The sequence below is a fragment of the Phyllobates terribilis genome, unplaced genomic scaffold (genome assembly GCF_046119375.1).
Source record: "Phyllobates terribilis strain yellow unplaced genomic scaffold, ASM4611937v1 Scaffold_4__5_contigs__length_816908805, whole genome shotgun sequence".
NCBI lineage: Eukaryota > Metazoa > Chordata > Amphibia > Anura > Dendrobatidae > Phyllobates > Phyllobates terribilis.
In genome coordinates, this window is record NW_027362764.1 from 129,726,324 (window position 1) to 129,798,412 (window position 72,089).

The following is a 72,089-nucleotide window of genomic DNA, read 5'->3' on the forward strand; positions in this document are numbered from 1 at the left end:
GAGAGGAGCCAGAAGACTGAACCCTATGATTTCTCCTACTACTGCACTGATTAGAAACACTTCACCTTCATATTAAACCATGCAGATTTCTTCTAGCAGTGCTGGGATTACACTGTGTTCCAAATTATTATGCAAATAATATTTTCTCAGATTTTCCCAAATTACCTATATGATTTGCAGTCATTGTAATTTTCCAGTCAAATAACTATTAGAGTACAATTGAAAGGTTTTTGTACAAACTGCCTATGATAACAGTATATTTTTAAAAAAATAAAAAACTCAAACTGCACTCAAAAACCATGTTCCAAATTATTATGCACAGCAGAGTTTTCAACCTCTTCATTTTAATAAAGAACAAAAAAATGGTCATTTTTGAAATTATAAGCATTAGCAGGTTATTACAAACTGAAATCAAACAGTTTTCAACTCAAAACTTTATTCTAGGTGATGTTACATTTGCACATAGGACCCCTTGTTCGAAAGGAGCTTCTGAACTCTCTCGTCCATTGAATTTGTCAGGTTTTGGATGGTTTCTGCTTTAATTGTTTTGCATGAGGACAGAATACTCTCCCAGAGCTGTTGCTTAGATGTGAACTGCCTCCCGCCATCATAGACACTCCTTTTGATGATGCTCCAGAGGTTCTCAATGGGGTTGAGGTCAGGGGAGCATGGGTGCCACACCATAAGTTTGTCCCCTTTTATGCCCATAGCAGCCAGAGATGCAGATGAGTTATGTGCAGCATGAGACGGGGCATAATCATGCATGAAAATGATCTTGCTGCGGAATGCACAGTTCTTCTTCTTGAACCATGGAAGGAAGTGCTGTTTGAGAAACTCAACATACATTATGGAGTTCATCTTTACCCCTTCAGGGATCCTAAAAGGGCCGAAAATCTCTCTCCCCATGATTCCAGCCCAAAACATTACTCCACCGCCTCCTTGTTAGCGCCGTAGCCGTGTTTGCATGGGGTGTCCATCAACCAGCCATCCTCCACTCCATCCATCTAGACCATCGAGATCATTTCATGCATGATAATGCCCCGTCTCATGCTGCACATAACACATCTGCATCTCTGGCTGCTATGGGCATAAAAGGGGACAAACTTATGGTGTGGCACCCATGCTCCCCTGACCTCAACCCCATTGAGAACCTCTGGAGCATCATCAAAAGGAGTGTCTATGATGGCGGGAGGCAGTTCACATCTAAGCAACAGCTCTGGGAGGGTATTCTGTCCTCATGCAAAACAATTGGAAGCAGAAACCATCCAAAACCTGACAAATTCAATGGACGAGAGAGTTCAGAAGCTCTTTTCGAACAAGCGGTCCTATGTGCAAATGTAACATCACCTAGAATAAAGTTTTGAGTTGAAAACTGTTTGATTTCAGTTTGTAATAACCTGCTAATGCTTATAATTTCAAAAATGACCATTTTTTTGTTCTTTATTAAAATGAAAAGGTTGAAAACTCTGCTGTGCATAGTAATTTGGAACATGCATTTTGAGTGCAGTTTGAGTTTTTTATTTTTTTTTAAATATACTGTTATCATAGGCAGTTTGTACAAAAACCTTTCAATTGTACTCTAATAGTTATTTGACTGGAAAATTACAATGACTGCAATTCATATAGGTAATTTGGGAAAATCTGAGAAAATATTATTTGCATAATAATTTGGAACACAGTGTAATCTGTTCAGTTGAGAGCTCCTGGAAGTTTTCCTGGGTGATGCTCTCTGCTGTTCAGTGTTATCCACTTCCCTATCCTACATATACTGTACTCTGGCAAGCAGGCATTGCCAGAGTTAGCTTCATGCTGCATGGTTCAAGAGTTGGTGAAGTTTTTTTGTTTGAGAAGGCGTTTGGTGAATTTAGCTAAAGACTGTTGCTTGGTTTCGGTTGTGTGCAAATTCTCTCCTCCTACTTTGCTTTTCCCCATCCTTCACTCCCTGTGTTTCTCTCTGTTGTTTGTGAGAGCATATTTGTATGATTGGTACTTTCCTTTATCCGTGTACATCTTACCTTGTAAGTCTGGTTGGCGTATTGCCATACACTTCTACTCCCCTCTTCCATGGGAGGGGGGAGGGAACAGACTGATGGGCGGATTCAGGAGCTCAGAAAAGTACGTGGTCCTGGCGTCTTCACCATTAGAAGTAATCCAGAGAACAGGGATAGCTAGGACACCGTTAGCATTAGGGACATGAAAGAAGCCCATGGCTCCAGGATACCCAGCAACAGTGGCGTGACACCCAGTGTCTCCTGTGACATATATACCACAGCCCCAGTGCCTCCAGACTGACGCAAATCTGGAAAAGCAGTTACGAGTAGCAACATCATCCATACTACCTAACATCAAAGCCGCACCAAAGAGAAGCAGTTTCAGCCATCCCATTAGGGGTGAGTTAATTTAAATGTGTGCTGTCCCGCCATTCAGAGCTTATAATATACGGTACTGTAATATGTCTTATTCATTCTGTTGGTTATACAGTGTTTGTTGTCCTTTGCTGCCATCTATTGGCCATTGTTATTATATAGTCTCATGTATTGTGATGCAATCTTCCATCATGCCTCTCTCTCTCTCTGTAACTCCTCCTATCTTTTTCCTCACATCCTTTCTTTCTGGTCAGTGCCATCTTGGCAGAAGCATGCATCAGAGCTGGAGAGAGGATTCTCCTGTTACCTCTATCCTCCATCTTCCATATTCTACCTCATCCCTTCATCTTCCCTGACATCTCAACTTCATTATTTGTCTAGGTACTGTGAATAAACTACTTAAAAGTTTGTCCACTGCATCTTCCTTCCTGATCATCCATGTGCAGCTGGTCAGGCAATAAAGGTGAGGATAGCGAGTAACCTTTCTACCATTGCTTGTACAGAGATCTATTCTCACATCCCTCAGACACATCTCACCTATGTTCATTGTTGACAGAATAAAATGTTTCAACAAATGTAGCAGGGTAATTTTCAAGTTGATAATTTTGTACGGCCCCCAAAGAATGGTATAAATATCCAAATAGCACTTGGCATAAAAAAGGTTCCCCACTAGTAATGAGCGAACGTGCTTGGATAAGGGGTTATCCAAGCAGGCTCGGTTGCATGTCTTTTGGCTGTTAGCCACAACACATGCAGGGATTGCCAGTTTGTTAGGCAATCCCTGCATGTGTTGTGGCTTTCTAACAGCCGAATTGGCTCATACATAGTTTTCGAGCATGCCGAAGATACTCGATAAGCACCTGAGCGTGCTCGGATAACCCCTTATCTGAGTACATTCGTTCATCACTATTTCCCCCCTCTGCTTTAAACCTACTATGCATAACAGTAGAAATCTTTCACATAACACGGGTGCAAATCATATGGAGGAATTGAAATATATAACTTTTTAAGCATTTTACAAGTTTAACCAACCAAAGACACTATCATAAAGTGCTCGCTGTGGATTGTGCTTCATCACCGGAGGAATATCTCATCGATATGGCTTCATAGTACCAAGAACTGTAATATTTTTCCCAAGCAAAAAATCGCCCAGTTCAACATTAGTGAAGTAATTGTCCATTGTTATGTTTATACCAGAATTGTGAATAGGTATAGCAAGTTTTTTTTTACAATTTCAGAACTTAGATCTTTCTACACTGGTCTGCCAACTTCTTTTCCACAGTAGATAAGCCCATTCATCCCATAATAATTGGCAGAATCACACATCCAGAATATTTTCAGTCCATACTTGGCTGGTTTACTAGGCATATATTGAATGAACTTGCAACGTCCTCTAACGGCTACAAGTTGCTCATCCACTGTTACATTATCACTAAGATTGTAGAGCATGGTACAATTCCTGATAAAAATATTCCAAATGTAACTAATAAGTGCTAGTTGATCCGTTTCCAACCTCGAAGGACGAGTTCACTTATCATCAAATCGAAGGCTTCTCCAGATATCTTCATATCTATTCACTGACATTGTTGCTTTGTAGTATGGATCAGAATGTGGATCCATATATAATTCTCTGATAGGTACATCATAAAATTTTTGACAACCTATTTTTTCCTTCTAAGTTTGTACATAAAACCACCTCATCTGCAATATCATCAGAAAAATGTTTACGGAAAACATCTTTAATGGATAATTATTTGGAACTTCCTACAACAGCTTGAGCTTGTCTCAGAATATTAAGTAAAGGAGTACGTCGAAGTACTGGAGAAGTACTGTCCAAAAATACATTAGTTTTAGATGTTCTTTGTGTCATTTCTGCTGGATCCATTTCTTCATCATCAGAAGAATCACTAGACGAGAGAGCAGAGTGATTTGCTGGTGTCAGGTATTCTTCATCAGACAAAAAAAGTTCACTTTCAGCATCACTTTCAAAAATGATTGCTTCAATCTCTTGATAAGTCAAACCCTTTGACGAAGACTATGCTTTTGGTGTTGACATCGATGTCAGTAAACTAAAACTTTAAAACTAAAAAGAAAAAACAATAATTACAACAACAGAGTAACTTGTTACCTGCAACACAATGACACAAAAACTGATGAGTGTATGATAAACATAATACGGGCCTAAAAGGCCTATGTCATGTAAGTATGTGGTTTTCCAGAAAAAGCATTCTAATAAAGAAAATGCCTATCACATATAAACAACTGGAAATTACCAAAAACTATAAACCTGAGGAATACCTAGAGTTTCAAAATTCTAAGTTAAGTAATCGTGCAGAAAACAGCAAAAAAGTAAGCTAATGGGCCTAAAAGGCCGGCATTATGCATCCTAGGTGTCACGGGGTTACCACGACAGTTTGGAGCCAGAAGACCTCAGGGTCGGATGGCTCCTACTTCTGCTTTGAGAAGAAGCACTTCTCCTTTATTTTAAATGTGTTGGTTTCTTTTGGCAGAACAGGGGTTAAGCGCCCATCTTGGATTTCCCTGTGTTCACAGCTAAGCTCAATTAATCACTGCCTCTCCCTTTATAATCTGGGCTCTTACTCAGTTCCTTGTCAGAGTTAGCATGTTGCTGCATGGCTAGTGGAGAGTGGAGTTTATGAAAAGGAGTTTTGGAGGAATTACTTGTGACTGTTGCCTGATTTGTATGCATGGTTATTCCTTATCCTCTTCCATTTTGGTTTATTCCTCCTACCTTCGCACCCCGGTGATTCCCTCTGTTATATGTGAGAGAATATTTTGTGTGCCTGGAGCTTTCTGTTTACCCCGTCTGTGTTGCCCTGTTTGTCAGGTGGGTGTACTTTGGGGCACAGTAGCGCCCCTCTTCCCCGGGTGGGGGAGGAGATCAAGTGGAGGACTAACTCAGGAGTTAGGGCAAGGGGGGAGGCCATGGCATCCTCACCTTCAGAGGTATCCCGTGGAATAGGGTGAGCTAGGGCACCACCTATTGTTAGGGTCAGGGTAGGAGCCCCTGATTTCTGTGCACTCGGCAGCTGTGCCGTGACACTAGGGTTAAATGACTGATGACCAACTTATATCGATCAGAGCTCATTGTTTCAGCCAATGTTTATTAACTTAATTAAGGCTGTTTATCTAGGAACATTTGTTATGTGGTGTGCACATTTTAAATATGGAAATAAACTTTTTTGTCAGATAAGAAAATTCAAACTTTTATTCATAAAAACAACTATCTCCTTTATGACTAGAATATGTTGTTTAGACATGTTTTCACACCATGAGGCAAAAATGTGTTTCCTATAGGTTTGATATCACATTGGTGGTTAAATTATGGTTATGAATAGCCACAAGTATACATTCTAGAGAAATTTTCTATCCCTGGGTTCAACTGAGGGAGACACTCTGAATAATATTTGCCTTCAAAAAGTCTAGCCAGCACAGAGGATTCAGGAATATTATGACTCATGTGAGATGCATGACGGCTCACCAGGGTGATGTAAATGTGTATACCTCTGTCCGCATCAGTATAATCCTGTACCTGTTGTAAATAGGTTTGATCATCTGCAGTAATGTTGTTATTTGGTCACAAAATGTCGCTGTTGCCTATGCATTACTGAAAGACTGCAAGAGACATATAGAATTCAGGTGGAGCTACAATCTGTGGTGATGTAAAACACAGAAAGAGGATTGCGGCCATCTTAGGGTCAGTCTGCAGTTATTGAGAACAGGGAGAGGACTTGCCTGAGGAGAACCAAACAGCATCCTCTCGTGGAAGCATCCCACCGAGATCAGAACAGCGGCAGAGTGGAGCTGATCGTATCCATAACCAGAACCTGTCCAGAGGCCGGGACCTAGTGTGATAGGCATTGGATGCTGCCGCTAAGGATTTAAGTTGCAGTCATCAACTGTACCGTTCACCTGCTGGATGGACCCCGCATCCGTCCGTATACACCAATTGTTTGTCTGGAGCAGACCTGGGTTGGTAAGAAAACTGATGACCATTGCGCCGCCACAGTGGGTAACTGTGCACCCACCTCACTACATTCTGGTGCCAAAATACTCAAGACTGAGATAGAGCTGTAGTTAGATAGCCATATTAACTGTTTTAGGCCACATCTATTGCTAAAATCAGCACCTGAAACTTCTGGATTTGCTGTCACGTTTCCAGTTTGTTCCACAATTAAGAATCCTAAGCTACGCCTAGGTACTGAGACTGCACGCAACGGACTTCAGACCAATAGTGAATTTCTTTTTGTTTCAGGAGAGAGCTTCTGAGGAACATTATAGTATGGTATAATTGTTGAACTTCGAAAGACTTCGTTTATGGCTAAATAGCCATCTCAGCTGATTAAATATTAGTGTATTTTTGGTATAGTTGAGAATGGACTATTCCTATGATTTCATTGAAGTCACATGAGGATGGGAGAGGGATATTTGGTTGGAGGATAGAGGTAATTGATTGTAAGAATGTAAACTGTTGTGCTGTACCGCAGGCGTGCCCGTACGTCACACTCATATAATTGTCCCAGTTCTTAGGGTGTTAACAGGTAATAGGCAGCCGGTTTAGAAAGGCTCACCAGTAGGTAGATTTAGAGAGTAGAGTAGGTACAGATTGTTTGGGTGTCACACTGTACAGCACAAGGGTCTCAGTCACCTGGTTGAATGTCTGTATAATGTTTTGAATGTTTTCTATTTGAGTCATCCACATAACTAAAATAATTACAGTGAGGAAATTGTATTGGAGTCGGTTTTCTCGCCGGTAACTTCACTGTATCCTGAGGAACACACCCCTGTACACGACTTAAACATACACAAGATAGTGGTGGTGGACAGAACATGCATGGTTTAATAATATAGATGAGTGCAGCTTCTACGTGTTGCCATATGGGTTTCTTCAGGCTCTTTTTGTGGAGAAATATCTTTCCAGCAAAACATTGCTTCTATGATAGAAAGTACCATTAAATACAGAGTTCAACGGATCTCAATTTTAATTCAGTTTATATGAAAGCCCTGTATAAAATGGGCATATAAGATCTCAGTAGACATGTTCTCAGATTTTGTCTCTTTAGACAGAGGTCAATGGTATACCGCCAATGGAGGCAGGCCACACGGCTGCTATGGGGCCCGTGAGCAAGTGTCGGCACTGGGCCCCCTGCCTATCATCACACGTTCAACTGTATCTGCATCCTGGATTATTATAATATTTTGGAGGGCTATGTGGGAGTCTTTATACATTGTGGAGGGCTATGTGCGGGTTATTACAATGTATGCATTAAATTATACAGTGTGAAGGTTTGTGTTGGGTCCATCATACTGTGTGGAGGGCTTTTTGGGGACCATTATACAGTGTGGTGAGGTGTGGGGCTGCATTGGGGGGCTGGGTGGGCGTCACAGTTGGGAGATCATACTGTGTTGGGATTAGCATACTTTGTCGGAGGAGTTGAGGTGGAGTATAGCAGGATCATCATGCTGTACATGTGGAGGGTACTGTGGAGAAATTCACTGTGGGGGTATCATACTGTGTTTGGGGATCACTTTTGTTGGTATCGTACTTTATTGGTGCAATGAAAGGGAATCTAGGTCTTCTGTAGGAAAAATATTTTCTAAGGACTGCAAAGTTATAAGCTATGCTCTTGTGTACCTCGTCGCATACATATATATATTTGGGGGGAGCAATTAAAACGTCTGTTATGGGGCCTCATGATTTCTATGCACACTTCTGACAGAGGTGTGTATTATTGAGCGAGGAATGCAATATTTAATTCTGCATCTGTTACATACCTGTAGCAGGTATTTCGGGCTCTGTTTCCTTCCCTTGAGTCCGCTGCCCTTTGTTGTGCTCCACATTGGGTTTTGCAAGTTGCCCGGAGTGGCTCAATGACATCATCTCCCTAGACCTATCTAGGGCCCATTTAGGCACACACCTGTGTCTTGAGTTTAAGACTCTTAGTTCTAGGTTAGGTGTGCTCCACCATCTGTGCTATTTGTGTTTGTGCTGGCATTCACCCCTGCTGAGTTCCACTTCATCCATCCTGCTGATCTTAATATTCCTGGTGAGCTTTTACAGTCCTTGCTGCCCATGTGCTTTCCTGCATTGATGCCTAGAGCCTGTGTGCCCACCCAGATCAAAGGATCAAAGGATCCACCTGACCTGGTTAGCCCTAACAGCATTAGTACAAGGGCCAGAAAGCCATCAAACATTAGCCCACAATCATTTTAACTGGCTGAACAACCTATTTAATCAGCATATTTATTAGTATCCTATTTACTGACTGCTAGTGTTGAGCGATACCTTCCGATATCAGGAAATATCGTATCGGATTGGATCGGGCCGATACCCAAAAAGTATCGGATATCGCCGATTCCGATACCGGAAACCAATGCAAGTCAACGGGACACAAATATCGGAATGAAAATAAACCCTTTCTTTCCTTGTAGGTTAATTCTACATGAAGTAAAACAACTAAGAATAATGTAGAATGTATTATGCGAAAAGCCGGCAATTCATCAGCGGCATTCACCGGTACCCGACAATTTACAACAGAAAGAATAGAGCATCACACATAGATTAGATAGATAGAACCATGTCAGTCACATATATATGAAGTACAGTGACAGTGTTGCTTACAGAACTTGTCATTTAGTGTAAAGGATTTATTTAAAAAAATATTAGTGTTTTCGTGCACCGTCTCTTTAAAAAAGCCGGCCGGCAATTCAGCATCTGTACCCGACAATTTATAACAGACAGAATAGAGCTTCACACATAGATTAGATAGATAGAAACATGTCAGTCACATATCTATGAAGTACAGTGACAGTGTTGCTTACTGTACTTGTCATTTAGTGTAAAGGATTTATTTAAAAAAATATTAGTGTTTTCGTGCACCGTCTCTTTAAGAAAGCCGGCCGGCAATTCAGCATCTGTACCCGACAATTTAGAATAGAAGGAATAGAGAATCACACATAGATTAGATAGATAGAAACATGTCAGTCACATATATATGAAGTACAGTGACAGTGTTGATTACTGTACTTGTCATTTAGTGTTAAAATAAAGGATTTATTTAAAAAAAAATTGGCGTGGGGTTCCCCTTAATTTTAGTCTCTAGCGGAGGTTAAGCAGACGGCTGGGGCAGATGTTTGAAGCCTGGGAAGGGGGTAATACCCACGGAGCTTCCCAGGCTACTAATATCAGCCCCCAGCTGAATACCTAGCCTTTACTAGCTATTAAAATGGGGGAACCCCCCCAAAAAAATAACGTGGGGTCCCCCCTAATTTAATAGCTAGCAAAGGCTAGGCAGACAGCTGGGGGCTGATTTTAATAGCCCAGGAAGGGTGCCATGAATATTGGCCCCCTCCCAGGCTAGAAACACCAGCCGTCAGCCGCCCCAGAAATGGCGCATCCATAGGATGCGCCAATTCTGGCACTTAGCTTCGCTCTTCCCACTGCCCTGTAGCGGTGGCAGTGGGGTAATAGGGCTGGGGTTGATGTCAGCTTATAATGCCAGCTGACATCAAGCCCAGATTAGTAATGGAGAGGCGTCTATAAGACACCCCCATTACTAACCCCATAGTCAAAGTTAAAGAAAAACACAAACACCCAGAATAAAGTCCTTTAATTGAAATAAACACACAATTCTTTATTGTTCTAAATTAAACCATACTTACAGTCACGCCCATTCCAGCTGAAGCCAACGATCTCCTGCAATAAAAGAAAAGTAATAAAGCAACCTCATCCTTACCTTTCCATGGTTCCCACGACAGCTTCAGCTCTGCTACATCGAGATGACAGGCTGGACTGCAGCAGAACGCTGCCATCCGGCCTGTCATCCCGCAGACACTGAGAAGTGCAGGCATGCTTGCGCTCCTCAGTGTCTGGCTGTGACGGCATAAAGATGAGCCGAGGTCATGTCCAATGAACTCAGCTCACCTCATGCACGTCACTGACAGCGTGGGAAAATTCTCCTGCACTCAGCGCTTCAGCGTGAGAATTCTCCCACGCTGTCAGTGACATACATGAGGTGAGGTCATGTCCAATGAACTCAGCTCACCTCATGCACGTCACTGACAGCGTGGGAAAATTCTCACGCTGAAGCGCTGAGTGCAGGAGAATTTTCCCACGCTGTCAGTGACGTGCATGAGGTGAACTGAGTTCATTGGACATGACCTCACCTCATGCACGTCACTGACAGCGTGGGAAAATTCTCCTGCACTCAGCGCTTCAGCGTGAGAATTTTCCCACGCTGTCAGTGACGTGCATGAGGTGAGCTGAGTTCATTGGACATGACCTCGGCTCATCTTTATGCCGTCACAGCCAGACACTGAGGAGTGCAAGTATGCCTGCGCTTCTCAGTGTCTGCGGGATGACAGGCTGGATGGCAGCGTTCTGCTGCGGTCCAGCCTGTCATCTCGATGTAGCAGAGCTGAAGCTGTCGTGGGAGCCATGGAAAGGTAAGGATGAGGTTGCTTTATTATTTTACTTTTATTGCAGGAGATCGTTGGCTTCAGCTGGAATGGGCGTGACTGTAAGTATGGTTTAATTTAGAACAATAAAGAATTGTGTGTTTATTTCAATTAAAGGACTTTATTCTGGTGTTGTGTTTTTTTAAATACTTTACTAGAAATTCATGGTGGTCATGTCTAATATTGGCGTGACCCCATGAATTTCGGGCTTAGGGCCAGCTGATAATGCCAAGCTGGCCTTATTTACCCAGTGAGCCACCGCACCAGGGCCCTGGATGAGTTGGGTACAGCGCCAGAAGATGGCGCTTCTATGAACGCGCCATTTTCCGGGGCGGCTGCGGACTGCAATTTGCAGCGGGTGGGGCCCAGAAAGCTTGGGCCTCCCTGCGCTGCAGATTCCAGCCCCCAGCTGCCTAGTTGTACCTGGCTGGACACAAAAATATGGCGAAGCCCCACGTATTTTTTTTTTAAATTATTTCATGAAATTCATGGAATAATTAAGAAAAAAATGGCTTCCCTATATTGTTGTGTCCGGCCAGGTACAAATAGGCAGCTGGTGGTTGGGGGCAGCCCGTTCCTGCCTGCTGTACCTGACTGGACACAAATATAGGGCGAAGCCCCACATAAATTTTTTTTAATTATTTCATGAATTTCCTGAAATAATTTAAAAAAAATTGACGTGGGGCTTTGCACTATATTTGTGTCCAGCCAGGTACAGCAGGCAGGAACGGGCTGCCCCCAACCACCAGCTGCCTATTTGTACCTGGTTGGACACAACAATATAGGGAAGCCCTTTTTTACTTAATTATTCCATGAATTTCATGAAATAATTAAAAAAAAAAAAACATGCAGCTTCTCCCTATTTTTGTGTCCAGCCAGGTACAACTAGGCAGCTGGGGGATGGAATCTGCAGCGCAGGGAGGCCCAAGCTTTCTGCCCCCCCCCCCGCTGAAAATTGCAGTCTGCAGCCACCCCGGAAAATGGCGCGTTCATAGAAGCTGGATGCTGTACCTGGCTGGCATACAAAAATATGGCGAAGCCCACGTCAAAAGTTTTGGGAAAAATTAATTAAAAAATAAATAATAATTTAGGGACTGCATCTTTATTAACTCCTCAAATGTCATTTAGTGTTAAAATAAAGGATTTATTTTAAAAAAAAGTGGCGTGGGATCCCCCATAATTTTAGTCTCTAGCGGAGGTTAAGCAGACGGCTGGGGCAGATGTTTGAAGCCTGGGAAGGGGGTAAAACCCACGGAGCTTCCCAGGCTACTAATATCAGCCCCCAGCTGAATACCTAGCCTTTACTAGCTATTAAAATGGGGGACCCCCCCCCAAAAAATGACGTGGGGTTCCCCCTATTTTAATAGCTAGCAAAGGCTAGGCAGACAGCTGGGGGCTGATATTAATAGCCCAGGAAGGGTGCCATGAATATTGGCCCCCTCCCAGGCTAGAAACACCATCCATATGATGCGCCAATTCTGGCACTTAGCCTCGCTCTTCCACGCTGCCCTGGTGCGGTGGCAGGGGGTAATAGTGGTGGGGTTCATCTCAGCGCCAGCTGCCATGAAGCCCAGGTTAGTAGTGATGGGCGTCTATAAGACACCCCCATTACTAACCTACAAAGTGTTAAAAAGTGTTAAAAAGAAAACACACACTACACCCAGAAAAAAATAATTTATTTGAAATAAAACAGACCATTTTATTTAATTCTTAGTTTACTAAAAATAATAGTTACCTGTCCACGTTCCTGCGCTGATCTCCCATGCACAGCTGTCACATCTGGAGATGGTGACAGCTGTGCATGGCTGCTGTAAGCTCACACTGCTGGGAACACGTCCGCTCCCGGCAGCGGGAGCCCCTGACTGAGGTCACCGGAGTGCATTCAGTCAGCGCTGCTCCGGAGACCTCCTTTACGGCAGTGCTGTACCGTGGGAATTTCTCACGATACAGCAGGGCCGTAAAGGAGCTAACCGGAGCAGCGCTGCCTGAACTCCGGTGAACCCTTATGGCCCCGTCATTCTAGCGGCGGCGGCGGTTCAGAGCGGTCACATTCTATGTGGCTGCTCTAAACTGGAGATCTTCGTGGGACACTCGTGGACTACTACGGAGGGGTAAGGATAAGGTTGTGGTTTATTATTTTATATTTTATTACAGGAGATCGATGGCTTTGGGGAATTAGGTGTCTAGGTGAGTATAGTTGTAGTTTTTTATTTTTTACTTTATTTTAGGTGGCGATCGGCGGGGACAGGTAATGTATGAAATTTATTGTAGGTAACCACTGGCCACCAATGACATGTATTTAAAATTTATTGGGGACACAGTAGGGCAATTTAAATAGCAGGATCAGGCTGATGGGAACTACTGCTCCCATCGAGCTGATCCTGCTAGCACGAGTAGACCGGGGACAGACATAGGCCGATGGGAGTAGTAGTGTCACATCGGCCTATGTCTGCCTGCACGCACAGACACCGCGCACACCCGCAAAAACATCGCACAGACACCCCGCACACACACACACAGACACCCGCACACACACTAATCATGACCGGTCTGATGGTCTGGGAGGTGAGGCTGACCTGTGCGGCCGTGGGAAAGTTCATGTGAGTTCATGCAATGCAGTCAAGCATGAATTCACATGAACCCTCTGAGGGCACCGCGGCGACTTCAAATGAACAGCTGATCAGCATCACCTGATACCTCAGCTGTTCATTTGAAATAACCGGCGGGAAAGCGCAGCACAGAACGGGAAAGCCGGCGGTGAAGTCTTTTCACTGCCGGCTTCCCCGCCCGGGTCCTTCGCTCCTTGGTGTTGCACTCCCCGCCCGGTCCTAACTTACGATCGGGATAGGAGGTGGCGAGGGGAGCGGAGGATCGGGGTGGGAGGCTGCGGGGAAGCAGTATGGGGCTGTGTGATTGTTTAAAAGCCGGCGGCTTTTTACCGCCCGCCGGCTTTTAAACAATCAGGAGAATTCTCCCCCGCTGGGATGGCATTCTGATGACAGGCTGGATCGCGCTGCCATCCAACTTGTCATCCTTCACAGACACTGCAGAGCTCAGGCATTATGGGAACTTCCGATTCCGGTATTCGATATTGTAAAAGTATCGGAATTAAGTATCGGAATTCCGATACCGCGAATATCGGCCGATACCCGATATTTCAGTATCGGAATGCTCAACACTACTGACTGCACATAACTTCGAGTGAGTACGGGAAAGTATTCTATTGTATTTTATTATGCTGTTATCCATATTGCAGTTGTGCCTTTATGTTCATGTCCATAGTTTCTATTATATTAGACATTGCAAGAAAAGATGATGGAACTTTATAAATGAGGAATAATAATAATTTATTGCCGTTTTAAAGCGTGTTGACTCTATCATGCCTACACTTGATAGCAATGTTCAAAACACAGTCCATTGCGTGATTAGTAAAAAGAAACAGGCCGTGACGTTCCTAAGAAAAATCACATCAAAGACAGTGTCTAAGTGAAACATATGCAGAACATACCAGCTGTAAGATCAATGCTCTCAGCGGTGCACATTCTGCAAGCTGTCTATCGTCAAGTTACCAGGCACCAAACATGAAACTGGGGTATAGCTTGAAATTAAGCTCCTAAACTAAAAATTACCATCTGTGTTTCTATGGTTTAACATCTTGCTTTAGAAATAAAACCAAAAATGTGTCAGTGTAATGTAAGAAACTGACCATGGTACTCAGGGCCAGGCTTTGACCGTTGTACTCAAAGAACATTCATGACAGAGGTTCTTAGTGGAAGATAATTAATATAATCCGACACTGCAGTTCTCTTACTCCCCTCAAATGCCACGGGATAGTTTTATGTCGCCATCATTAGCACCCCCGTTGTCCCACAGGGTCCATATTTTATACAGTCTACACTTTACCTCCTTTATAAGTCGGTAGTATGTTACTCTTGACATTGGGAAAGTTAGTTAGAAGAATTGATGCCGTTTTGACGGCAAAGGGCAGTCACACCAAATATTGATTTAAACTAGATTTCTTTTTCGTTCATTCTTTGCATTTTGCTAATTTATAAAAATTAACTATTAACAATTCTAAATTTGAAAGTATTCTTACTTTGCAGCGTTTTTTTACAAACCTGCCTAAAAGTTTTACAGAGTACCATATGTGTTTGAAAATTATTTGTCCATGTTAAATATTTAGTTTGGCTATTCAAGTCCATATAAGTCTGAGAAGCTAAGTATGTGTAGTTACAGGTGATTACTGTGCATACTCACTAGTGTCCATAGACTTCTACAGGCTGCATTGATTTCAATGGAACCTATAGAAGTCTATGAGACCTGCAAATTATGGCAGATTGCTGTTCAGGAAGGAGTATACTGCACATACTTGACCAGAAGCACTACAGCATCCTGTTCATAAAATTTTCTGAAGGAATTAAAAGTATATTACCTTATCTCATAATTGACAAAATCTATTTAATTTAAGCAAATGTCAAAGCACTTTATTTGTTTTTAAAGGGAAATAATAATAGTAATAATAATAATAATTATAATTAGGAATAATAAAAAGTCCCTTTTACAGGGGATGATGATGATAATTATTATTATTATTATTATTATTATTATTATTATTATTATTATTATATTATATTGCCTTGAAACAATCTAAATGGTACAATATCTCTTCTTGCTGTCTGTCATTCACTGCTACATCCCTTGAAACAATCTAAATGACATTATGTGATGGTGGAGGGTGTTATATTGAGTAGCCAGGCATGGTGTTAGTTCTGTCTTTGATCAACTGGCCATCTACTGGTGATCTGACCAGCAGCTAGTTTATTCACAAGAAGCTCCCACAATGCCCCTCACCTGATTATTTAGTCTCTCCTATAAATTTAGAAGCTGATTAAGGGGTGCACGTGTGTGTGGTTCATGCACGTGTCTTCTTGCACTAAGTGTCATTGGCGCCAAGTGTGGGCAGTTATTTCATCTGACAGTTAGCCATTGCAGGAGTCAGGTAACCACACTTTATAGCCTCTTTAACTACGCACCGAAGTATAGTACACATTCACACTAAGCAATGTTTCTAGATATTTTCACTCTCTCCCCTATAGTCCTCCACTTTTTACTAACCCCCCTAATACCTACACCTCGTAATGAACTGTTCATCTCTCCATCCATCCTACTCCTTCATCTCACCTCCTCCTCAGAATTGTTCTTTAATATTCAATCCTCTCCAAACACAGGCAGCCACCTCATGCTCTCTCCTGCTCCCACCTGCTAATACTTTCTCTTTCCTACTCACTGCTGGCGGTATCTCTCCAAATCCTGGCCCTCCTCACCACATCCCCACAGTCAATTCTACCTCCTACCCACGACCTACCACAAATTTCCGTAACCTCTCTATCCTTATACCCATCCTTCCAGCCCCCACTTCCCCAGAAGCTCTCTGGAACGCACGCTCTGTCTGCAACAAACTTTCCTACATCCATGATCTTTTCATTACTAACAGACTTTCCTTTCTTGGCATCACGGAAACCTGGCTCACCCCTTCTGACACAGCTTCTCCAGCTGCACTTTCCTATGGTGGATTCCATCTTTCCCACACATCCCACTCCAGCTGCAAGCATGGAGGAGGAGTTGGTATCCTCCTGTCAAATAACTGCTCCTTCTCCCCAATTCCACTGCCGCCCTCTGTTACTTTCCCTTCTTTCGAGGCACACTGTTTACGCATCTATTCTCCCTCCAACCTCCAACTTGCTGTCATTTACCACCTCCCAGGACCAGCCACCACTTTCTTCGACAACTTCACCACCTGGCTGCTTCACTTCCTTTCCGCTGACATCCCCACTATCATCATGGGCGACTTCAACATCCCCATTGACACTTCCCACTCATCTGTCTCTAAGCTTCTATCCCTCATTTCCTCCTTCAGCCTTGCTCAATGGTCTTCCACAGCCACCCACAAAGATGGCCACACACTGGACCTCATTTTCACCTGCCTCTGTTCCCTATCTAACCTCTCCAACTCACCACTCCCTCTATCTGACCACAACCTACTCACATTCTCTTCCCTCTCCTCCCCAGGTGCACAATCCCCACTCCACAAACTTGCATACCCTCACAGAAATCTCAAACACCTCGACCTACACTCACACTCTGAATCCCTTCTCCCACTTACAGACATAGGTTCCTTACATGATGCAGATGCTGCTGCTTAATATAACACCACAACAGCTGCAGCCCTCAATTCGGTAGCCCCCCTCACACATACTAAAGCTCGCACAATCAACAGGCAACCCTGGCACACCAGCCTGACTAAAGAACTGAGACGGACATCCAGGGTGGCGGAGCAGAGATGGAAAAAGTCCCACTCCAATGAGCACTTCATCGCATTCAAACAGTCCCTCACTACTTTCAAGTCCACACTCACTGCAGCAAAACAAACCTACTTCTCATCTCTCATATCCTCCCTGTCACATAACCCTAAACAGCTATTCAACACTTTCAATTCTCTCCTCGGCCGAGGACCTTGCCTCATTCTTCAAGCAGAATATTGATACCATTAGACAAAGCTTTTGCCTAAAGTCCCCACAGCCCCTCCTCATATCTACTCAATCATCCTCCTCCAAAACCAGCTTCTCTGCCATTAAGGAAGATTAACTTTCCTCCTTACTCTCCAAGTCACACCTCCCCACCTGTGAACTTGAACCTATCCCGTCCCACCTCATCCCTAACCTTACTACAGTCTTCATCCCAACTCTAACCCACCTCTTCAACCTGTCACTAACAACTGGTGTCTTCCCCGCATGCTTCAAACATGCCTCGATCACACCCATCCTCAAAAAACCCTCCCTTGACCCATCCTCTCTGACTAGCTATTGCCCCATATCACTTCTCCCCTATGCCTCAAAACGAATCAAAGAAAACGTCCATTTTGAACTGTCCTCCCACCTCTCCTCCTGCTTCCTCTTTGACCGCTTACAATCAGGCTTTCAACCGCACCATTCTCCTGAAACTGCCCTGACTAAAGTCACCAATGCCTTATTAACTGTCAAATCCAAGTGACACTATTCTGTCCTTCTCCTCCTGGACCTGTCATCTGCCTTTGACACAGTGGACCATTCCCTCTTACTACAGACTCTCTCATCTCTTGGTATCAAAGAATTGGCCCTATCTTGGATCGCCTCATACTTAACAGACAAGACCTTCAGTGTTTCTCACTCACACAACACCTCCTCATCTAGCCCCCTATCTGTCGGTGTCCCTCAAGGTTCAGTCCTAGCACCCCTGCTCTTCTCCATCTACACCTTCGGCCTGGGACAGCTCATAGAGTCCCACAGCTTTCAGTATCATCTCTATGCTGACGACACACAGATTAATCTCTCTGGACCTGACATCACCTCCTTACTAACTAGAATCCCACAATGTCTGTCCGCTATCTAATCCTTCAAATCTGCTAGATTTCTAAAACTTAACATGAATAAAACAGAATTCATCATCTTTCCCCCATCTCACTCACCCCCTATCCAACCTATCCATCAAAATCAATGGCTGTCCACTTTCCCCAGTCCCACAAGCTCGCTGCCTCAGGGTAACCCTGGACTCTAACCTCTCCTTCAAACCACATATCCAAGCCCTCTCCACTTCCTGCCGACTCCAACTCAAAAACATCTCCCGGATCCGCACATTCCTCAACCACGAATCTGCTAAAACACTAGGTCACGCCCTCATCACCTCCCGCCTCATCTACTGCAACCTCCTGCTCTGTGGCCTCCTCTCTAACACTCTCGCACCCCTCCAATCTATCCTAAACTCTGCAGCCCGACTAATACCGACTGTTCCCCCGCTATTCCCCGGCCTCTCCTCTCTGTCAAACGCTTCACTGGCTCCCCATTGCCCAGAGACTCCAGTTCAAAACCATAACCATGGCATACTCACAAGATCTCCTTCTCTACTCCCCTCTTATCTCCTTATCCCACAATCACATACAAGATTTCTCCCATGCATCCCCCCTACTCTGGAACTCTCTACCCCAACATATCAGACTCTCGCCTACTGTTGAAATCTTCAAAAGGAACCTGAAGACCCACCTCTTCCGACAAACCTTCAACCTGTAGTAACCATCGCTCCACCACACTGCTGCACAGCCAGCTCTACCCCCATCTACTGTGTCCTCATCCATCCCTTGTAGACTGTGAGCCCTCGCGGGCAGGGTCCTCTGCAGTCCGGTACCAGTTTGCTGTTGCGTTTTTGTTCAAGATTTTTATAATTGTTTTTGCTATATATACCCCCTTTTTCACATGTAAAGCACCATGGAATAAATGGCGCTATAATAATAAATAATAATAATATTTATTATTATACCCCAAGTTTAAGGTTGGACATCTTGTCTTCTGAGGAATAAGTGGCAAATGTGTGCAATAAAGTAAAGGATAATGTCAGAAAATGGAGTTTACAAAACCTTATTCACAAACTGCACAATAAAATTCAACAAAGACAATTTTCTTGGGATTTACATAAATTTTTACAACATGTAATGTATAGTGTTAATATTTAATTGTAAAGTGCTGTGCCATATGTTGGCGCTATATAAATAAAATAATTGATTTATTATTAAACAGACAGACAGATAGATAGACAGATAGATCACTCTTAATTCAAGTAGAATGGTTTCTGTTTTGCCATTTTTGCAAGAAGGAAAATCAACATCTAGCTTGACCTGTTCTATGTATGTCCAAGATGATTGAAAAACTGCTCGAACACTCCATCAATATGCCAAGATATCTTCACACATGCAAGAAGGCAATCACCTATTGATCTGTGCTCCCAACAACATTTTCTACATTTCTAATTGACTTTGCTGACATTTTGCACAGAATGGCAATAAGAAGCATTGTGTAATTTGATAATGAATAGACAAAAGATAGAAGATGCATACAACACACGGTATATTAGCTAAATAAATGATACTTAGCAATAGCTAAAATCTCTGCACTCGTAAAAGCCGATTCTGCAGAATCCATAGTAGCATCAATCTGATCTAGACAACATTCAAGTCTGAGCATAATAAATCAATATTACATAGTGTAGTCTGCAAAATAACTGAATACAGGTATTATATAGTTTTTTTCCATACACTAAGAAGCACACATTGTACAGTGAATTTAGCTTATACCGTAATTGCATAGGTAATGTCATCAACAGTCTTGATTGTTAAGAGTGAATGCAACCTAATATGTCATTGATAATTATGCATTTAAGGGAATTTGTCAGCAAGTTTTTGCTATGTAATCTGAAGACAGCAGGAGATCGAGGCTGAAACACAGAATTCAGGGATGTGTCACTTGTCAAAGTGCGTGCTGTTGTTTACTAATAGTGAAGGCTTTATCACTAAGAGATTAACATTGCTGACTAGTCCAGCAACTAAGCACCTCACTGTCTATGGACTTTATACATGGAGAGCCTGGTGTGGGCAGGGCTAGCTTTCTCAGCTCTGCTTCATTCTAAATCTAAAAGCTCTGATTGTGTCAGAACTGCTGCACCCAGTAATCTAAGTGATCCATCGTTGGATTCAGCTTCTCCTTGCCTACATCAGGCTGTTCTCAGCTGAGGTAACACAAACCTGCTAACAGATTCCCTTTAAGTATTCTAAATTAATACTTCTTACTCATATATTTTGAATGTAGTAGCATAGAGGTTCTTTTGTCTTAAGGCCCCCTACACATTAAACTAAAGTCAACCAAGCCGGTTGATATCAGTGGCATCGGCTGTCAATCTAATGTGCATGTGCGCCTCCTGACTCTCCCTTGACATCATGATAGAAGATGTCAAATGATCGGGCAGTTTGAATTTTAGCATCAAACCCTTTTGTTATTCATGAGATGAGCGAGTGCCAAAGCATCTCCTTCCTCCTCTCTTCCCTTTGAAAACACATGACCATTCAGTCAAGCTGAACATTCATGTTTATAGGGGAATTGGGAGTGAGCTGATTGTCATATAAGAGTTAGACCATCAGCTATCATATGTAAATGGTGGCTTTTAGATTGTTCGTAAAGCGAATCTGTCACTTGATTTATTCTGCCCAAATCATGGGCAGCATGAATCAGCTCCTGGCAGCATGATTACAGCCAGGTATATTATTCTCTGAAACGATCCGGCATTTCAAAGAAAGATAGACTTTAAAGATCTGGCCAGGGACTCTACAGAGGCCAGATTAGTCTGACACCACCCCAGGCCACCTCTTCCCAGCGCTGCTAGAGGTGATTGACAGGGAGAGACCACAGTGAGAAGCCAGCTGTAATGCACACGCCCGGGCTGAGCGGCGTGTGCGTGTATATGTAGTGATTCCACTGGACCGTGCCGGAGAGTGAATGCCTGGAGGGGCGTAACTAAGTATTCATCCGATCCAACCAGGGTCGCACGACGGCATACGATGCCAGTGCACCAAGGAGGAACTTAGCAGAGGGACCAGGTGCTACTCCAGGACAGACCCCAAACACGGCTGTTGACCCACACCGGGGAACACAGGAACAGACAGGCTAGGCTGGCACACAGACTGGAGGGTATAGGCAGGCACGACTGGTATGCAGGCAGGCAGGTATGCAGGCAGGGAGGTGCAGGCAAGCACGGCTAGAGTGCAGACAGGGAGGCACTAGCAGGTTGGAAATCAGGCGGGATAGGACCCAGTACACGCTGGGACTCAGGAACAGAACCACAGATGTGGCGGACAAACACAGCAGAGTGAGACTGCCCAGAGTGGTAAGCGAGAGCAGGGCAAGACGAGACCGCCTAGAGCGGTGAGCGAGAGCAGGGCAAGACGAGACCGCCTAGAGCGGTGAGCGAGAGCAGGGCAAGACGAGACCGCCTAGAGCGGTGAGCGAGAGCAGAGCAAGACGAGACCGCCTAGAGCGGTGAGCGAGAGCAGAGCAAGACGAGACCGCCTAGAGCGGTGAGCGAGAGAAGGGCAAGACGAGACCTCCTAGAGCGGCGAGCGAGAGAAGAGCAGGACGAGGCCGCCTGGAGCGGCGAGCGAGAGAAGAGCAGGACGAGGCCGCCTGGAGCGGTGAGCGAGAGGAGCAGGATGAGACTGCCGGAGCAGCGAGCAAAGGGTCAGAGCAGGACGAGACTGCCGGAGCAGCGAGCAAATGGTCAGAGCAGAGCGAGACTGCCGGAGCAGCGCACAAAGGGTCAGAACAGAGCGAGACTGCTGGAGCAGCGAGCAAAGGGTCAGAGCAGAGCGAGACTGCCGGAGCAGCGAGCAAAGGGTCAGAGCAGAGCGAGACTGCCGGAGCAGCGAGCAAAGGGTCAGAGCAGAGCGAGACTGCCGGAGCAGCGAGCAAAGGGTCAGAGCGGGGCGAGAACCGAGGGAGCGGAGAGCGAGGCAGGGCAGAGGGGACAGGGCTCTGTTCACACGGAACAGACAGGAATGGAAAGGCAGAACCAGATACCCACAGGGTACTTGCAGTGAAGTAGCGAGTGGACCACAAACTCACAAACGGAAGTACAGTGACAACGAACAGGAGTTAGGTACGAGTTCAGACTCTGCAGAAAAAGGAAAGGTACGGACATAGAGAAAAACAGGAAACAGGCTAGAAGAGTATTCAGACAAGAACAGACACAGTAGCAAGATACAGGAGCGGGTCTAGGTATGCAGCCCCTAGAAGGCGGAAGGAACAGGCCAGGAGCGTGTTCAGACAGGACAGACGAGATACAGGAGCGGATCTAGGTATGCAGCCCCTAGAAGGCGGAAGGAACAGGCTAGGAGCGAGTTCAGACAGGCCTGGAAATACAGCCTCCAGGAAAGGCAGACAAGCAAGCAAACACAGAAAGAGACCTGGCACATTCAGAGTGAAAGAGCACACTGAATGAAGCACAATGCTCAGGCAGGGTTTCTTGTGAGGAGCTGGGTTAAATACCAGGTGACAGACAGCAATAGGCTGAGGACGCATCAGGGGTGTGTCTGCAGCAGGTACAAGAAACAGGAAGTGATCGGGCGCCGCCCTTAAGCAGCAGAAACAGAGGCAAGCAGACAGCATGGATGGAAGCCAGGCTAGCAGACTGGACTGGAGATCAAGTGTGCGCTCTTGCACAGTGGGAGATGGACCACTATGCAAGGACGCCGCCAGGTATGTTACACCAGTGATGGACAGAGCCAGACTAGTGTGGTCCCCAGGAGGATATTTAAAGTATATCTTTCTTTAAAATTCTACAGAGTTTCAGAGAATTGAATACCTGGCTGCAATTGTGTAACCAGGATCTGATTCATGATGCCAGCGGTTTGGGCAGAATCGCTAAAGTGACAGGTTCCTTTTAATTGGATGTCATTTTGATTCAGTTTTTTTTTTGTGCAAAATTTAAGGCCACAGCAAGGAGTGGGTTCAAAAAAATGTAAAATATTTCCTTCACCTGAAGATCCGCTTCTGAAATTGGCTTAAAAAGTTGCATGAAAATGACATGTATGGAAGGCTACTTTGTTATAACCCTATAACAGGTGTAGCCAAACACTCAATTAGCCGACAACTATTGCCCCTTATACACACAAGCACTGTTCAGCCTAGGGTTCATGTGTTTTCAATGGTGAGAAAGGAGTAAGCCATTGCCAGATTCCACATATCCAAGAAGAAGACAATGGTCAGGATTTTAACCCCTTTACAACCCAATGTGGTTTGCACGTTAATGACCAGGCCAATTTTTACAATTCTGACCACGGATCCCCCTGATTCTGAGAAATTTTTTTCGTGACATATTGTACTTCATGACTGTGGTAAAATTTCTTCGATATCATTTGCGTTTGTTTCTGAAAAAAATGGAAATTTGGTGAAAATTTTGAAAATTTTGCAATTTTCAAAATTTGAATTTCTATGCCCTTAAACCAGAGAGATATGTCACACAAAATAGTTAATAAATAACATTTCCCACATGTTTACTTTACATCAGCACAATTTTGGAACCAAAATTTTTTTTTGTTATGGAGCTATAAGGGTTAAAAGTTGACCAGCGATTTCTCATTTTTCCAACAAAATTTACAAAACCAATTTTCTAGGGACCACATCACATTTGAAGTCACTTTGAGAGGTCTTTATGACAGAAAATACCCAAAAGTGACACCATTCTAAAAACTGCACCCCTCAAGGTGCTCAAAACCACATTCAAGAACTTTAGTAACCCTTCAGGTGCTTCACAGGAATTTTTGGAATGTGGAAGAAAAAAATGAACATTTAACTTTTTTCACAAAAATGTTATTTAGATGCAATTTTTTTTATTTTCGCAGGGGTAACAGGAAAAAATGGACCCCAAAATTTGTTGTTTCCCCTGGGCACGCAGATACCCCATATGTGGGGAAAAACCATTGTTTGGGCACACGGCAGGGCTCGGAAGGGAAGGAGCGCCATTTGAATTTTCGATTGTAAAATTTGCTTGAATAATTAGCGGACGCCATGTTGCGTTTGGAGAGCCCCTGATGTGCCTAAACAGTGGAAACCCCCCACAAATGACCCCATTTTGGAAACTAGACCCCCCTGGCAACTTATCTAGATGGGTGGTGAGCATTTTGAACCCCCAGGTGCTTCACAAATTAATCCATAAAAATTTAAAAGTATTTTTTTTCCACTTTTTCATTTTTACGAATCAATTTGTGAAGCACCTGGGGGTTTCAAGTGCTCACTATGCATCTAGATAGGTGCCTTTGGGGGTCTAGTTTCCAAAATGGGGTCACTTGTGGGGGAGCTCCAATATTTAGGCACACAGGGGCTCTCCAAACGCGACATGGTGTCCGCTAACAAATTGAATGGAAAATCGGCTCAAATTGTTAGCGGACACCATGATGCGTTTGGAGAGCCCCTGTGTGCCTAAACATTGGAGCTCCCCCACAAGTCACCCCATTTTAGAAACTAGACCCCCAAGGCACCTATCTAGATGCATAGTGAGCACTTGGAACCCTCAAGTGCTTCACAAATTGATTCGTAAAAATGAAAAAGTGGAGAAAAAAACACTTTTTCATTTTTACGAATCAATTTGTGAAGCACCTGGGGGTTCCAAGTGCTCACTATGCATCTAGATAGGTGCCTTGGGGGTCTAGTTTCCAAAATGGGGTCACTTGTGGGGGAGCTCCAATGTTTAGGCACACAGGGGCTCTCCAAACGCAACATGGTGTCCCCTAACAATTTGAGCCGATTTTCCATTCAATTTGTTAGCGGACACCATGTCGCGTTTGGAGAGCCCCTGTGTGCCTAAACAGTGGAAACCCCCCACAAGTGACCCCATTTTGGAAACTAGACCCCTCAAGGATTTTATCAAGGGGTATAGTGAACATTTTGAACCCAGAGGTACGACACAGAATTTGATAACATTAGGTCATCAAATTATTATCATTAGTCTTGAGCGCAAGTGTTCGCTACTTGAGTTTGCATCGGGTACTCAGGCATGCACCATGTACTGCGTGTGCTCGAGTGACATGCTCGAGTCCCTGCCCCGCATGTTTCACGGTTATTAGACACCCCAAAAAAAACATGCGGGGATCGCTCGTTCATGGCAGGCAATCCCCGCAAAGTTTTTTTGGCCACAAAGCATATGGGGCGGAGACTCGAGCATGTCACTCAAATACCCACGATACTCAATGCATACCAGAGCACCCGATGCAAACTCAAGTAGCGAGCACTTGCGCTCAACACTAGTCGCCATATCGTCATCTTTTTTTCTTACTTTTGAAAAAAATCCCACCCCCATCACAACCCTAACCCCAGCCCTAACCCCAACCCCAGCCCTAACCCTAGCCCAACCCTAACCCTAGCACAACCCTAACCCGAGAGTTTATTTTTTACGCCGTTCCTCGTGCGGTGTAAGTAATTAGACGACTTTATTCTTCGGGTCGGTGCGATTACAGCGATACCAGAATCATATGAGGTTTTTATGATTGACAGCTGTCACACACTTTAAGACGCATTTTTTGTAAAATCTAGCTTTTACATCGCCATATTTTGAGAGCTATAATTTTTCCATATTTTGGCATACGGAGTCATGTGATGGCTTGTTGTTTGCGGGATGAGTTGACATTTTTATTGGTAGCATTTTCAGGCACGTGACATTTTTTGATCGCTTTCTATTTCGATTTTTGGGAGGGAGAATAAACAAAAAACACCAATTCAGGAATAGTTTTTTTTTATTTTTTTTATTCTGTTCCGCGTGTGGTAAAATTGATAAGGCAGCTTTATTCTTTGGGTCAGTACGTTTACAGCGGTACCACATTTATATTGTTTTTCTATGTTTTGGCGCTTTTACACAATAAAAGATATTTTATAGAAAAAATTATTTTTTTGCATCGCTTTATTCTGAGAGCTATAACTTTTTTATTTTTGGGCTGATGGAGCTGTGCGGCAGCTTGTTATTTGCAGGACAAGATGACGTTTTCAGTGGTACCATTTTTATTTATATTTGTCTTTTTGATTGCGTGTTATTCCATTTTTTGTTTGGCAGTATGATGATAAAGCATTGTTTTTTGCTTCGTTTTTTATTTATTTTTTTTACCGTGTTCACTGAAGGGGTTAACTAGTGGGACAATTTTATAGGTCAGGTCTTTCCGGACGCGGCGATACCAAATATGTGTACTTTTATTGTTTGTTTGCTTTTTTTTTCATAATAATATTTATTGATGGGTACATTATATTTTTATTTTTGGTTGATTATTTTTTTTATTTTTTTTAAATATTTTTACAATTTTTTTTTTTTCACTTTCTGACAGTTTTTACACTTTTTTACTTAGTCCCACTGTGGAACTTTCACTTTTTTTTTTCTGATCGCCTGCATAGCATAGGGATGGAGCACCATTCCTGTGCCATGCAGGCAGTCAGCGCTGCACAGTGAGATTGTTTGTTCGTGCACTGCGCATGACCAAACAATGTTCCTGTTGCCTGGTGACCCGGATGTTGTCATGACGACATCGGGTCGTCATGGCAACACCCGGGAAGCCCCGGCAGACAGCGCTGGAGGCCGGAAGAGGAGGTGAGTATTCCGATCACCTCCCCTTGCCACCGCAATGCTGCAATCGACTTCGATCGCAGCATTGCGGGGGTTAATGTGCCGGGAGCGGTGCGGGACCGCTCCCTGCACATAGTACCGGGTGTCAGCTGTGACAATCAGCTGACACCCGGCGGCGATCGCGCCCGCACAGCCTGTGTGCGCGCACGATCGCCATGACGTACTAATACGGGTCAGGCTCTTAAAGCCCAGGGCACAGACGCGTATTAGTACGTCATGAGCTGTAAAGGGGTTAAATTCAATATGCCTGATCCTTCTTTTCCCACAACAGAAATTCCCTATTTAAATAAAATAGTTGTCTGCCCCCTGAAAAATCAAGGGGCTTGTTCGACTTTTCTCTAGTGAGTATGGGGGCAACAATAACATTGGGAGGATGTACATAAAAAGTCTAAATTAAATTATAACTATTATATGGAAAATCACACAAAACGCAGTCAGTCCATGATAAAAAAAATGTAAGCATAGAGTAATTATATTTAATGTGAATCTGTCAGCAGTTTTTTCTATGTATTCTGAAAGCAGCGTAATGTAGGAGTAGAGAGCCTGATTCCAGGGATGTGTCATTTACTGGGATGTGTTTGGCTGTTTCAATACAATCAGTGTTTAATCACCAGAAGATTATCACTACAGGACAACTACCCTTGTGCCTCCGAATTCAACCACAACCGCTCCACTGATAAGCCGCTTTCTGTCACTATACAATGTACACAGAAAGCTGGTGTGTGGGTTATACACGGCTCAACAACTGAGCTCTGCTAGATCTTCAGCAGAGAAAACTGTGAATCATAACTGTTGCACCCAGTAAGCTAAGTGACACATCGCTGGAATCAGGGACTCTGCCTCTCCCTCATGCCGCTGTCAGATTACATGACGAAAACCTGCTGACAGATTCCATTTAAGGATACAAATAAAGCTTTTGGTTTTAACAATTAAATGATCCTCAGTTATTGGAGGTATACTACTGCGCTGAATAATATAATCCGTAAGCATGATGGAAATTTAGCATTACAGTTCACCTAGGATACATGAGAAATGAAATAGTGAGTATAGTATGTGATTACATTTAAAGGAAACCTGTCACTTCAAACAAGCAGTCTAATCTGTCAGCATCATGTTACAGAGCAGGAAGAGCTGAACATAGTGATTAGTGATGAGCGAGCATACTCCAAGTACTCGGTACTCGCCCGAGCATCTCAGTACTCGAGATGCTCGGAGCTCGCCGAGTACATGCGAGATGCTCGGGCGGATGCTCGGGTCCCCTACCTGCCTGTTTGGCGCTCTTTAGAATGCCAATCAACATGCAGGGATTGCCTGCCACTCAATGTAATGCCGCAGCCATGTTGGTTGTGGCATTACAGTGATTGGCTGGCCGCACAGCATCATCAGGTCTATATCAGACCTGGAGCCACCATGCTCGTCAGTCTACTACATAATCAGACAATGTAGGGAGAGGTGCTGCTGAGCTAGGGAGAGATTTGGTTGTGTATTTAGGTAGTGTAGGGAGAAAACAAGTACATTACACATATCCATCTCAACAAACAGTCCTTCTGAAGACTAATCCATCTGCAGAGGTATCAGGCAGGCAGTGTATATAGGCAGGCAGTGTATATAGCAGACTGCAGTGCATATAGCATAAGAGGCTCCATTCCAGTTCTGCCTTCTGCTGCTGTTAGATATTTCTAGACAAAGGCCCAGGTCTCAGGGGCCAGGAATAATTTTTTGGGGATCTTAATCCTCATTATTTGCATAAAAAGTAATCCAGAGAACACAGTTTTTCTGTGCCATTTGCTTGTTGGCACTGCAGAATACAGCCAGGTCCTTTCCATATTACAGCGCTAAAAATCCAGCTATTTAAAACTGTGGTTTGTCCGTCACACGGATCACATATAATTGCGCAGAATTTTCGGCCTCCATTCAAATTTTTTTTCAGTGTGTCAGCAAAGTTTTTGCCACCGGTTTGCTGTTCAAAATAGTTACCTACAGGCCAGGCATTTAAAACTGGTTTCTCCGTCACACGGATCACATTCATATATAATTGCACTGAAAATACTGCCATTATTGGCCTCCATTCAAATTTTTTTTCAGTGTGTCAGCAAAGTTTTTGCTACTGGTTTGCTGTTCAAAATAGTTACCTACGGGCCAGGTATTTAAAACTGTGGTTTCTCCATCACACGGATTAAATAGAACTTCGCTCCAAATTCAGCCATTTGTAGTGAGCATGGAAGATATTGTCCTCCATTTAAAATGGGCAAGGCGCGTGGCAAGGGACGGGGAACTGGACGTGATGGTGATGGTGCATGCAGAGGCTGAGGCCGTGGGCAAGCTGAAATTGTGCCACAACAAACACCCACATCTTCTCGCCCGACCTTCCTGTCCCAATTCCTAGGGGACCTCAGCACACCACTATAGAGCCCAGAGCAGTGTCAAAAGGTTGTTGGTTGGATAGCGGATAATGCTTCCAGTCACTTAGCAACCACCACCACCACCCTGTTTTCCACACGGTCAAGTCTCAGTAGCTGTGAGTCTGGACCGCATATTCCTCACCCTGATCCTCCTTCATCCCACCATGCCGAGTGCCCGGAGACAACTGATCCCACACTTGGACACTCTGAAGAGCTGTTCACTTTTCCATTTATAGATTCGGGCCTCTCACCCGGTCCACTTGAAGTGGGGCAAGAGGTGATCGCATGTAGCGATGCCCAAATATTTGAGCAGCCACGGTCACATGAAGGCGACGGTGGGAAAGTGTCACAAGAGGTGGACGATGATGAGACACAATTGCCAGAAAGTCAGGAGGACCAGGGTGCGGAAGTGGAAGACAAGATGGTGGATGATATAGTAACTGACCCAACCTGGCAGGAGGACATGCAGAGCGAGGACAGCAGCACACAGGAGGAGAGAGGCAGAGCACCCCAACAGGCAGGAAGAAGCAATGTGGTGGCCGCAGACAGAAGGCAGGCAACCGTTCCCCGTGACACCAACACGAAGGAAGTTGCCAGTACAACTGTTAGGTCTTCCCGAGTCTGGTTGTTTTTTAAAGACTCTGCCGATCACCCCAAAAAGGCCATTTGCACCACCTGCCAGGCCAGCATGAGCAGGGGTGGCAAAACGACCAACCTGACCACCACCAGCAAGCCAATCTCCTGTCCATGGTGCATGCGAAAATGCCTCCTGCCGTGCACCTGTCGTTGCACACTCTCAAGTAGCAGCATCAGGAAGCACGTCCACGTCCTTGTCCCAGTGCAGCGTTCAGTTGTCCATACCCCTGTCCTTGGAACGCAAGTGCAAATAGGCAGCCAACGCTCCATAGGCCACACTACTAAATTCTCACATTTCACGACTGCTTGCGCTCGAAATGTTGCCTTTTAGGCTTGTGGAGATGGAAGCATTCTGCAACCTGATGGCGGCGACCGTCCCTCGGTACTCGGTCCCCAGCCGCCACTATTTCTCCTGGTGTGCCGTCCCCGCATTACACAAGCATGTGTCCCAAAACATTAGCCGTGCCCTCAACAACGCAGTTACCTGTAAAGTCCACCTAACCACGGACACGTGGACAAGTGCTTGTGGGCAGGGATGGTACATCTTGCTGACGGCACACTGGGTTAACATAGTGGAAGCCATGACCCAGTCGGAGCTTGAGATGGAACACGTCCTCCCGACGCCAAGGATTGCGGGCCCTAGGTCAATCAGGGTTGTCCCCACGGTCTACAGCTCCTGCACCTCAGCCTCCTCAGCCTCCTCCTCCTATTCTGCCTCCATCTCCGAAATGACCACATCAGTCACAAGCTGGAAGCACTGCAGCACTGCCTCGGCCAAGCGGCAACAGGCTGTGCTGAAGCTAATATGCTTAGGTGAAAAACCGCACAATGCTGAAGAGTTGTGGACAGCTCTGAAAGAGCAGGCATAGCTGTGGCTCACACCGCTGAACCTACAGCCAGGCATGGTCGTGTGTGACAATGACCGGAACCTGGTGGCGGCTCTGAGGCGAGGCGAGCTCACACACGTTCCATGCCTGGCCCATGTGCTTAACCTCGTAGTTCAGTGGTTTCTCAAATCCTACCCGGAGCTGCCAGATCTGCTTGTAAAAGTACGCCGCCTGTGTGCCCATTTTAGAAAGTCACCTACAGCTTCCGTCGTCCTTGCCATGTTTCAGCAGCGTTTGCAGCTTCCGGCTCACAGACTGGTGTGTGATGTCCCCACGCTTTGGAACTCTACACTGCAGATGTTGGGAAGGATTTGTGAGCAGAAGAGGGCAGTTGTTGAGTACCAGCATCAACAAGGCCTTCGGTATTCAGTTCAGACTCCACACATAAGACCTCAGGAGTGGACATGGATGTCAAACTTTGAGGACTCCACCAAGATGGTGAGCGGCGATGACACCATAATTAGCGTCACCATCCTGCTTCTCTGTCTTCTGAAATGCTCTCTGCTCACAATCAAAGAGGATGCATTGCAGGCGGAGTACGATGAGATGGAGCAAGGAACCATACAGGGTGATTACACACAGCCCAGCCTCATCTCATCCCAACGTGGATTGGGTGACAATGAGGAAGAGGAGGAGGAGGAGGAAGGACAGGAGCTAGTTTCATGCGCTATAGACGGTACTACCTGCACAACTGTTATTCCGTCTGTTCAGCATGGATGGCCAGAGGACAGAGAGGAGGAGGAGAGCATGGTCAGTCATCCTCTTGGTGAGGACACAGAAGTCTTGCCTGTTAGCAGTCTGGCACACATGGCTGAGTTTGCTACGCTGCTTTTCCCATGACCCTCTCGTTCTCAAAATTTTGGGCGACAGTCATTACTGGTTGGTGACACTTTTATACCCACGCTACAAGGAGAGCTTTATATTTCTTATTCCTGAGGCGGACTGGTCTACAAAAATGGAGCTGTACCAGAAGGCCCTTGTTGCGGAACTATTATAAAAATTCCGATCTGAAAACGCTGGCGGCAGAGGTCACAGTTCGTTGGACAACCAAGGAGTACAGGCGAGAGAGACACAACATCAATCCAGCAGAGGCAGGGGAACACTGTCAAAGTTCTGGGAGAATTTTCTCAGCCCCTCCTATTGCACAAGCCCTGAGGTGCGGGGTACTCTCACAAGGAGTGCAAAGTTTGGGAAGATACTGAGGGAGTACCTTGCCGACCGTACCAACGTCCTCCGTGATTCCTCTGTGCCTTATAATTAATGAGTATCCAAGCTGGATTAGTGTAATGAACTGGCTCTCTATGCCTTGAAGGTCCTGGCCTGCCCTGCCGCCAGCGTTTTATCAGAGCGGGTTTTTAGTGCCGCTGGTGGAATTATAACTGATAAGCGCATCCGCATGTCAACTGAAAACGCTGACAGGCTGACTTTTATAAAAATGAACAAGGGCTGGATTGGGCCAGACTTCTCAACACCATCGAATGATAGCAGCGTAACATAAACTCAAATCTAGTGTCTTTTTTGGGGAGGTGTATTCCCATGCACCTCTTCATACCCACACATGGGTATACGCTTCCTGATTTCGGCTATTTGCTCTTGTCCTCCTTTTCCTGATCCTCCACCACCATATCACCAGGGTGACTGTGGTCCGTGATGCAACACCCACATAATTTTTTCAAAAGGGTGTTTATGATGCCCGCAAAAAAAAATGTATACAGTATGTTTATGCATACCCCAGGGGTAAATGTTTGTCAGCACATACACTTAGTGCATGGGCATTACAAGTATAGGAGACCCACTGCTTTCTAATGGGAACATTTTTTTATAAGGCCCTCCTCCACATCTCTTCCAAGGGGCATTGGAGTGCCTCCAAATTTTTGGCAACTCTTGCATTCACTGCATAGGCAAACACAATGGGAGACCCGCTTCCTAATAATGGGAACATTGTTTTCAGGAGGCCCTCCTCTAATTCTCTTCAAAGGGGTATTGGGGTACGTCCAAATTTTCAAAGTGGTATTGGGGTACGTCCAAATTTTGGGCAGCCCTGCCACTCACTACATACGCAATAACAGTAGAGGAGTCCCACTCTTTAGTAATGGGAACAATAAAACATAGCAGGCTGATGGCTCTCTAAGAATAGTGAGGGCCGACTGCTGTCCCCTTAAGAATAGTAAAGGTCGCCTGATGGCCCTATAAAAATAGGCTTTGTGACTTTCAGAGTCCCTCCTTCATAAATGAAACATGATGTGTCTGATGATATCTCACACACCACATGGCCAGAAAAGGTTGTAAAATGTTAAAATGACATTTCCTGGTGAATGCATTTGTCACGGTTGAAAGCAATGCAAAAGTAAAAAACACATCAAAAACGCTACATGTGAACATAGCCCAGGGTGTGGAGGAGCATTTTTGATTTTGGTTATTAATTTTGCTTTATATACAAGTCATTACCCTGGAAAGGATGTTCTTAACATATTTCCCAGGAAAATACATTTTGGTTTCGTTTTTGTATGTTTTATTGTGAGTCCGTAAAAGTGACGTAATACCTCTGACAAAGTTGTTGACAGCAGTGACCTGGGAGTCAGAAATGCTTCCGGGGTCTTCTCCATGCTGTTCCCATGTCATTTGAGCACCGTTCCCATCGATTTGGGCAATTTTTAGGCCCTCTGCAGACCGCTGGGGGAGCCGTCTAAAAAATGCTCGAGTTTCCCATAGACTTACATTGGGGTCGTTTCTCAGGTCGAGCACCCGAGTATTCCAGTGTACTCGACCCAAGCATCGAGCACCCGAGCATTTTAGTGCTCGCCCATCACTAATAATGGTATATAGTTTTATGCATTAATGGCATTATATTTTTATTGAAATGCCAGCTTATTCTTTGCTCAGAGGTCCAGTCCAGTGGGCGGTCTTTGACAGTTATCTCTTGCTTGCTTATATAGAGAAGGTTGTCCATCACTAATTAGTACCACCCACTGGACCTTAGAGCCAAGAATGACCTGGGACTTTAATGAAAAAAAAAATACAAGTAAAACTACATTTTTTTCACACAAAACTGCATATCAATCCATTCAGCTCCTTGTGCTCTATATCATGAAGCCAGAATACTGGACATCTTTTTTAATGGTGACAAATTCCCTTTAAAATCCTGGTGCAACTTTGGCCTGCTCTTTTTTTCTATTTATTATATTTTTGGGCTGGTCATTATATGATATTCAAAAAACTTTCATACAACTTTAATCAAGGACTGAAAACCATGAAGTGAAAGAATTATATTTTACTGTTGGGTAACAAATAAGAAATTCTCATTAGACGACTCATTATGAAAATGTTAATGGTAATTCACAAATAAGAATCTTTCTAATATTTATAATGAAAATAAGATTACTACGGTAAATTGAATAGCAATTTGCCTGATACTTGATATGAATTTAGACTAGACAAAGCTCAACTAAGAAATAATTGGGCTTCCTGTTGTGATTGTTTCTTCATAATCAGAGAAAAAGATCTGGAAGTTGCCATAAATTTAAATTAGATTGTTGAACTGAAGTTCAAAAATGACTAAATAAAACAGAAAATCATCCTATATTCCAAATATCTATATAATAAACTCGCAACATTTGACATTCTTTTAATTAAAATAATAAAATATAGTTCTTACAGTTTTCACAAATAGTTAAAACCAAATTAAAGGAATATTACACAGGCCATTTATGATATTACAGAGGACTGGATTAAATTATTTTGGAGAACCCGATACCATGCTTTGCTTGTGGGACTCAGGCTGCACTTGCTGGCAGACTAAAACAACAAAATTCCACCATTTACATTGACTAGCAAAAGGGTAACAATGTTTTGAACTTTTTCTTTAAGGCTCCATATCTAACCATCCACTACTGCTTCAAATGTGAAACTACCATTATTTTACAGACAATCATATTGGCTATCTCATACATAAATTTGACTTGCAACTATTTACCATATGATTAGCAATGCGGATTCTTGTCACGTCACTGCATTGTTACTGTTTTGCTCCTAAAAATCTAAATTTTAATTGTATTATTTTGTTGGTATTTTGTAAATCCACCTTTGGATTTCAACACAGCCTGAATCCTCCTGGGTATGCTCTTGATCAGATTCAAACATGTCTCAACCGAAATTTGATCACAGGTCTCTTCTACACATTCCCAACGTTGGTGCATACTGGTCGCCTCACTTGGGTATGTATACAGTTTTTTCTTCAACTCTACCCGCAAGTGTTTGATTGAGTCGAGGTCTGGGGACTGTGGGGGTCAATCCAGCACCTCTACTTCATTGTCATTGAAACATATCTTTGCCAATCTCAACTTATGCTTCAGGTCCTTACCCTGCTGGAACACTATGTCGTCCTTTGCATACCAATAGTACTCAAGTGTACAAAGTAACTTGTCTTGTAGGATACACACATATAGCTCAGCATTGAGACCACGATCAATCCTGGTCAAGTATCCAACGCATTTGGCTGTGAAACCACTCCGTATCATCAGGCTTCCTCCACCGAACTTGACAGTTTTTTCAATTTCTCGATCTGTTAGCCCCTTTTTCCCTTGTTTCTTCCAGACGCATTTGCACCCATTAGAGCCTAGTCTATTAACTTTCGTCTCATTGCTCCAAATCACCTGTTTCCAACTTCTACTATCCACTTTTCCTACTTTCTTGCAAACTCGAGCTAATGCTTCTTATGACGATATTGAAGTCGAAGCTTCACCTTTTTTAAGCCAAGGCATTCCAGACTTGTGTAATTTGCATTGCACGGTGCTTGCATGGATGCAAAGCATACAAGCCAACTCCACTGCCTTGTTTGTTGCACCAGAACTGATACACCTTGTGATGAGCCGACTCGCTGGCTCCGATATTTTGCCTGGACATCCACCTCTTGGCTTTTGAATGGATGAATGAACTTCATTTTGAATTCTTCCAACTGTCATTGTACTCAAATGATGCAGTTTGGTAATTTTCTTGGCAAAGAGACTGCTATCAATGAGCTGGATGATGCTGTTTCTCTTTTCTTGGGAAATCTTCTTCATGGTTGCTCCTTGATTCGAAACAGTGACCTTTCACTTGGGAATCTATAATATAATCGTACAAGCGTCCCTCTGTCTGAAGCCTGTATAGACTGCGCAAGCGCGACGCTTCTGCACAGTCTGGACCCCACAGAGGAACGCAACCACATCCTAAACAAGGACTTTAGGATGAGGATTGTGGCCCCGGAGATCGAGGTATCGTAAGTGTGGCGCCCCTGCATGTTCAGTCGCCACAGAGGTACTGCATCTCACCCAGAGGTGTGGTATCCCACTCTCAGGTAAGGATGGAGTGCTGCCCTGGACCCAAATACCTGTATCCAACACTACACTACTCCAGACCAGCAGGGGGGACAAGATGCGCTGCTCCTCTGCTGAGCCCTGTCCCTGGCTGGAATGTGGGGAACCAAGAGAGGGGGAACCATGTAGTGGGTGTGGGTGGAGGAAGAAGATCAGGGGAGCACTTCAGTAGGTGTATAAAAAGGGATGGAGCCATCTAGAAGCAGACAGTTGAGACAGTCCAGTCAAAGGAGGACAGTGAGTGGGAGCAGGAGCTCTACAGGAGCTCTGCTCAGAAGAGCGGGCCTAGTGAGAGGCCCAGGAGGTGAAACTGACTGGAGAGAGGAGAGGAGCAGAAAGAAAGGCTCCAAGAAGGGAAGAGAGGATCCTAGGGATACGGGAAGTGCTGGAGGCCACCCGTGCGCCCGAATCTACCAGGAGTGGAAGGATCAAGCCGCAGAGGGGACCGGCCCCTAACTAGTGAGAATTGCAATGTTCCGCTAGAAACCGGAGGCTTCTGTACTTTTAGGGTGCAGTTGCCACAGCCACAATTACATCGCCGAAAAGGTGGCCACAGAGGGTCCAGGGGACTGCAGGTCACCCGACAAGATCCGAGGCTACTGGCTCGGGACACTGATTGTGAAGCGCAGGGCAAGAGGGTGAGAGCCAGCGCAGGAAGATGACTGAGAAAGGCACACAGAAGGGGGTCCCATTAGGTGCTCATGAATTATCTGAGGGATGGCTGAACCCCTTCCTTGGTGAACACAGGACGACGTGGGCGGTTATAATCCGGAAAGTATAACCTGAGAAACCTAACAACTGTCTTTGTGAATTATTAGCTGCGCCATCATCCCCTGCACCACACTGCACAACAACATCTACCTCATCTATAATCACCGCAGCAACGCCCTGAAGCTTAGCTCTACCTGTGGAGAGCTGAACCAACTCCGCTGCATTAAAAACGGCTCCAGAGGACCTGCTCCACAGCGGCAGCTCTATATACCACAGGTGGCGTCATGAACATTATACTACAAAAAACTAGAAAATCCCCTTTTATTGACCGCCCTGGGTCACGGACCAGGTCACCGCCAGTGTGACATCTCCCCTAGCAATGACCGGCCCGGCTACCGAGTACCCCATGGCCCAGGGGGGTCATCATAAAAGCACTGAACGCATACCTCGATCTCCGGGCCCCTAACAACTCACTTATCCAGGAGACCACGCTGTGTTTTCACGCCGGGAGATGAATGTGCCCCCGGAATCAGCGCATGCGCAGAGCGCTATCCGGCGCCATTTTACTGAAGACACATTTGCAGTGTGTCTTCAGCAAAATGGCGCCGGACAGCGCGGTATGGGCCTGCGCGTACTCCGGCGCCACATTCCTCCCCTGGCCTCTGGCAGAACAGGAAACAGCAGCACTGGAGCACAGGGAAGAAAGGTGAGTATAAGTGGGGGGTTTTTGTATGTGTACAGCGTGAAAGGGATGAGGGGCCACACATACCAGGATTGGGTTGTGAGGAGGCCACACATACCAGGATTGGGGGATGAGGGGCCACACATACCAGAATTGGGGGATGAGGGGGCCACACATACCAGGATTGGGGGATGAGGGGGCCACACATACCAGGATTGGGGATGAGGGGGCCACACATACCAGGATTGGGGGAAGGGGGCCACACATACCAGGATTGGGGGATGAGGGGTACCACACATACCAGGATTGGGGGATGAGGGGTACCATGCATACCAGGGATTGGAGGATTAGGGGTACCATGCATACCAGGATTGAGGGGTGAGTGGACCATGCAAACCAGGATTGGGGGGTGAGGGGTGCAAAGCATGCCAGGATTGGGGATGAGGGGTGCCACACATACGAGAATTGGGGGTGAGGGGGCCACACATACCAGAATTGGGGGGTGAGGGGGCCACACATACCAGGATTGGGGGTGAGGGGGCCACACATACCAGGATTGAGGGATGAAAAAGCCACACATACCAGGATTGGCGGATGAGGGGGCCACACATACCAGGATTGGGGGATGAGGGGTACCATGCATACCAGGGATTGGAGGATGAGGGGTACCATGCATACCAGGATTGAGGGGTGAGTGGACCATGCAAACCAGGATTGGGGGGTGAGGGGTGCCATGCATACCATGATTGGGGATGAGGGGTGCCACGCATACCAGGATTGGGTGGTGAGGGGGCCACACATACCAGGTTTGGGGGGTGAGGGGGCCCACATACCAGGATTGGAGGGTGAGGGGGCCACACATACCAGGATTGGGGGGTGAGGGGGCCACACATACCAGGATTGGGGGTGAGGGGGCCACACATACCAGGATTGAGGGATGAAAAAGCCACACATACCAGGATTGGCGGATGAGGGGGCCACACATACCAGGATTGGGGGATGAGGGGTACCATACATACCAGGATTGAAGGGTGAGGGGTACCATGCATACCAGGATTGGGGGATGAGGGGTACCATGCATACCAGGATTGGAGGGTGAGGGGACCATGCAAACCAGGATTGGGGATGAGGGGTGCCACGCATACCAGGATTGGGGATGAGGGGTGCCACACATAACAGGATTGAGGGGTGAGGGGGCTACGCATACCAGGATTGGGGGGTGAGGGGGCCATGCATACCAGGAATGGGGGGTGAGGGGGCCACGCATACCAGGATTGGGGGATGAGGAGTACCGTGCATACCAGGATTGGGGGATGAGGGGTACCATGCATACCAGGATTGGGGGATGAGGGGTACCATGCATACCAGGATTGGGGGGTGAGGGGACCATGCAAATCAGGATTGGGGATGAGGGGTGCCATGCATATCAGGATTGGGGATGAAGGGTGCCATGCATACCAGGATTGGGGATGAGGGGTGCCATGCATACCAGGATTGGGGATGAGGGGTGCCATGCATACCAGGATAGGGATGAGGGGTATCATGCATACCAGGATAGGGAAGTGGGGGGGGCATGCATACCAGGATAGGGATGAGGGGTACCATGTATAATAGGATAGGGATGAGGGGTACCATGCATACCAGGATGAGGGATGGGTTGCCATGCATACCAGGATGAGGGGTACCATACATACCTGGATAGGGATGAGGGATGGGGTACCATGCATACCAGGATTGGGGATGAGGGAGCCATGCATACCAGGATTGGGATGAGGGGTGCCATGCATACCAGGATTTTGGGTGAGAGGTGCAATGCATACAAGGATTGGGGGTGAGGGATGCCATGCATGCCAGGATTGGGAGTGAGGGGTGCTATGCATACCAGGATAGGGTTAGGCGTGCCATGCATACCAGGATAGGGATGAGGAGTGCAATGCGTACCAGGATTGGGGGTGAGGGGTGCCATGCATACCAGGATTGGGGGTATGGGGTGCCATGCATACCAGGATTGAGGTTGAGGGGTGCCATGCATACCAGGATTGGGGGTGAGGGGTGCCATGCATGCCAGGATAGGGATGAGGCGTGCCATGCATACCAGGATAGGGATGAGGGCAGCACATAACAGGATGGGGAAACAGCATTGGGGAGCACAAATACCAGGATGGGGGCAGCACAAATACCATGATGGGGGCAGCACATACCAGCATGGGAGACCATATACCAATAAAAATGCTCGCCACCCGGTCATAGAATGGGCTCAATAGCTAGTCAACCTAATAACACACTGAGCTACGGTACCCAAACATGATCCTGAACCCCATTCAAGTGAATTGTGGGCCCAAACATCTGGCGGTTCTTTTACTGTCATCTGTATGACAGCATGGGAAACACCAGCTCTGACCAGCGATAACCTTACTGAAGTCACAGCAGCTGGCTATCGCGGACCAGCTGTCATACAGAGGATAGTGTATGAGCCAGTGGCTGTGACGGCATAAAGATGAGCCGAGGTCATGTCCAATGAACTCAGCTCACCTCATGCACGTCACTGACACCGTGGGAAAATTCTCCTGCACTCAGCGCTTCAGCGTGAGAATTCTCCCACGCTGTCAGTGACATACATGAGGTGAGGTCATGTCCAATGAACTCAGCTCACCTCATGCATGTCACTGACAGCGTGGGAAAATTCTCCTGCACTCAGCGCTTCAGCGTGAGAATTCTCCCACGCTGTCAGTGACGTACATGAAGTGAGCTGAGTTCATTGGACATGACCTCGGGTCATCTGGATGCCGTCACAGCCAGACACTGAGGAGCGCAAGCATGCCTGCGCTTCTCAGTGTCTGCGGGATGACAGGCTGGATGGCAGCGTTCTGCTGCGGTCCAGCCTGTCATCTCGATGTAGCAGAGCTGAAGCTGTCGTGGGAGCCATGGAAAGGTAAGGATGAGGTTGCTTTATTATTTTACTTTTATTGCAGGAGATCGTTGGCTTCAGCTGGAATGGGCGTGACTGTAAGTATGGTTTAATTTAGAACAATAAAGAATTGTGTGTTTATTTCAATTAAAGGACTTTTTTCTGGGTGTTTGTGTTTTTTTAAATACTTTACTAGAAATTCATGGTGGTCATGTCTAATATTGGCGTGACCCCATGAATTTCGGGCTTAGGGCCAGCTGATAATGCCAAGCTGGCCTTAACCCCTTTATTACCCAGTGAGCCACTGCACCAGGGCCCTGGATGAGTTGGGTACAGCGCCAGAAGATGGCGCTTCTATGAATGCGCCATTTTCCGGGGCGGCTGCGGACTGCAATTTGCAGCGGGTGGGGCCCAGAAAGCTTGGGCCCCCCTGCGCTGCAGATTCCAGCCCCCAGCTGCCTAGTTGTACCTGGCTGGACACAAAAATAGGGCGAAGCTCCACGTATTTTTTTTTTAAATTCATGAAATTCCTGGAATAATTAAGAAAAAAAGGGCTTCCCTATATTGTTGTGTCCGGCTAGGTACAAATAGGCTGCTGGTGGTTGGGGGCAGCCCGTTCCTGCCTGCTGTACCTGACTGGACACAAATATAGGGCGAAGCACCACATCAATTTTTTTTAATTATTTCATGAATTTCCTGAAATAATTTTAAAAAAATTGACGTGGGGCTTCGCACTATATTTGTGTCCAGCCAGGTACAGCAGGCAGGAACGGGCTGCCCCCAACCACCAGCTGCCTATTTGTACCTGGTTGGACACAACAATATAGGGAAGCCCTTTTTTTCTTAATTATTTCATGAATTTCATGAAATAATTTTAAAAAAAAAATACGTGAAGCTTCTCCCTATTTTTGTGTCCAGCCAGGTACAACTAGGCAGCTGGGGGATGGAATCTGCAGCGCAGGGAGGCCCAAGCTTTCTGCCCCCCCCCCCCCCGCGCTGAAAATTGCAGTCCGCAGCCACCCCGGAAAATGACGCGTTCATAGAAGCTGGATGCTGTACCTGGCTGGCATACAAAAATATGGCGAAGCCCACGTCAAAAGTTTTGGGAAAAATTAATTAAAAAATAAATAATAATTTAGGGACTGCATCTTTATTAACTCCTCAAATGTCATTTAGCGTTAAAATAAAGGATTTATTTTAAAAAAAATTGATGTGGGGCTTCGCCCTATTTTTGTGTCCAGCCAGGTACAGCAGGCAGGAACGGGCTGCCCCCAACCACCAGCTGCCTATTTGTACCTGGCCGGACACAACAATATAGGGAAGCCCTTTTTTAAAAAAATTATTTCATGAAATAATTAAAAAAAAATTGACGTGGGGCTTCGCACTATATTTGTGTCCAGCCAGGTACAGCAGGCAGGAACGGGCTGCCCCCAACCACCAGCTGCCTATTTGTACCTCGTTGGACACAACAATATAGGGAAGTCCTTTTTTCTTAATTATTCCATGAATTTCATGAAATAATTTAAAAAAAAAATGCGTGGGGCTTCGCCCTATTTTTGTGCCCAGCCAGGTACAACTAGGCAGCTGGGGGCTGGAATCCGCAGCGCAGGGAGACCCAAGCTTTCTGGGCCACCCCCGCTGCAAATTGCAGTCCGCAGCCGCCCCAGAAAATGGCTCGTTCATTGAAGCGCCATCTTCTGGCGCTGTACCCAACTCATCCAGGGCCCTGGTGCGGTGGCTCACTGGGTAATAAAGGGGTTAAGGCCAGCTTGGCATTATCAGCTGGCCCTAAGCCCGAAATTCATGGGGTCACGCCAATATTAGACATGACCACCATGAATTTCTAGTAAAGTATTTAAAAAAACACAACACCCAGAATAAAGTCCTTTAATTGAAATAAACACACAATTCTTTATTGTTCTAAATTAAACCATACTTACAGTCACGCCCATTCCAGCTGAAGCCAACGATCTCCTGCAATAAAAGTAAAATAATAAAGCAACCTCATCCTTACCTTTCCATGGCTCCCACGACAGCTTCAGCTCTGCTACATCGAGATGACAGGCTGGACCGCAGCAGACGCTGCCATCCAGCCTGTCATCCCGCAGACACTGAGAAGCGCAGGCATACTTGCACTCCTCAGTGTCTGGCTGTGACGGCATAAAGATGAGCCGAGGTCATGTCCAATGAACTCAGCTCACCTCATGCACGTCACTGACAGCGTGGGAAAATTCTCACGCTGAAGCGCTGAGTGCAGGAGAATTTTCCCACGCTGTCAGTGACGTGCATGAGGTGAGGTCATGTCCAATGAACTCAGCTCACCTCATGCACGTCACTGACAGCGTGGGAAAATTCTCCTGCACTCAGCGCTTCAGCGTGAGAATTTTCCCGTGCTGTCAGTGACGTGCATGAGGTGAGCTGAGTTTATTGGACATGACCTCACCTCATGTATGTCACTGACAGCGTGGGAAAATTCTCCTGCACTCAGCGCTTCAGCGTGAGAATTTTCCCACGCTGTCAGTGACGTGCATGAGGTGAGCTGAGTTCATTGGACATGACCTCGGCTCATCTTTATGCCGTCACAGCCAGACACTGAGGAGTGCAAGTATGCCTGAGCTTCTCAGTGTCTGCGGGATGACAGGCTGGATGGCAGCGTTCTGCTGCGGTCCAGCCTGTCATCTCGATGTAGCAGAGCTGAAGCTGTCGTGGGAGCCATGGAAAGGTAAGGATGAGGTTGCTTTATTATTTTACTTTTATTGCAGGAGATCGTTGGCTAAAGCTGGAATGGGCGTGACTGTAAGTATGGTTTAATTTAGAACAATAAAGAATTGTGTGTTTATTTCAATTAAAGGACTTTATTCTGGGTGTTTGTGTTTTTCTTTAACTTTGACTATGGGGTTAGTAATGGGGGTGTCTTATAGATGCCTCTCCATTACTAATCTGGGCTTGATGTCAGCTGGCATTATAAGCTGACATCAACCCCAGCCCTATTACCCCACTGCCACCGCTACAGGGCAGTGGGAAGAGCGAGGCTAAGTGCCAGAATTGGCGCATCCTATGGATGCGCCATTTCTGGGGCAGCTGACGGCTGGTGTTTCTAGCCTGGGAGGGGGCCAATATTCATGGCACCCTTCCTGGGCTATTAAAATCAGCCCCCAGCTGTCTGCCTAGCCTTTGCTAGCTATTAAATTAGGGGGGACCCCACGTTATTTTTTTGGGGGGGTTCCCCCATTTTAATAGCTAGTAAAGGCTAGGTATTCAGCTGGGGGCTGATATTAGTAGCCTGGGAAGCTCCGTGGGTATTACCCCCTTCCCAGGCTTCAAACATCTGCCCCAGCCGTCTGCTTAACCTCCGCTAGAGACTAAAATTAAGGGGAACCCCACGCCAATTTTTTTTTAAATAAATCCTTTATTTTAACACTAAATGACAAGTACAGTAATCAACACTGTCACTGTACTTCATATATATGTGACTGACATGTTTCTATCTATCTAATCTATGTGTGATTCTCTATTCCTTCTATTCTAAATTGTCGGGTACAGATGCTGAATTGCCGGCCGGCTTTCTTAAAGAGACGGTGCACGAAAACACTAATATTTTTTTAAATAAATCCTTTACACTAAATGACAAGTACAGTAAGCAACACTGTCACTGTACTTCATAGATATGTGACTGACATGTTTCTATCTATCTAATCTATGTGTGAAGCTCTATTCTGTCTGTTATAAATTGTCGGGTACAGATGCTGAATTGCCGGCCGGCTTTTTTAAAGAGACGGTGCACGAAAACACTAATATTTTTTTAAATAAATCCTTTACGCTAAATGACAAGTTCTGTAAGCAACACTGTCACTGTACTTCATAGATATGTGACTGACATGGTTCTATCTATCTAATCTATGTGTGATGCTCTATTCTTTCTGTTGTAAATTGTCGGGTACCGGTGAATGCCGCTGATGAATTGCCAGCTTTTCGCATAATACATTCTACATTATTCTTAGTTGTTTTACTTCATGTAGAATTAACCTACAAGGAAAGAAAGGGTTTATTTTCATTCCGATATTTGTGTCCCATTGACTTGCATTGGTTTCCGTTATCGGAATCGGCGATATCCGATACTTTTTGGGTATCGGCCCGATCCAATCCGATACGATATTTCCTGATATCGGAAGGTATCGCTCAACACTAATTATGAGTACCAATTGGTTATATTGACAGTTAGAATGAGTTAATGCAGCAAGTCAATATTTGCAGTGTTGCCCCTTCTTCTTCAAGACCTCTGTAATTCTCCCTGGCATGCTCTCAATCAACTTTTGGACCAAATCCTGACTGATAGCAGTCCATTCTTGCATAATCAATGCTTGCATTTTGCCAGAATTTGTTGGTTTTTGTTTGTCCACCCGTCTCTTGATGATTGACCACAAGTTCTCAATGGGATTAAGATCTGGGGAGTTTCCAGGCCATGGACCCAAAATCTCTATGTTTTGTTCCATGAGCCATTTAGTTATCACCTTTGCTTTATTGCAAGGTGCTCCATCATGCTGGAAAAGGCATTGTTGGGCGCCAAACTGCTCTTGCACGATTGGGAGAAGTTGCTCTTGGAGGACATTCTGGTACCATTCTTTATTCATGACTGTGTTTTTAGGCAAGACTGTGAGTGAGCCGATTCCCTTGGCTGAGAAGCAACCCCACACATGAATGGTTTCAGGATGCTTTACAGTTGGCATGAGGCAAGACTGATGGTAGCGCTCACCTCTTCTTCTCCGAATAAGCTGTTTTCCAGATGTCCCAAACAATCGAAAAAGGGATTCATCAGAGAAAATGACTTTGCCCCAGTCCTCAGCAGTCCATTCCCTGTACCTTTTGCAGAATATCAGTCGGTCCCTGATGTTTTTTCTGGAGAGAAGTGGCTTCTTTGCTGCCCTCCTTGAAACCAGCCCTTGCTCAAAGAGTCTCCGCCTCACAGTGCGTGCAGAAGCACTCACACCAGCCTGCTGCCATTTCTGAGCAAGCTCAGCACTGCTGGTAGTCCGATCCCGCAGCTGAAACAGTTTTAAGATACGGTCCTGGCGCTTGCTGGTCTTTCTTGGGCGCCCTGGAGCCTTTTTGACAACAATGGAAGCTCTCTCCTTGAAGTTCTTGATGATGCGATAGATTGTTGACTGAGGTGCAATCTTTGTAGCTGCGATACTCTTCCCTGTTAGGCCATTTTTGTGCAGTGCAATGATGGCTGCACGTGTTTCTTTAGAGATAACCATGGTTAACTGAAGAGAAACAATGATACCAAGAACCAGCCTCCTTTTAAAGTGTCCAGTGATGTCATTCTTACTTAGTCATGACTGATTGATCGCCAGCCCTGTCCTCATCAACACCCAAACCTGTGTTAATGGATCAATCACTAAAACAATGTTAGCTGCTACTTTTAAGGCAGGACTGCAATGATGTTGAAATGTGTTTTGGGGGTTAAAGTTCATTTTCTGGGCAAATATTGACTTTGCAAGTACAGTAATTGCTGTTAAGCTGATCACTCTTTGACATTCAGGAGTATATGCAAATTGCCATTACAAAAAATGAAGCAGTAAACTTTGGAAAAATTACTATTTGTCTCATTCTCAATACTTTTGGCCATGACTGTACATGTATTTAGCTAATAAATAAGAAACTAAAGAAAAAAACGTTGTGGGGCCCCTGTTATATCAAATACCCAGCTGAGGGAAAGCAGAAAGCTGGGGGCTGGTGTTATTATTCTGGGAAGAGGCCAATATCCATGAAGCGTCCAAGGCATAGCCTTTACTGGTTATTAAAAAGGGGGGACCCCTCCAAAAATGATGAGGGGTCCCCCCTATTTTTAATCACCAGCAAAAACTAAACAGATAGCTGCAGGCTTATATTAATAGGCTAGGAAGGTCCATGGATATTGTCCCCATCCCAGACTAATAACAAAATCCCTCAGCCGCTCCAGAATTGGCGCCTCCATTGCCGTTGACAAGTGGAGTAATATTTTGGGGTTGATGTCAGCTATGTAATGTCCGCTGAAGTCAAGCCCAGGGTGAAGCAATGGAGAGGCGTCTATAACACATCCCCATTACTGAACCCGTAGTCAAAAGTAATAAACACACACACAGAGAAAAGTCCTTTACTTGTAAAAAAAAAAAAAAACACTCCCCGACCCTCTTTTACCCATTTATTTCCTTTAAAAATAAAATAAACCAAAGGGGTCCACCGTAAATCCATCCCATGATCCCCGACTCTGCTACATCTGGATGCCTTGCTGAGCGGTGATATCAGTAATGTGACCGCTCAGCACGACAGCTACAACACAGGGGTCAGTGAGGTTTCAGCCCCCAGACATGGGCTTTTATCAAACACTGTGTGACAGAAAAAAATATAATACAGAATAAATAATATGGAAAGCATATCAAGGACAGTCATCATATAATTATCCGTATGTAAAATGAACAAAAAGGAAAAAGAACAAAATTTGTTTTGAAGTTTTTTTCAATTATACACAAATTGGATACCTTATTATCATCAGTAAAGAAATATATTATATATAGCAGTCTATCTAAAGGAAATAGTCAGATAGAATATATAATTTTTAAGAATTGAAAGATCAAAATTATATTCATGTCATACCACAGTAAAGATTAAATGTGTGAAACATATATGTGGTATATTAACTACCTTGATGGAAATGAGTAAATAAATGTAAATGCCTATCAAGACTTTCTGATCATATAAACCATGTTTATTCAAGGCAAGAGCTGTAACATATTTGAGTGGGTCACCCACAGTGAATCACACAACGGTAAATATAGTAAAATGCTGTTGTGTGCAAAATCAAAAAGAAAGGCGAAAAAGAAAAGTCTTTTGCCCAGTATATCTGCATTGGAATAATGTAAACTGGGCCCCGTGCCATATATCTACCTATGTTCATGAGTGCCATATATATACCTATATTCATTCTTCAAAACTGTCTGGTCTTTAACAATAGGAAACCCATTAGCAATTAATTTTGAATGATGCCACAAAAAAGCAGCTGAGACATTAAAGAGGTGATCTGAAACTAACATTTATTTTAATCCTAAATGTCTATTTAAAATGTAAGGATTCATGCTCTCAAGTAGGCACTACACTGTGTACCAAATTATTATGCAAATATTTTCTCAGATTTTCCCAAATTACCTATATGAATTGCAGTCATTGTAATTTTCCAGTCAAATAACTATTAGAGTACAATTGAAAGGTTTTTGTACAAACTGCCTATGATAACAGTATATTTTTTAAAAAATAAAACACTCAAATTGCACTCAAAATGCATGTTCCAAATTATTATGCACAGCAGAGTTTTCAACCTTTTCATTTTAATAAAGAACAAAAAAATGGTCATTTTTGAAATTATAAGCATTAGCAGGTTATTACAACCTGAAATCAAACTGTTTTCAACTCAAAACTTTATTCTAGGTGATGTTACATTTGCACATAGGACCCCTTGTTCGAAAGGAGCTTCTGAACTCTCTTTCATTGAATTTGTCAGGTTTTGGATGGTTTCTGCTTCAATTGTTTTGCATGAGGACAGAATACCCTCCCAGAGCTGTTGCTTAGATGTGAACTACCTCTCGCCATCATAGACACTCCTTTTGATGATGCTCCAGAGGTTCTCAATCGGGTTGAGGTCAGGGGAGCATGGGTGCCACACCATAAGTTTGTCCCCTTTTATGCCCACAGCAGCCAGAGATGCAGATGTGTTATGTGCAGCATGAGACGGGGCATTATCATGCATGAAATGATCTCGATGGTCCAGATGGATGGAGTGGAGGATGGCTGGTTGATGGACACCCCATGCAAACACGGCTACGGCACCAACAAGGAGGAGGTGGAGTAATGTTTTGGGCTGGAATCATGGGGAGAGAGATTGTCGGCCCTTTTAGGATCCCTGAAGGGGTAAAGATGAACTCCATAATGTATGTTGAGTTTCTCAAACAGCACTTCCTGCCATGGTTCAAGAAGAAGAACCGTGCATTCCGCAGCAAGATCATTTTCATGCATGATAATGCCCCGTCTCATGCTGCACATAACACATCTGCATCTCTGGCTGCTGTGGGCTTAAAAGGGGACAAACTTATGGTGTGGCCCCCCATGCTCCCCTGACCTCAACCCCATTGAGAACCTCTGGAGCATCATCAAAAGGAGTGTCTATGATGGCGGGAGGCAGTTCACATCTAAGCAACAGCTCTGGGAGGGTATTCTGTCCTCATGCAAAACAATTGAAGCAGAAACCATCCAAAACCTGACAAATTCAATGGACGAGAGAGTTCAGAAGCTCCTTTCGAACAAGGGGTCCTATGTGCAAATGTTACATCACCTAGAATAAAGTTTTGAGTTGAAAACTGTTTGATTTCAGTTTGTAATAACCTGCTAATGCTTATAATTTCAAAAATGACCATTTTTTTTGTTCTTTATTAAAATGAAAAGGTTGAAAACTCTGCTGTGCATAATAATTTGGAACATGCATTTTGAGTGCAGTTTGAGTGTTTGATTTTTTAAAAAATATACTGTTATCATAGGCAGTTTGTACAAAAACCTTTCAATTGTACTCTAATAGTTATTTGACTGGAAAATTACAATGACTGCAAAATCATATAGGTTATTTGGGAAAATCTGAGAAAATATTATTTGCATAATAATTTGGAACACAGTGTAGAGTTCACACAGGCACCGGATTCTTGTGTCAAAGCAGTGTGAGGTTTATTGAACTTCATAAACTTGCACAGTTCTTTATAGGGAATTTGTCAGTAGGATCAATCCTCCTAAGATGTCTATATGAGAATGCAGGTGATAGGAAGCTGAATAAAATGATACCTTGATATCTGCAATCTAATAATGTCCTATTCCAGAAAAATCTAGCCTTTTTCTTATATGTAAATGAACTGTTCCAGGATATGGAGAGGACACTGATCTCCCTGAGAATCCGCCTCCAGGGCTTATTTTACATGAAGGTAGAGTTACCAGTGTGATGTGAAATGGCCACTCTCTGCTCTCCTGATCTCACAGCAGAGCTGTGTGTGATTATAACTAACACATCTGTAGGTTTCTTTCAGATTCAGCTTCTATCTCACAGGCAGAGAATTAAACTATTGTTGCAATACAGCAGAGCTCAGAGAGCTGTTTGTAAGAAGACAAAGTTCAGCTCTACTATTCTGTGTTAGTTACAAGTCTCACAATGGTAGCTCCCCCTTTTCTTTAGAAAAAATGCTCTGGAGGCACATTCTCAGGGAGATCAATGTCCAGCTCGCAGCCTAAAAATGCTAATTTAAATATAATAAAAACATGGATTTCTCTGGAATAAAACATCATGTTGCAGATATCAAGGTACCATTTTATTCAGCTTCCTATGACCTGCATGCCCATATAGATGGCTTAAACGAGGTTGATCATACTGACAGATTTCCTTTAAATGAAAAACAGCCTTTTTCCAGCACACAGGTAATAACAAAAATCGCACTCCTTTTTCAATGAAGGCAAAGCAATACCAGTGTCTCACCCAGACAGCAATTCAAATCTTGGGATTGACAAGACCACACTTACGTGGATTTATAATTGGCTCAGTGATCTTACTCAAAGAGTGGCAATAAATGGTTGCACATCCAATTGGAAGAATGTTTCAAGTGGGGTACGACAAGGCTCTGTCCTGGCCCCAGTGTTATTCAACATTTTTATAAATGATCTAGATAAGGGATCTGAAGGTGAACTAAGCAAATTTGCAGACGATGCAAAGCTAGGAGGGATAGCTAACACTAGAGAAGACAGAGAAAGAATTCAGAAGGATCTTGATAACCTTAAACAAAGGGCAGCGACTAATAGAATGGTATTTAATGGAGAGATATGCACGATTCTACGTCTGGGCAAGAAAAACAAAAATGACTTCTACAGAATGGGAGGAATAAAACTAAACAACAGCAGGTCTGAAAAAGACTTGGATATACTAATAGATCAAAGACCGCACATGAGTCAACAGTGTGATGCAGCAGCAAAAAAAGGCAAACACAGTTCTGGGATGTATTAAGAGAAGCATAGAGTCTAGATCACGTGAGGCAATTATCCCCCTCAACTCCTCTTTCATCAGACCTCTTCCGGAATACTGTGTCTATTTCTGGGCACCACATTTTAAAAAAGGCATAAAAAAACTGGAGCAAGTTCAGAGAAGAGTTACCAGGATAGTGAGCAGACTGCAAACTATGTCCTATGAGGAACAGTTAAAGGATCTGGGAATGTTTAGCTTGCAAAAAAGAAGGCTAAGAGGAGTCTTAATAGCTGTCTACAAATATCTGAAGGGATGTCACATTGCATAGGGATCATCCTTATTCTCAGTTGCACATCAAAACAGGAGAAGCAATGGAATGAAACTGAAAGGGAAAAGATACAGATTAGATATTAGAAAAAACTTTTTGACAGTGAGGGTGATCAATGAGTGGAACAGGCTGCCACGAGAGGTGGTGAGTTCTCTTTCAATGGAAGTATTCAAACAGAGGCTGTACAGACATCTGTCTGAGATGGTTTAGTGAATCTTGCATTGAGCAGGGGGTTGGACATGATGACCCTAGAGGTCCCTTCCAACTCTAACATTCTGTGATTCTATGATTCTTGCTTTCGTCCTAGTGTGCTTACATTAAGTGGTCACTCACATATGTCTGAGCTAGTCCCAGTTTGGTCACACAAAACTCATATTGTCCATAGCAACTCGTGATACTTGCAGTTTGGTGCACATGACCCGGGCAGTCTCCTCTCAGTGAGATTCTGGCTTGTTTCTCTCCAGCTCCAACATCACCCACTCTGTTCAGCTCCTCCAGCTGACTGACTAGTGAACACATGGCCAGGTTCTAGTCACAGCTATCCAGGTGCACCAGAACCTGTAATGCTAGGATTTAACCCTAGCCTACTTGTCTTTGCTACATAATCCCCTCACCTGTCCAATCTGAGGGCTGAACACTGTCTGCCAATGCACAGTGCCTACAGCAGGCCAGCTTAAGCTACTGAAATAGCCTACTATTCTCAGGACTCCTACAGGGCTTTAAACTGACCCAAGCGTAAGACTCATGCTTGATGACACGAGGGTAACCTACTAACTCCATGAACCTGACGATATTTTTGAGTTCCATTTTCTATCCGTGCTCTTTTTCAAAAGTTGACCAAGTTTCTTCCACTTTGACAGCCGCAATGTTGGCTTCTGACTGAGCCAACAAGTAAGGATTTTCAAGTGGGTCCCTACCCTTCCAGGGTTTTAGCAGGTTGCCCTAATATATTGGAAAGGGCTTCCTTTTCCCTGGTCGGTGTAATTTATAATTGACCTCTCACACCTTTTCCACCCCCTCATAGGGTCCCTGCCACTTGGTAAGGAATTGGCTCTTCACTTTGGCACTAACACAAGTACCCGATCCCTAGGCCTAAATTGTCTCACTTGAGCTGACCGATTATGCCCCCTGGTTTTTGCCTGTTGGGCCTTGATGAGGCGCTCTTTTCCTCTCACTTTGGTCCCTCGATGCAACAGATCATTATGACTAGCCAATTGTGGACAATTATCAGTTCTCGGCCCATGGAGAACAGTATTTAACACATTTACATTTTTCAGAGTATCTTTTACTGATAAGTCTCTGATCTGGGCAGTCCCAAAGTTGTCCTGGGACTCCTCCAGGTCAGGGATATTAGCTTCAGGGGATGCTTCCTCATCCTCCTTTCTAGCCAGTACAGTGAAAGGAAATTCACTGTTTACATCATGTTACCTAGTTATCATTAGTGTTGAGCGAATTCGTGTTCGGGGTTTCGACTTGTTCGCGCCAAAAACTTGGCTCCGCCCATAATCATCCCTGATTTGCCACACTGTCACACAGATGTTATCTGCGTGGCAAATCAGGGATGTTCGTGGGCGGAGCCGATTTTTGGTGCGAACAAGCCGAAACCCCGAACACGAACCCGAATTTGAAATGCCGAACAAATTCGCTCAACACTAGTTACCATAGCCAACTCCTGGCAGTATATTGAACTACTGGGTGCTAAAGCCTTAGCCCACAAGTCCCAGAATAACAGAAAGTCATGTCCATCAATTATAGCATGCAATAAATCTTTGACCACTCCTACTTCATGGGACACAGAACCACAGTTTGTGCGTATGTCGACCAGGGCCATGACACAGTTCTTGGCATCTCCATGGATACACCTTACCCCCACCCCGTTCCCAGGGACTAGCACATGCGGAAATGAGGCCCTTACCAGGGTTGTCAAACTTACTGCTGCTGTTGCAACTGCTGGATCAAGAGTTTGTTGTCTTCTTGTTGGGCGTGCTGCTGCTGCCACTGCTGCTACTGTTGTTGCTGCTGCTGCAACTGTTGAATTAGGAGTTGCTGCCACTGCTGCTGCTGCATATTGGCCTGGACCAGTTGCTTAACAAGCTCCTCCATGCCTTCATACTGTGTTTGCAATACTGTAGCTGCCTTTACCCAGAACATTCAGTTTTAAAGTATAATCACCTGTCCTCTTAGGGACTGTGTTACGCATTCAAATTGTAGGGATTCACACTCTCAGGTAGACACTAGAGTTCACTCAAGCACAGGATTCTTGTGCCAAAGCAGTAAGTGGTTTATTGAGCTCCATAAACTTGCACAGTTCTTTAAATGAAAAACAGCCTTCTCCTGGCACACGCGTAATAACAAAAATCACAGTCCTTTTTCAATGAAGACAGGTCCTGATTTAGGCTCAGTGTGCCCACCTTCACTGGTTACTCAGACACAGCTGAGCTAGTCCCAGTTTTTTCACATAAAATGGCTATTGTCCATAGCAACTCATGATACTTGTAAATGACCTGGGCAGTCTCCTCTCAGAGAGATTCTGGCTTGTCTCTCTCCAGCTCCAACATAACCTATTCTACTCACCTCCCCCAGCTAACTTACCAGTGAAAACATGGCCAGGTTCTTGTCATAGCTAACCAGGTTCACCTAATCAGAACCTGTAGTGCTAGGATTTAACCCTAGCCTACATGGATTTGCTACAAATGTCATAATCTAATCTCTTTTCTAATATGCTCTAATTAAAAAGTCTCTATCATTCCCTCACTAACCTAACTGCTTTATTTTTTTTTACTACTTCCTGTGTGATCACATTTCGTTTGAGAGCCCTCAGTGCATGTTGGGATACTCAAAGAGTCGTCATCAGGGGACAGAGGTTACAGTCAAAACCGCAGCCTCAGCCCCCACAATGAAACGAAGTGTCATCAGTGACATCAATTTGAGGGGCTGGGCTAGTCCCTGCTCTACTAAGCATGTGTCAGTTGGGAAGTCACTTGCGGAGGAGAGGCTTGTCTCAGCTAGCTAGGTTTTCTGTTACAATGTGCAATAACAGCATGCTCTCTTGCCAGCTTGTCACTTCTCTCTAGGCCCCTTCATACGTCCATATAGAACCGGTACTGGAAAAAACAGTACCGGTGTCATCAGTGTTTTGGGTCACTGTTATCAGTGTGCTATCATTGTGTAATCAGTGTGTCATCAGTGCTTATCTGGCAAAAAAAAAGAAATTGCAAAGCTTCATCTATACTTTGCAATGTCAAACACGTACAGCACACGGATGGTGCATGGATGTCATCTATGTGCTGTACGTGTTTTACACGGACCCATAGACTTGTAATGGGCCTTGTCATTGGTGCTGCCGGTAAAAAATTAACATGTCTCTGTGTGGTTTACACAGACACACGGTCGGTGTAAAAACACGGACATGTGCACAGCAGCATAGATTATAATGTGTACATGTGGTATCCGTGAAAAAAATGGATGACACATACTGCAAACCCGGACATTTGAAGGGGGCCTTAGAGACAGTGAGGGAGCGTACTGTCACTGTGCACTAAGTACACAGTAAGAAGGGAACTGATACTAAGAAAATTGACGGCAGACGCATACTCAGTGATCACAGCCTCTGCCCCCCGATGACTACTTATTTGAGTATCCAAGTACTGCACTGGGGGCTTTCAAACAAAGTGTCATCAAACAGGAAGTAGGTAAAAAAAAGCAGTTAGTATAATGAGGGAACGATAGGGACTTTTAATTAACCCTCTCACTACCTTTGTATGCCAAAGGTAGTGCCCCTGTCTTTGATGTGGGCTCGCATATCGAGCCCATATCTTTCCCAGCACTCAATAGCTGATTTAATCAGCTATCATGTGCTTCCATCAGCCGCGAGTGGAGCGGTGCTCGGCCCTCAGCTGTTAACCAGTTAATCCCACCAATCGGCGCCCCTGACACATGATCGCAAGGCGCCAATGGGTTGTAATGACAGCCGGGGATCTGCAGAAGAAGCCCATGCCTGCAATTACGGTACTGCTGCCACGAGCCGGCGTTCATAGGAGATCGTGATTTCTGCTATACATAGAGGTTCTGAAGTACTGCTGTGTATAGCACAGACAATGAGACGATGGCAGCTTCAAGTTTCAAGGGGACTATTAAATACAGTAAAAAGTAAAAAAAAAAGTTTTGAAAAAATGAAAAAAATAACAAAAACACAAGTTGAAATCACTCCCCTTTTGCCCCATAAAAAAATAAAACAATAAAAAATACACATATTTGGTATCGCTGATTTCAGAAATGTCCGATCAATCAAAATATAAAATAAATTAATCCGATCAGTAAACAGCATAATGAGAAAGAGAATTGAAATGTCAGAATTACTTTTTTTTGCCCGCCACAACATTGCAATAAAATGCAATAAGAAGCAATCAAAACATCATATCTATCCCTAAATGGTATCAATGAAAACAATAGCTCAGGGCGCAATAAATAAGCTTTCGCCTAGCCCCAGATCCCAAAAAATGAAAACGTTACGGGTCTCAAAATATGGCGACAAAAACAAAATAATTTTTTTTACAAATTTTGGATTTTTTTCCACCACCTAAAAAAAATTACACATGTTTAGTATCTGCGTACTCATACTGACTTGGCAAATCATATTGCCAGGTCACTTTTACCATATAGTGAAAAAGGTAAATAAAAAACCCAAAAAACAATTGTGGAATTGCATGTTTTTTGCAATTTTCATGCACTAGGAACTTTTTTTTCCCATTTTCCTGTACACTATATGGTAAAATGAATGGTGTCGTTCAAAAGTACATCTCGTGCCGCAAAAAAATAAGCCCTTATATGGCTAAAATGCCAGTAAAATAACAAAAGTTATGGCTCTTGGAAGAAGGGGAGGAAAAAACAAAAACGAAAACACAGAAAATCGCCGGATACTAAAGGGGTTAACCCCTTCGCAACCCTGGGATTTTCCGTTTTTGCATTTTCGTTTTTTGCTCCCCTTGTTCCCAGAGCCATAGTGTTTTTATTTTTTGGTCAATATGGCCGTGTGAGGGCTTATTTTTTGCGGGATAAGTTGTAATTTTGAAAGACATTACTGGTTTTACCATATCATGTACGGAAAAACGGGAAAACAATTCCAAGTGCGGTGAAATTGCAAAAAAAGTGCAATACCACAGATGTTTTTTTTTTATTTTTTTTACCACGTTCACTGAATGCTAAAATTAACCTGCCATTATTATTCTCCAGGTCATTACGAGTTCGAAGACACCAAACATGTACAGTTTCTTTTTTATTTAAGTGGTGAAAAAAAATTCCAAAGTTTGCTAAAAAAAATAAAAAATGGCGTCATTTTCCAAGATCCGTAGCATCTCCATTTTTCGGGATCTGGGGCCAGGTGAGGGCTTATTTTTTGCGCACTGGGCTGTCGTTTTTATTGATACCATTTTGGGGTAGATCTGATGTTTTGATCGCCCGTTATTGCATTTTATTGCAATGTTGCAGCGACCAAAAAATGTAATTCTGGCATTTAGAATTTTTTTCTCGTTACGCCGTTTACCGATCTGATTTTTTTATATTGATAGATCGGGCAATACTGAATGTGGCGATACTAAATATGTGTATGTGGGGTTTTTTTTTATTATTTTATTTTGAATGGGGCGAAAGGGGGGTAATTTAAACTTTTATATTTTTTTAATATTTTTAAAAACATTTTTTTCACTTTTTGCTTGCTTCTATAGTCTCCATAGGAGACTAGAAGCAGCGCTTGTCTGATCGCCTCTGCTACATAGAGGTGATGAGCAGCTCACCTCTATGTAGCAGAAATGCTCCTGTGCTATGAGCGCCGACCACTAGGTGGCGCTCATAGCGATCAGCTCATGACAGCCACTGGAGTCTGCTGAAGACCCAGGGTTGTCATGCCCACGCATCGGTGACCCGCGATCACGTGACGGGGTCACCGATGGGTGGGGTAAGTGACGCGCTTCCGACGCGGCGATGTTAAATGCCGCTGTCAGAGATTGTTGCGGGCACATGTCAGCTGTAAGAATCAGCTGACATGCGCCCGGTTCAGTGCGGGCTCACTGCCGGAGCCCTCACTGAACCGGGGGTTACAGCCTGGTGCGTACTAATAGGCTGTAAAGGGGTTAAAGTATATTAGAAAAGAGATTAGATTATGAAAATTGAATAGATAGACATTTAGGATTCAAATAGATGCTAGTTTCGGACCACCCCTTTAAGGATTCGGCTTCTCAGCAGCTGTACTTCGGACGTGCACCACATGCGTCGGACCCCCACCGGACCCATTAATTGCCTCTTGTTATATCGGGGGATGCCATTTGCCTCATTGGCCTACGGCACCAAAATACCTTGTCCTTGCCCTGTCTAATTACGGTAGATGTGTATACAGATTTTCTGTTGGATGCATACAGTTCATCGTTTGTAGCAAGTCACAGTGAGCAGTGGAAATTTATAAGATCAGTAACAATATCCGTATCACAAAACAATAATCCTTCCTTGAAGAAATTTCCATCTGAACCATTTTTACTACAAATTGCCGGCATGAAAACACTATGCATGCTACAGTAAAATAAAAAGAAAGATTCATGAATTGCACAGTACATCTGGAGTTCAACGTAACATCTGAACATGAACCTGCTACAAATTGATCTAATGTAATTAAATCCAACTGCTCGCATTATATTACAGTATTTCAATCATGGGCTCCTCTGACAGGTGCGCCGGGTACTTATTCTAAATTACTGAAGATAAATGATAGTTTGTGCAGTAGGCAGTGTATGGGTTCATTTTGTCTTCTTCAAATGTGTGCCTTCTAGTGATCTATAATCATTATGACCAATTAAAGCCCAGAACTAGCTTACAGTTTCAAGAGAGACTCATAAAATATCTTCTGCAAGAAATTGTGTTTTATATTGTAAATAGAAACATAAATAACTAATCTGCTCAGTAAAACAATTACCTGCTGTATTAGAAGATTAAAGAAAAAATGTTTTCAAAAGTTATATTAGACAGCAAGTTCTGAAAGTACGGAGGAAAGTTATCAAGCGAAGAAGTCAGGAGCTACAGGTGCATTTCACTAAATTAGAATATCATCAAAAAGTTAATTTATTTCAGTTCTTCAATACAAAACGTGAAACTCATATATTATGTAGAGTCATTACAAACATAGTGAGCTATTTCAAGTGTTTATTTCTGTTAATGTTGATGATTATGGCTTACAGCCAATGAAAACACAAAAGTCATTATCTCAGTAAATTAGAATACTTTATAACAATAGCTTGAAAAATGTTTTTAAAATCTGAAATGTCCTACTGAAATATATGTTCAGTAAATGCACTCAATACTTTGTCGGGGCTCCTTTTGCATCAATTACTGCATCAATACTGTGTGGAATGGAGGCGATCAGCCTGTAGCACTGCTGAGGTGTTATGGAAGCCCAGGTTGCTTTGATAGCAGCCTTCAGCTCGTCTGCATTGTTGGGTCTGGTGTCTCTCATCTTCCTCTTAACAATACTCCATAGATTCTCTATGGGGTTAAGGTCAGGCGAGTTTGCTGGCCAATCAAGCAGAGTGATACTGTTGTTTATAAACCAGGTATTAGTACTTTTGGCAGTGTGGACACGTGCCAAGTCCTGCTGGAGAATGAAATTTCCATCTCCAAAAAGCTTGTCGGCAGAGGGAAGCATGAAGTGCTCTAAAATTTCCTGGTAGACGGCTGCGCTGACTATGGTCTTGATAAAACACAGTGGACCTACACCAGCAGATGACATGGCTCCCCAAACCATCACTGATTGTGGATACTTCACACTAGACCTCAAACAGCTTGGATTGTGGCCTCTACACTCTTCCTCCAGACTCTGGGACCTTGATTTTCAAATGAAAATTGAAACTCTGGGACCTTGTGGAGTGGGTCAATGACTGCCTTCTGGACATCTGTCAAGTCAGCAGTCTTCCCCTTGATTGTGGAGCCTACTGAAACAGACTAAGGGACCTTTTTAAATGCTTAGGGAGCCTTTGCAGGTGTTTTTGTTAAATATTTTAATTTACTGAGATAATGACTTTTGTGTTTTCATTGGCTTTAATCCATAATCATCTGACGCGCCCCCTGGGCCGTGGGGTACCCAGTGCCGGGCCGGTAGATGCTGGGGGTGATATCACAGTGGCTGGCCCGGTCCGTGACCCAGGGCGGTCATTAAAAGGGGATATTTATAGGGGATTTTGTAATAGAGTTTGTGACGCCACCTGTGGAATGCGGCTAAAGGGAGCCGCCGCTGCGGAGCAGTCCTCTGCAGATGGTGTTATGGCAGCAGGGATGGTGTGGCTCTCCACAGGTAGAGATAGCTCCAGGGCAGTGTAGGGGTATATGGTGGATGCTGGTGAGAGACGGAAGGACGGTCCCGGAGGAAAGACAGACACTCACAGGGGGGTAAGCTTCAGTACCTTTACTGGTGATGCTGCAGAGTACTCCAGACGAAGGGTGCACTTTTGGACTCTCCACAGTGAGCGGGTGTAGGGCCTCCTGATCCATTGCTTCCTCTTGCTAAGCTTCTGACCTGCCTGGAGCTAGGCCTAGCTTGGTTACTGTCTCTCTCTTGCACCTGCTGACCTGGTGGTAGGGCCTTCTCTTGGAGATCACTCTCCCTGGTCGCTGGGGCCTCCGTGACTCCTAGCCCTGGTACTGTAGTCAGCATTTGGTAAACCTGGGACCTGTAGTCCTACAGGTGTCCGGTGGTCCCTACTGGGTATAAAGGGATCCCGTAGGCACAGACCCGGTGTCCGGTATATATCTCGGGGTGAGCCTGGTATGCTCCTCTGCCCCCTCGCTACTTCTTCCTTCTCCTCTCACCTTCGGCCACATTCAGGGCCCTCACTAGGCTTCACTCGTGCTGTAGGCCTTGGCTCGCCTATGCACCGCAGCAGCGTGTTGCTCTTTGCTGCTCTCTGAGCGTCAGCACGCTCTCTGCTCACAGACTGAACTCTGACTGAGCTCCAAACTAAACACTGACACTAAGCTGCCTGGCTCCACCCTCCCTATATATATCCCTATCAGGGCTCACTCTGCTGGTCTGAGGTGGTAGGGTGGAGGTGTGTGAATGTGTGAGGGCCTCTTGTGGAGAAGTCCATCTGTGACGCTCGCAGCCCTCACCCTGGGAAGTGCGGTTACTCGGAGCCGGGCCTTCTTGCTGGTGTTAAGGGGATGCAGTCGTGGCCTAGACCCGTTCCATGCCCAGGGTGGTCACATTAAAAAGATGTAATGGGCTTTCAGGGTTGAGTGGTATCTCGACTACGCCACCTGTGGTGTCTGGTGATGGCCACCAGTGCTGCGTTCAGTCCTCTGAGGCGGGATGTAGTGGCAGCAGAAGATTGTACTACTCCCCACAGGCGGAGCAGGGCCTCAGGGCAGAGGACAAGGATGGAGAGCGTTGTAGTGTAGGATGTCTGGTGCTTTGCGGTGCGGTGCAGAAATAAAGAGTCCGGAGGCCATAGGGGTTGACTTCCAGGATTTTTACTCACGTTGGAGAGTACAGCTGCAAGGCTTCTCCCTGCTCCTCGACGGAGTTCTGCGGTCACCGGGGACAGGGGTCCGACAATCTCCGAGTAATTCCAGTGCTTAATCAGGACCCCGCACCAGAGTGTTCCTAGACTTCAGACCGGGTCCTTTCCTGTCTGTGTGTGTGTAGATAGGCCGGGTCTCCCTCTGAACTTCACGCAGAAAAAGGGTACGGGTGGCAGCTCCGCTCCTTCCGTTACCCGGTGGGATCCTCTGGGCCTACCGGGCTTCCCTGACCAGGACATAGAGTAGCAAGATCAGGTGTCGGGGGCCGGTATCCCTTTTGCAGCCGGAATCCCTCTGACTTGATCAGAATAGAGAGGACAGGTGGCGTACGCCGCTCCGTCTGCATCCTCCCTGGGATCTATTTGTGGTGGAGCTACACTCCTAAGCTCCGGGCCTTCTTGGTCATTGTCCTTGACCGGGTTGAGACATATGTTAACTCCAACCTGCCCCTCGACCCAAGGCCAGGGTACAAGGGCCGTGTCTCCATCCTCTGCAGGTCCACACAGGATCCACTCTCAGGGAGGGAGATCATAATCAAAGAACCCAGAACCAAAATGGCTGTGTATTAAATATGAAATTTAAAGTGTCACTAAAATGTGAGTCCTCCACCCTGACCCACTAGTTGGTTCCCCTATCTCTTGGTTCCCCAGTCTCCCAACTTCCAGTAGGGGCAGCACCTAGTGCTTATTAGCCCCCTCTGGTGGGAGAAGTGTTGTGCTGGATGTGAAGGAAGGGTCCTGACCATCGCACTGTTCTTACCTCAGAGGAGGAACACTACACCCCATTAAAGAGGTGCAGCATCCCTGTGGCGATCGAACCCTCAGGGGCACCACATTCCCCCCTGGTGAAACACAGCACGTCCGCGGGCTGCAAAGAGAGCAAAACCTGGTACAGTCTTTTTATATTTTGATAACAATAAAACCATCTTCCCTTTATGGGAGGAACTTTTCCTTTAATGGTACGAATAGCATATAATATAAAAGTACAAAAATACAAAAATATAAAAGTACAATAATTATCCAGAGACATTTTTGCAAAGACAGACGGGTTAAAGTGCAAGGACTCAAAGGCAGTTCAGAAGCACGAGGGACCTGTCCCAAACCCCCAACGTAGGCCCTGGGGTGGCTGCAGGGCATTAAGATCCCGAGTTGGACCTCCAGAAGAGCCACTCCAGACATGTTTTTCTTCTGAGGTCTGAGGTAGTAGAAGCGGTTTTGTATAAAACCAATAAGAAGCACCTAAAGAGATGCAAACTATTTACAAGTAAAGAGTCTGTCTGCTGCAAGTCCGCAGCGACAAATGTCTCTAGAAACCGGGGAAAAGCATGGTCAACTTAAACATAACTTTAAACAAGTTCCAGCCGCCGGGGCTGCTTAATTCTTGGGTCCCCTCCGGGGAAAAAGCTCATTCCTCCCGACGGAGGCTGACCGGTCCTCCCTTGCCGAGCGCGAGGGGGCATCACTCCTGGACACCTTGTGGACATCCAGGGCGTACCACCCCCGCACACCGTGGTGGCGGGTGTGCGTGACTATGTCACCTGGGAAGAGGTTCCGGCCAGGGTGTCCCTTTTTCAGCCGCGGCTCGACGTCCCGCCTGCTGACGAAGACGTCTTTTTCATGCCGAATGAATCCCCACCCCGCCTCATGGTGGAAGCGGACAACTAGCCCTTCCACACGGGGGCTTGGTCGGGTCGCCTCCACCTGGCGGGCGCGGGACTTTGCAGCCTTGGCGCGCACCTCGAGGCGCTCGCAGCGGACCTCCCTCTGGCCTTGCTCCCGGCCGAGTTGGAGGCTCTGCTGACAGCACAGCTCGCTCCTCCTGTGCGCTTCAGCCCGGTTCTCCCGGGGGAAGCCCATCAGGTCCCCCCCCTGGTTGTCCCAGGCGCACTCCTCAGCCGCCGGCCAGGTGACTGTCGGTGCCTGTAGCGGTGTCATCAGGGGCTGCTGCGGGTCCTCTGCAAGTGCGGACCAGTCTGGGTTGGGGTCGGTGGATACCCCAGCAGACTCAGGTTCCTCCGAGTCGGGAGTTGGGCGGCAGTGCACGTCTCCACCAATTGCAGAAGCTCGAAGCTCCGGGGCAAAGACCAGCTCCCAGGTGACCGCGCCGGGCAGGAGATACTCGGCCATGAGGTCCAGTACGGGCACGGTAGGCTCAGCAGCCAGGGCAGGGGTAGCACACTCACCCGCCTCTGGGCTGCTCGCGACCTCTGTCACCGCTTCTTCCTGAGCTTCGGCTGCTTGGCGGCGGGTCCCGATGCGCAGCAGCATTTCCTCCCGCCACGCAGCAGATGCCGCCTTCTGGGCCTCATCCAGTCTCCGTGCAAGACCCTGGGCTTCCTGATGGAGAAATTCCATTTCTCCTGCGGTAAGGGTTGTGCCACCTCGCTCCCTGCCGGGAGAAGAACCTGGACCGAGTTCAGAAGTTTCCGATGGTTTCGCTCCAGCAGCGTCCATGTCCGCTCCTGAAGGTCGCCAAACTCCAACTGCTATGGCCGCACCTTGTAGTTTCCTTCATTCCCTCCTCTTTCGGGGCGGCTCCAGGGCGGTATGCTGACAGGCACGCCTTCTTTCAGCCCATCCATTTTGACGGGCATTACCCCGCGGACAGTCTCTGATGGAAGGGGCGGTTCGCACTTTTGGCGCCATGTGGGAGCCTGGCCCGCGATAGGAGGTGTTAGAAGACCGTCTTTCTGATACACTATAGCGTCTGTTCTTCTTGGGCGGGCGCCATTTTAAGTGGAAACGACAGTCTAAGGTGTAAGGCACACAGTACCCGGTAGCAATGGGTAATTCCTTCCTTTGCTGCGGGCACGCGATCCTGCTGACTACGCCAAGTATGTGACGCTCGTGTGTCACCCTGGCCTGGATGCCACAAGTGTAATTAAATCTGTGTCTGAGAGCAAGGGGGAGGTTCTTTAGTCAGGGGAACATTAGCATGCAATGCCTCCTGTCTCAGGCCAGTAGGGGGAGCTGGCTGCCCCTATAAAAGCTGGTACTGGGGGCAGGGTTAGAGAGAATTTGAAGGCCTGTCTCAGCACTGAGACGTGTCCCGGAGCAGAGCAGGGACAGAAAGTTGTATTGCACCTAAGAGGAAGTGTGGCGGGAGGAGAGCCACAAGCCAGAGACAAGAGGCGAAGAGAGCCTGTCTTGGCAGATAACGGACTTAACTTACCAGACTTTGGTGTCTGAGGCTGGGAGGATTCCACATTCTCCAGCAGATAACCAGTCCGCAGGGGACTGTATATTCATTGGCCTAAGAAGCCTGGAGGCCCTGCCACAACAGAAGGGGCCAGCAAAGCCGTACAAGCCTGGGAGCAGAAAGGAACCCACGTCGCAGGCCATACAGGTGAGAATACACGGAGAGCTCGGAAGCGTGGGCTGTTACCCTATAACGAGGAGATAGCCAGAAGGAGCGCAGAAAGCATGGTAGGCCTACACCCTCACCCTGACCAGGGCCAATTTCCCCGTTGCTCTCAGACATCCAGGTCCCCTCCTAGCTGGGACTGTTTGTGGGTCAATTTACCTGTTCTAGTAAAGACCCTGGACTGCAACCTGTTGTCTGCGTGCTCCTTGCTCCTCCAGCACTATCAGCACTGGGACTCTCACTACCATCACTCCCAACATCCATTATACTGCCCTGGGGCCGCACTCTTCCCGTGGGGAGTCACACTACCCTAGCTGCACACCTCATCAGCCCCAGCGGTCTGCATGCAGCGGCGGTTCCTAATAACCGCAATCCACGGGTGGCGTAGTCGGACATAATCAATAGCACATAACGGACTACCACTGGCCTGACCACCCTGAGCCACGGAACCGGGTTGCCACTTCTACCCCCATCGTTCCCTATTGCCCGGATCCGAGTGCCCCACGGCCCAGGGGGCGAGTCACTCGCAGCCCTCACCCTGGGAAGTGGGGTTACTCGGAGCCGGGCCTTCTTCTTGGTGTTAAGGGGATGCAGTCGTGGCCTAGACCCGTTCCGTGCCCAGGGTGGTCACATTAAAAAGATGTAATGGGCTTTCAGGGTTGAGTGGTATCTCGACTACGCCACCTGTGGTGTCTGGTGATGGCCACCAGCGCTGCGTTCAGTCCTCTGAAGCGGGATGTAGTGGCAGCAGAAGATGGTACTACTCCCCACAGGCGGAGCAGGGCCTCAGGGCAGAGGACAAGGATGGAGGGCATTGTAGTGTAGGATGTCTGGTGCTTTGCGGTGCGGTGCAGAAATAAAGAGTCCGGAGGACATAGGGGTTGACTTCCAGGATTTTTACTCACGTTGGAGAGTACAGCTGCAAAGCTTCTCCCTGCTCCTCGACGGAGTTCTGCGGTCACCGGGGACAGGGGTCCGACAACCTCCGAGTAATTCCAGTGCTTAATCAGGACCCCGCACCAGAGTGTTCCTAGACTTCAGACCAGGTCCTTTCCTGTCTGTTTGTGTGTAGATAGGCCGGGTCTCCCTCTGAACTTCACTCAGAAAAAGGGTACGGGTGGCAGTTCCGCTCCTTCCATTACCCGGTGGGATCCTCTGGGCCTACCGGGCTTCCCTGACCAGGACATAGAGTAGCAAGATCAGGAGTCGGGGGCTGGTACCCCTTTTTCAGCCGGAATCCCTCTGACTTGATCAGAATAGAGAGGACAGGTGGCGTACGCCGCTCCGTCTGCATCCTCCCTGGGATCTATTTGCGGTGGAGCTACACTCCTAAGCTCCGGGCCTTCTTGGTCATGGTCCTTGACTGGGTTGAGACAAATGGTGGGAGAAGTGTGGTGTTGGATGTGAAGGAAGGTTCCTGACCATCGCACTGTTCTTACCTCAGAGGAGGAACACTACACCCCATTAAAGAGGTGCAGCATCCCTGTGGCGGTTGAACCCTCAGGGGCACCACACATCCATGCACCCTTCTGGGTTCTGTGGCACCAATGCGTAGCAGGGCGCCACACATCAACATTAACAGAAATAAACACTTGAAATAGATCACTCTGTTTGTAATGACTCTATATAATATATGAGTTTCACTTTTTGTATTGAAGAACTGAAATAAATGAACTTTTTGATGATATTCTAATTTAGTGAGATGCACCTGTATATACTGCTAATGGTTCTCATAAGCAATAAGTCCAGAAATGTCTCCTTCAAATGCACCTTTACTCATTTATTTGTTGTTGTCAACCTTTAAACTATGGATTATCATTGATCATCAATATTGTTATGTCCTAAAAATAATTATCAGTGTCATGAGTGGTAATTGTAAATGACACTCATTTTAATATTTGCACAGGACATTACTGGAAGGTTCGATCCTGGTGCAGGGTGATTCATGGGATAATTGTGAAATATAGGACACATTATGCTGTACTAGAATCTGGAATCTTTTTACATAGAGAAGGCACATTCCCTTATAATGATAATATATACAGTGGCTAAATATTACCACCATACATGGAATGGAGAACACCTCCATATAGTGACTTAATACTACAATAACATTTCTGGAAAACAATGCCACACTGTGCCTGAATAGCACCACTTTTCTGTAACTAGATAACACTACCATGTCAATCACTGAATAACACCCTTTTTACTATCTGAAAAACACCATCATACCAAAAGTGGATACCACCAATATACTGAGTCTAAATAAGTAATACATTCAAATGAATCTCAAGACTGGAAAGCTTGTAATTGCTCAGACAATACTCGTGGAGGTGTGGAGAATGAGAGGACTCGGCTGATCATAAAAGCTTACACTCTACAGAATAGAGAGAGAGGACCCCACTGAGCAAAAGATCTTACACACTACAGAAGACAGAGAGAGGACCCTGCTGACTTTAAGAGCTTACACACTACAGTAGAGAGATAGAAGAAAGCTGACCTTAAGAGCTTACAATCCATAGGAGAGAGAGATTTACCCACTGACTCTGGAGAAGGAAAACAACTCTGCTGTAACAAACTGTGCTCCACTGGGAACCACTGATCTGTAACACATCTATACTGTTAGTGAATGCGTAACGTGGCACGGGGCGGTAGCTGTGGGCCATGTACTCATGTTTCACACCCCGACAAGCTATATGAAAATGGGGGCTTGGCTTTGTGTGTGTGCTCTTGTTACCTGGGTGATACACCTCTGCAGATTACATGGGGCTGCTATATCGGGCCGGCCAGGACCAGATGTTAGAGAAGGAATTGAGAGAGACCAAAGTCCAAAAATAAACTTTTTTTTACTAAACATGAACTTTATAAGAACTATGTACATCACATAATAGTCACATTTATTCGCAAAGGTTTTTCTTGCCATAAGATACATGGCCACTTTTCGGTTACATTTAATGACACTTCGTTTCTCTTGCACTTCACACTCTTGCATCTCTGATAATCCAGAAAATGATTATGTGAGACTTCATCTTCCCCTGTGAGGGCCCAACAGGTCGAGTCACAGCTACTCTGAGTTGCCAACTGACTAGTGAGGACCCCACTACTTGAGGTACGTCGGTACGGCTCCTCACTAGAACATCGAAAGTCCACTCCTCTCCGTAGGAGAATTTAATTCCTAAGATGGTGATCATTGCTTCCTTTCAATATACACAATTGAGCTTCCTTTCACCATAGATAACTGTTCACTAACGTCTTTCTTATACAATTCCTTCTCATTCAATACTCTTTAAGTGGGCCTTCTACTTCCCCTGGGATAAGTTCTGTACTGTTTAGGTAGCCTCCCTGGCCTGGGTTCCAATCCGTCAAATGTTTTGTTAGGTTTCCTTGGTCCTTAGAACGTATTATCTGATGACCTGTTGTCCTCATATTGAGGTCTGTCCTCATCTTGTAGTGAACTGGTATTTTAACCGTTTCTTTGCAATTGTGTTTTTTTTTCAGTGATGTGTTGTGGATTGAAAATCCTTTTCAGTGAATTGCTTTCTATTTTAATGTGGGGGCTCACAAAACAGTGAAGACCCTTGATTTGGGTTGTGACCTTAGGTGTTTGGACAAAAATATCAACTAATGCCTCCCGCTATTTTTCATCTTCTTTGGATGCAGCCAGGCCCAGTAATGTTGGTGGGGAAATTAGAGTGTTGCATATTTGGAGTGTTCTTATATAGGCGACGGACAGCCGACTGTTTAATTGATTGGGCATAACACTGTGACAAATAGGTGGTTAGCCAACATGGTGCACAACACATAACCATGTGACTGGCATCTTACACAAGTCTTATCTTTGTATATTTATAATACTACTAAGCAACCACTCCCCTCATGAATGATAGGTGTGTGAGTGCATGTTTATCAGTGTTTTATACTTCTGCTACCGCCATTAGATACTATGGGACCTCATCACTTATGGGAGGAAAAGGAAACTGCAGAAGCGGTGAAACGCGCGTCGAGGTAGCAAGTGAGCCATCTAAGACTACTCCCAAATGTCTACAGGTAATATATCCTTCTAATTATACTTTTTGAGCTACGTTTTGAATACAACATACTCACTATTCCAATTAGATCTAGTATATAAATCATAAGATAGCCTTTCATACTCTTTATACTACTTATAACCCTCCACCTTAGACTTTAGATATAGGGATGAAGTAACACAGTAGTCTAGCTCACAGGTCTCTCACAAACCTTTTTGTACTGTTTATGTCCTGTATCTATGTATATGAAAATATTTATACTATAATATATTTTAAACAATTTTGTTAAAATAAACTTTTTTTGATACATAAATTACTTCAATCTACTGCTCCTTCCTTTTCCTCCCATAAGTGATGATGTTTTAGTTGGTGGGGATCCTCCTCATTACTTTTAGGCTATCTCCTTAGTATATAGATACTGTGGGACCTGTCTTACTAAGACTGGCCTTTATAGTGATACACTATTATTATTATTATTTATTATTATAGCGCCATTTATTCCATGGCATGTTACATGTGAGGAAGAGTATACATAATAAAAACAAGTACAATAATCTTAGACAATACAAGTCAACGACTGGTACAGGAAGAGAGAGGACTCTGACCGCAAGGGCTCACAATCTACAAGGGATGGGTGAGAATACAGTAGGTGGGGGCAGATAATATAGTAGAAACATTCACATAGTGCCCCCTTTAAAGTGCCTCACAGTAAATAAAGCTTGTGTCCCCAAAAATGCTTTATAGTAAATAGTACTATAAAACTGTATCTCTCAAAACTGTCCCATATAAAATTGTGCTATATGTAATCTCCCTTGGGTACCAAAAATGAAATTGTCACATATATACTGCTTCCACTATTGCAAAGGCAGCTCCGTACGGCTCATTCTCCTTCCCTCCTCACATAGACTGCACCCTACCATTCTTCTCCCTCTCTATTACAGATTGACCCCCAGGATTTCTGATCAAGCTGGAATAATTTTACAACATTGCTGCAGCTTTCTTTTTAGGAGTACTAAAAGTTGCGAAAAATACTATTTGGGAAAAACTCTATTAGTCTATGAGAAACCATATGTCTTGCTTGTTATTGTTGCTCACGTGTCCCAGCTCTGGCGCCGGGCCTTGTTTCCTTCCCCTATAACTTTTTCCCGTTGTGCTAGGCCTTGCTGGGTTACTGTGGTAACCTGGAAAACACCTCTGACATCATTAACCAAGGTTTTTTAAGGCTAGCTCAGTCAGCCATGTGCTCTCTGAGCTTTGAGACACCATTGCTCTCTCAGTAGTCTTGTGCTTGTTAGGAGTTGTTTCATCTCTCACTTGGCTCCATTTCCAGCCTGGTGCCTAATTATCTTCTCCTACTCCTGACTTCCATTCAGTTACCAGCATTTGTTTCCAAGCTCAGTCCAGTTTATCTAGATGTAGTTCACACCTATCTCTGCAATGAAGTTTCCAGATTACCAACTTCTTGTAATTGTTTTCTGCGCTGTTTACACCTCAGTCACTGTCATCAAGGTAATGCATCACTGCAAGTTAGATTCTAGTTTGCCTATATATTTTTGTTAATTATGTGCGAACCTCACCTGTGCATGCCAGAACCAATTGCCATTACTTAACTGCTATCCTGCAATTAACTATTTCCTTGCTATAAGCTCCTGTTTGCATAAATTGCTGCTATTAACCATTTTCTAGCTGGTTAATCCAGATCTCCTTTTTGTGTGGGCAATTTTCAGAATACAGCAACAGGAATTTCCAAATATTTTATTTTTCTTTAAAATGTTAATTTATTTTGATTTGCAATTCCTGACACATATAACAGTATTTTGACTTCACTGTTGAATATTATGTTGTTTTTGTTACGATCTCTATAACTAAATTCCCATTGAAACAATTTACCTTGTTTCACTCCAATGCTTTGACCTTATGATTCACAAATACAAACAAAAGACTTTCCCGAACGGGTTCACCTTGTCGCGATGGGAAAGCTTTCATACTATTTTTGATCAAAAACAGTGCTACTAAGAACCCTATTTTATTTAAATGCACTTGCTTTTTATTTATTTACAACAGGGTTTATGTTCATTTTGCTTCTTGTAGGATTTTCTGATTCACGACCATTGTGAAACATGCATTTATGTGCTGCATGTATACCAACTTAAACCCTGCTCAAATTGTGTGTTTTTTCTTTGTATTTTTTGCATTCTGTGCAAGCTAGGGTGTGGCCTCCCTTGCTAGAGCTGCATAGTACATTTAAAAAGCTCCCCCCGGCTGGTGTTCACAGTTCGGGACCCAGTCCTTTGTCTGCCCTTATTTACACAGAGGTCAACTTTGACACATGGTTTTTAATATTAGTCAGTGTAGGGCTTTCCCGAATGGGTTCACCTTGTCATGGTGGGAAAGCTTTCATACTATTATTGATCAAAAACAGTGTTACTAAGAACCCTATTTTATTGAAATGCACTTGCTTTTTATTTATTTACAGCAGGGTTTATGTTCATTTTGTTTCTTGTAGGTTTTACTTATTCATGGACATTGTGAAACATGCATTTATGTGCTGCATGTATACCAACTTAAACCAAGCTCAAATGTTGTGTTTTTTCTCAGCTAATCTAGATATAGTCCACACCTCTCTCTGCAATCAAGTTTCCAGATTACCAACTTCTTGTAATTTTTTTCTGCGCTGTTTACACCTCAGTCACTGTCACCAAGGCTATGCATCACTGCAAGTTAGATTCCAGTTTGCCTATATATTTTTGTTAAATATGTGCGAACCTCACCTGTGCATGCAATAACCAGTTGCCATTGCTTAACTGCTATCCTGCAATTAACTATTTCCTTGCTATAAGCTCCTGTTTGCATAACTTGCTGCTATTAACCATTTTCTAGCTGGTTAATCCAGATTGTCTGTACATCTACTGTGTATCCTTGCATCTGGCTCTGCTTCACTTGGTATTTCCTGCTCCTCTTGTCTGTTTGCCATCCAGAGAGAACACTCTGCTGCTCCATCACCTCCAGACCATGTTGCTAATCCTAATCTATATCCTAGAGAATCAAACTCACCAATGCAGCAACAGGAATTTCCAAATATTTTATTTTTCTTTAAAATGTTAATTTATTTTCATTTGCAATTCTTGACACACATAACAGTATTTTGACTTCACTGTTGAATATTATCTTGTTTTTGTTGCGATCTCTATAATTAAATTCCCATTGGAACAATTTACCTTGTTTCACTCCAATGTTTTGACCTCATGATTCACACATACAAACAAAAGAGGATTTTGAAGGTGGGACTCTATACAATACACTGGTCATAGAGGGGATATGAGTTCAGAAAATTGCTTCTTTACATTAAAGCAAACAAGCAAAGTTCTAAAGAAATAAAAGATAAGAAAGTGTTCAGACAGCTCTGATCACTAAGATTGATGTTCTTATTGCAGAGATGAAAAGGTTTTTTACTTGGATGTTACAGCTTGTTCTTAATTATATTTGATATGATGCAACCTTTATATTATTTTCAATCAGTGCAACTTGGTTTCAAGGGAACAAGTGCAATGAACTATAAAAATTGACATTTTGGACTATCCAGATAAGACTTTATTTTACCATGACATTAAACAATGTCAGAGTTTTGGATGAAGGTTTCTGCTTCCAAAAATCTTGCTAGGAGACTTAGACATAGAATTGTTCCACATAAGAATCCAAACTGACTGAGAAGATGTCCAGGAAGACAACGACAAGAACACATAGGGAGCATGAATAAACATTGGAAATGATGGAAGCTGACTACAAAAGTAACATTTAGACATTGACATGCCTGATATAAACTGTAGTTAATTCATTCGGAATACTATTTAGCAACCTAGCTATTATTATTCCTTATTCATAAAGTCAGAAAAATTCAAATGGTCAAACTATAGAAAGGAGAAACACATATGTACTAATAGCAATGCATATACAGTACAATAACGTCAATTTATCATACACTTAGGGTATGTAAACTTTTTCAACCTTTCTTTTATTGTGCTCCAATGTATCTAAACTATAAAAAAAGGCAATAGATTTAAAAAACAGACTTGATTACAAATGTAAGATTAGGTTCACATTAGTGTTCTAAGTTCCATCTTTATGTTTTGTTATAGAAACAGAAAACTGAACAGGTCATTCACATGGCAAACACAAATGGCACCCAAAGGACTGCACTGACTGACAGCAGCTCAGCATTAGGGCCGGCTGTCAATCAATGTGGTTACAGCCGCCGCTCTCAATACACAGAGTGGTGACTGAAATTGTGCCAGCGCCACTCCTATGACTGGAAGGCAAATGATGCCTGGGGAAATAAAGTTCTTTTCC